This window comes from Populus trichocarpa, chromosome 19 (genome assembly GCF_000002775.5).
Source record: "Populus trichocarpa isolate Nisqually-1 chromosome 19, P.trichocarpa_v4.1, whole genome shotgun sequence".
Classification (NCBI taxonomy): Eukaryota; Viridiplantae; Streptophyta; class Magnoliopsida; order Malpighiales; family Salicaceae; genus Populus; species Populus trichocarpa.
The window spans coordinates 6490392-6560101 of record NC_037303.2 but is presented as its reverse complement, the minus strand read 5'-3'; the positions used below and the strand labels follow the sequence as shown (position 1 = coordinate 6560101).

Here is a 69710-nt window from a genome sequence, read left to right as displayed (position 1 = left end):
TGGTTTGTGATAGGTCACGGGTCGCAAAACCAAGAGCAAGCTTCGTGTTAGAGAAAAACACACAACTACTAGTCTACAAATAGCTTAAGAGTCTGCGTTTCCCCGATGGACATACCTCAAACATATCAAGGCTGGTTAATACGAAGGAATGCAGATTATTTGGAATGAAGAGTCATGATTGCCATGTGTTTATGCAAACACTCATCCCATTAGCTTTTAGTGATTTGTTGCCAAAGGGGATATGGGATGCACTCACGGAGATCAGTCATTTCTTCAGAGATATATGCTCTAGCAAGTTGAATGTTGATCACATTGAAAGGCTTGAAACGAATATTGTGGAGACAATATGCAAACTTGAGATGATATTCCCTCCATCATTTTTTGACTCAATGGAGTATCTGCCCGTACATTTACCGTTTGAGGTAAAAGTTGGAGGACCGGTCCAGTACAAATGGATGTATCCATTTGAGAGGTTAGATATTACAGTTGCTATGTAATTCATAATTAAACGTTTCTTAATTTTTTTTTAATTGATAATTTTTGATTAATTCTATATATGCAGGTACTTGTTCAATCTTAAGAAAAAGGTTAAGAACAAGGCGCATGTTGAGGCGTCAATATGTGAGGCCTATATTGTTGAGGAGATCTTAACATTTATCTCATACTATTTCGAACCTCATTTGAGAACGAGGATCAACCGTGTTCCATGACATGATGATGGTGGTGAAGTGCATTCAAGTGAGAACTTGTCAATATTCTCCAATTCTGGACGACCCACACTTAAAAATGCCATGAGGGGAAGATATTTGTCTGAAATAGAGTTCAGACAAACACACAATTATGTCCTATTTAACTGCGATGAGCTGAGACCTTTTATTAAGTAAGTTGATGTTCAACTTAAACTTTGTCAAGAGTGTACTATTTATATATTGTGATACCATAAACTCATATAATTTGGAACAACCTTGCAGGCAACATCGACGATACTTACTGTCCAATAACTCACAGCTGACCGAATCCCAGATCTTTTAATTACAAGATAAACAATTTGCCACGTGGTTTAGAACACATGTAAGTCCTATCACAAACTCATTATCTCTTGCAATGTAATTAATTGTACGTCAATATTATAGAATATTCGTTTATTGATTATTGTTGTATTTGTTATAAAAGGGTTATCAAATGGGAGGTAGTGCTGTTATTTCACTGTCTTTACTAAGCCTGAGCCCTGAAAGAAAAGTCAAGTGCTATAACGGGTATTTTGTCAATGGATATGTCTTTCATACTGAAGAATACGGGCATGGAAGAAAGACATACAACAACGGTGTTTGTATTAAGGGATCGACTTCTAGTGAGTTTGAAGTTGACTACTATGATAGATTGGAAGAGGTCATCGAACTGCAATATCATAGCGAGCAGAATAGAGTGTTTTTATTTAAATGCTATTGGTATGACACAACTGACAGAAGAATCAAAGTAGATCCTCACTATGGTCTTGTTGAAATCAACTCAAAAGCTAGACACTGCAACGTAAACAATGTCTTTGTTTTTGCAAAGCAATGCCAACAAGTTTATTACACATACACCCCTTCCTTTAGAAAGGACCGATCAAGAGTTGATTGGTTATCCGTTTTAAAAACCAAACCCAAGGCTCGTGTCGAGGTTATTTAGGATGAGAACGAAGACACAAGTATGATAGATGAAGTCTTTCAAGCTAGTGAGGTTGTTGAACCATATCGAGTTGCTCCTTCGATTGACTTAGAAGAAAATTTGAATTTTCGTGTTTTCGACGATAGTCTTGTTGATGTTGACGCAGACGAGTTGAATGCTGTTTTGAGCTCTAGTGGACTAGAGAATGTTGATGAAGAAGATGATAACCACATTGAAGAGTGCGATGAAGCTGATAACAATTCAATTGAGGACGAAGACGAAAATTCTGACTAAATATGTTGTAAAGCCTTATTTTATAATGTAATATTAAGGATGATATTTTGGAACATGAAATATTTATTTTATAATTGTCAGCTCTTGTTATTGTGATGTGTGTGCTGTAAGTTTGCAATTCAATTCAAGCTTTTGTGCAGGAGGATACACACGCAATACAAACAGCCTTTTGCCACAATTACAGACGGGTATACCAACAGAATGGTACCCGTCAGTATTTCACAGAGAGTTGCAAAACAATTATGGCATTTTGCCGCAATTACCGACGGGTATATGGACGGAATGGTACCTGTCGGTATTTCACATAGAGTTGGAAAACAATTATGGCATTTTGCCACAATTACCGACGGGTATACCGATGCATTCACCGACAGACGACGCACATTCCAAAGCACATGTCTGTCAGACTGCCTATCGGTCGGCACAGTTACCGACGGATTTGCCGACGAACGCGGCGAATCCGATGCACCCGTGGTCTGACGCACACTTACCGACGGATGTCGAAAAATATGGAGGGATTTTCAAAAATTTTGGTGCGAAATCATTTATATACTGACGGAATTTAATGCCACCGCCCAAAAAAATATTATTCTATGTTCTGTCGGTAATTCCATAAAAAATATTGTTGTATAAAACCCCCCCTCCGTGATTCATTTTTGCTCCGCTCCTCATTTCATCTTCTCTTCTCCTCTCCGTTTGTATTAAGTTTTTGCAAGAGTTTTTATTGTTGTGTTGGTAGTTTTCAACATATTAAAAGGTATGTATTCTTCTTTCTTTATCTTTTTATTTTTTTGCTTTATTTTTATTTTAATTATGATTATTTGTGTGGTGTTCTTTGTTTTGTGTATTGTTTGTAGATAAAATCTTGAAATCAACATATTATTAAGGTAACATTTTTCATTCCTAAATTTATTTTGAATTTATGTATTGTTCTTTAGTTTTGTGTATTGTTTGTTTTGTGTAGTGTTCTTTAGTTTTTTCTTTTAATTTGATAAATTTATTTTATTGTTTGTATTGCCATAATATCTTGAAAATTTTGTTAAAGTTGAATTTTTATTGTTGAATTTACCTTTAAAATGTTAATTGAAATATAGAATTAAATTTAATTAGTTTATCTTAATTTTATGATATTATTGTTTGTTATGTTTTTTTATTATTTTGATTAATTGTAATTGTTATTTATGAATTTGCATTAATGTTAGTTGAAAATATATAGATGTTGAATTTCTATAGATGTTAGGTTGTATAGAGTTAATTTTGCAATATTTGTGTAATTATCAATATTTGTAGATATGAAAACTGTGGGTAGTCTCTAATATAGGGGAGGTGTTGGCAATTTTTTTTAATAATTGAATTTAATTATTTCATTATTCGTATAAATTTGTGTAGATATGTTGAATGAAAAATTAATTATTTTATTGTTTGTATTGTAATAATTATTTGATAATTTAGTCTCTTTTAATCGTTATTGTTGAATTTTCCATTGAAATGGTAATTGGAAATGAAGAATTAAATTTCATTGTTTTCTCTCAATTTTATTCTATTATTGATTGTTATGTTTTTTATTATTTCCATCAATTTTAATTGTCATTTCTATAGATGTTAGTTGAAAATATATAGATGTTGAATTTCTATAGATGTTAGGTTGTATATAAGATATTCCAATGGAGTCAATTGGTTTGTGGTTATTGTAAAGATTTGCAGGTTTGAAAACTGTGGGTAGTCTCTAGTATAGGGGAGGTGCTGCCGAATTTTTTTTAAATAATCGAAGTTACTTATGTAATTATTCGTATAAATTTGTGTAGATGTGTAGAATGAAATCTACAGCATGTCGTCAGTAGACGGTTGAAACTAGTTCTTCTAGCAGTGAGGAGGACGTATCCTTAGGTGCTGATCACGGCGAGGCATCTGCGCCAACTTGTGATGCTGCCTCTTCTAGCGCGATTTCACAGCGGGGTCAATTCACCCGCAAGTACCAGGCACAATGGAAGGATGACCTCTCAATGTAAGTTTGTTTAGGTTTTAGTTTTTTTCTATACTTATAACATAATTTATGAACAATTAATTAATATTTTATTAATTTTATTTAATTTCAGGTTCACAAACATTAAGGCTGCCAGGACAATAACATCGACGTTTAAATCATTGATGGAGATTCCATTGTTTCAATGGAGTCAGGTTTCCAGACATCCTGAGTGGAGACCTAATATCGTTGCATGGTTTCAGCAATTTCAGGTCGGTGTTAACTTTTAATTTCCAGGTTATTTTTAATAAATTATTTTTATAATTTTATATCTTGTACTATTTTTATTTTAAATGAATTATTTATATACACAACGTAAATTTGAGTGGGATAGCGCGAACAACAATGTTGTGAGGAGGGTATGGGAGAATCACGCGGCAACTAGGTAACATCGAAAATAATATTTATTTTTGTTTTATAATTTTATGTTCTAAATTCTAATTTGTTACTATGAAAGTAGGCTGCGTGATTTTTGGTATGACACCCAAAAAAAATCAAAAAGACATGCGAGGGATAACGGTCTTGAAGGATGGAATGAGGTGGCGGTTTGGCGGGAATTCAAACCGCCATTCATCTCGGGAGATATATGGATGGCATATATTGAGCACGTGATGTCAGAGCGGTTCTCACGGCGCTCACAGTCCGGCGCCGACAACCGGAACCGGCAAATTCATGGTTCGGTGACCACGCACACCGGCGGCTCCGTCCCGTTCAGCGCACATGCAAAGCGGATGGTAAGATTAATTTTAAATGAAATATATCGTTAATTAATTTTTTGTTGCTTATAAATATATTTAACTTGCAACCTTTTATTCCTTACAGGCCACGTGCCTTGGACGTGAGCCGAGTTCAATGGAGCTGTTTGTAGAGATGAATGTGCTGAGTCAAGACTGCAAAAAAGGGGTGCAACAGTTAGTGGACAACCATGCTCAGCACTTCATGGTATGTTCGTTCAATCATTTTATTTTGTATGTTATTATTTTCTTGAATTCAATATGATGATTTTTTTTTAAATTTTCAGGAGACCTATAATAGTCGGTTGAGGGAGAGATATGGGGACAATCCTTCGACCCATCCGGATTGTGATCCGAATTTGTGGATGGAGGTGAGATCGTTTGGTGGACCCAAAAAAAATCGGGTCTACGGGCTCTCCAACACTACGGCCGAAAACTTGCGGTCGGCCCGTAGTGTCTCAACCATTGGGAGCTCTCCATCAGTATCGAGCACCCAGTCTGAGGAGTTCGTGGCCTTGAAACAACAATATGAACGACTTTCGACGAATTATGATCAACTCCGTCAAATGGTCATGGAGATTAGATCAAGGATGGGTGATGATACATGTGCAGCCCCTTTTTGGTCGTACGGTCCCGGGAACAACCAGCCTCCTCCTCCTCCTCCAGCTCTGCCGCTATTCTAGTTTAATTTTGTTTTTTAAACACATTAAATTTGTAATGAATATTTGGATGAATATTATTTAACATTATTTTTAATGTTTAATACAATTGTATTTGTTTATTAAGCTTTTTTACTATTAATATTTTTTTTTAATATTTTAAATACATACCGACGGCATTCCAGACGGAAATCGGCCGTCGGTATTTTACCGAGAGTTGCCAAACAATTACCACCCATGCCACAATTACCGACATATATATTCCATCGGTGTTTACCATTACAATTACCGACAGATATATCTGTCGGTATTTGACAGAGTTCTGAAATATTTACCGCCCATGCCACCATCACCGACGGATATTCCGTCGGTGATTACCGTTGAAAATACAGACAGAATTATTTCGTCGGTAATGTTCTCGGTGGAAATTTTTTTTGCCGCGCTTCGCAGTCTGTAAGACCATCGGTGTTCCGTTGGTGGTTGGTTTTTTTTTAATTTCTGACAGAATCACCGATGAAATGGGGAATTACCGACGATCAGTATTCCGACGGAAGGATTCTGTCGGGAAAAATGTTACCGACGGATTTCATGCCTTACACCGACGGAATAATTCCGTCGGTAAAACTGTCTAATGGTGTAGTGATTTTTCTTAATACTGCTAGACATAGATAGAAGAGAAGTAGTTTACCGTTTGCTAGACATAGATAGAAGAGAAGTAGTTTTTCCTTGTTATTATTGAGCAAAAAAAAAAGGTTAAGAGTTGATCCAATTTGAATAGAAAAATGGTTAAGGTGACATTTGAGGTGTACATTTTAAAATTTTAAAGTGACAATTCAAAGCTTAAGGTGACACATTTGAAAATTTTAAGTTGAAAAAGGGTTTTACTTGCAGGGAAGGGATACGTAAGAAAGTTAGTTGAGTTATTATTGAGCCAAAAAATCAAGAGTTGATCCAATCAAGAGATGATGAAGCAATTAAGTTGACATTTGAAAAAAGAAGTGAATGATTAAAATTTATGTACTCGATTGAGATAAAATAAAAAATAATATACCATATATTTTAAATTTCAAAGGGTATTAGTTCCTGATGACTTTAGAAAATTCGAATTTTCTGGGTATTTTTTAAACATAATTTTAAAGAATATGTTTGCCAAAAGAATTCAAAGCTTTTCGTGGCACATTAAAGTGAATGGGTAATCATTGATACTTCCCTGCTGAGTATGTTTCTTTGAATTCAATAAATTTAAAATCATTTTGAGTTTAAAAATGAAATTTTAAATGTGTCAAAGAACCATCTCAACCTAATAGCTTAAGTTGTTAGGTGAGGTTTCAGAATAAAAATTAAATTAAATGAAATTCTAAGGGATAAAATTGAAAAAAATAAATTCAAAACAAAATATACAACAATCAAAATATTAATAGCCAAATTTAATATAATTAATAAATAATAAGATATTTTAAATATTTTTATAATTCTCTGGAAAATATTTTCTACTCAAAGTAAAAAGAAAACACTTTCTTGAAAATTACGGCTAATTAAAGTGCTAATATTTAAAATTTAAATATGTTCATGGTTATACATAGGATAGTTTATATGTATTTTTAAGAGGATAAATTGTTATATATACTTAGTGCTTCAAATCATTCATAAGTTATGCTAAAACAAATAACACATGGAAATGGTACATATAATTATCGGTTTAGTTAATATAGATGAATTGATAGTCTTAATCCATCTTACAATTTCTCGTATAAGAGAGACAGGTACAAAATAGTCAATCATAAATAATAAAATAAAATTATCCAAAATTAATTATTTGATAATTGAAATTTTATTTTAACGAAGGAAAATAGCAATTTTGGAATTACTATTATTTATTCTAGAAGTCAAGTTTTATAAATATAGCATCTGGTATCTAATAATGCTTGAGAGACTAATGCTTGAAGGTTGCACGAGTTTAGTTGATGTGTATCAATCTGTTGGATATTTGAATATTTGAAGAGCCTCGTTTTCTTGAATCTTTTAGGATGTTGGAGGCTAAAGATCCTTCCCCAAAGCATTTGTGCTGTAAAGTCTCTTGAAATTTTGGATATTTCAGGGTGTTCAGGATTGAAGAAGTTGCCGTAGTGCATGAGTGATATAGAATCCTTAATCGAGCTACTAGTAGATGGAATTGAAAATGAGCAACTTTTGTCTTCAATTGAACAATTAAAGTATGTCAGAAAGTTATCTTTCCGTGGATACAGTTTCAATCAGGACTCACCGTGGCTTTCACTGTCATCTACATCTTGTCCATCATCAATTTCATCTTCGATTTCAGCAAGTGTTTTAAATTGGAAACGTTTGCTACGAACTTGTTTTGTTGAATGGAGATCAGTGAAATATCTTAAACTTGCTGATTATGGTTTGTCCGAATGCGCAACTAATGACGTTGATTTTTGGGGTATGTCCTCCCTTGTAGAATTGAATCTATCAAGAAACATATTCTTTTGTCTTCCTTCTGGGATCGGCGTCCTTCCTAAGCTTCATCAATGGAAAGAGTAAGGATGCCAATCCAGTAAAAAACAAATCCACATCTTTATCTAGAAAGGTGTCCGAAATTAGTAGAGATTCAGGGCATGGAAAGTCTAAGTAATCATGGCTGGTGTGTTTGCTCTTATTGCAACTGCAATTCATCAAATAATTATAAGAAGAGTCTTGTTGAGGTACTATTTCTGTCTCTCTTGCACACACAATTGACACATACATTAATTAATGTCTAAAATTTCAGCATTTCTTGAAATCAATATCTATACAGGCATTGTGCAATGGTGGTTATGGGTATCATATTCTCTTCTATAATGGTGAGAGGCCAAATTGGTTCAGCTACCGTGGAGATGGATGTTCATTATCATTTTATATACCTCCAATTTTCCAAGGGTTGGTCGTTTGGGTTGTCTGTCCATTTGTTCTAATGGTTTTTGTTTACTGAAACGTGAGCATACTATGTTCATTAGCATTACAGTACCATAAGCAGAGTATTTAAGGTTCACTGAAGATGACATATACAAGATTAAAAGAGCTAGCCAACTAAGGATTATCTTCAGTGTTTATCTTGATAAGCATGAACAAGGACATGAAGTAGCTCCTATGCATTGCCAGTTCTGACTTGGAATCACAGAGTCCCTTTTAATTTCGGATGAATAACAGCAGTCTCCTTATCTTGTTATACTACCATTCTGACTTGAATTTGTTACCATTGAAAACATCTTTATCTCGTGACTTTTCTCCATTAAACACGGCAGTTTTGTAGAACAATGTGGGTAGAATCGCAGGAAGTATTGTGAGAGAATTCTGCCTTATTACTCCACTAGCTTGGGCAACCTTATGTCTCCACTGAACTCTCACAGTGCTTGTTGTCATATTGTGTATGTGAAACAATTTGAAGGGTCAGATAATGGGATCGAAGGCATTAAAGTGGTCCAATGCGGGATCCATGTGATAGTAGAAAAGACAGATTCATTTGAAGGGTCAGAGAGGGATCATGACATTGACAACCAAGAAGAGTCTGCGTTTGAAGATTCAGAGGGGGGTGATGGCATTAACAAACAAGAGTCAAAAGTGATACCTTTACCACCATATCATCTCCTTCATCATCTCTCTGACTAAGGGTAGAGCTAGGTGCATTTTAAAGAAAGGTTAAAATTAATATAATAATATATATTATTAAAAAACTTATTTATTTAAATTAAAAATATTAAATAAAAAAAAAAATTAAAATATTTTACAGGCCCGGCCCTGCCCTTGGCGGTTCAATATCTTCATCTACAAGTGAGCATTGGAAATATTATTTCTGCGGTAGAGTGATAGGCCCTATCCACTCATAACAATGGATGTCAGAGCACCATATCAGGAAGAAGCATTTATGCGGGCTATATATTTTATTTCAAAAAGCTTTTTTCACAATCACATGCCGGGGGACCCTCTTTCTTAAAGTCACCGGCGGCAGGTTAGTCAAGTTCTCCTTCAACTCGCATGCGTTGGAAGTTTTTTTTTATTTGTTTTAATATTTTAAAAATATTTAAAAAAATTATTTTTTTTTATTTTTTTTATTTAATATTAATATTTTTTTAGTATTTTAAAATCATTTTGATGTGTTGATTTCAAAAATAATTTAAAAAAAAATAAAAAAAACTTTATTTTAATACATTTTCAAGCAAAAAACAATTTGAAAAACAATTATTACTACACTCTCAAACAATAATAATCAAAAGAAACGGCTGTGCGAGAACAAGAAGCATTGATAGTTATCGGTTTGGTTAATATAGATGAATTGATAGTCTTAATCCATCTTTCAACTTCTCATATAAGAGAGACAGATACAAAATAGGTGATGCTAATTTATTTGAGCTATAAAAATTAGTCAATAATAAAATAAAATGATTGAAAATTAATTATTTGATAATTGAAATTTTATTTTAACGAAGGAAAATAACAATGTTGGAATTACAATTATTTATTCTAGAAGTCAAGTTTTATTACATATAGCATCTGGAATCTAATAATTATTTGACACACCAAGGGACACTCTTCCTTTCTAATTTTATACAAGTCGCTCCCATTAGCAATTATATCAAATTAATTAGTCCCTTTTTTTTAAAGAAATTATAAAGGCTTAATAAGTAAGGACATCACCCGATCCTTGGTTTCAAGATGTTCAATAGCATGCCCATCTCCATATTGGTAAATGCATTGTGCCGCTCGTGCAAGGTTGACTGCAACACCAATGATAGTTTGAGAGATATGGGCATTAGAAAATTGATAAGCATTTATTTTCTTCCATGCATTGCTCATTAATTTCTTTACATGATCACGAGCTTCTTCTTCAGAAGCTTCAGTTTCGTACATGTAACATTGGATTGATTTGGAAACGTCTTCTCTTTTCCTTTCATCTTGTAAATGAAAAATAAAAATTTAATTTATGATTATTTGATTATTAAAATTTTGATATCATATTAAAAAATTATTTTAATTTAATAACTTAAGTTTTTAATTGAAATTTTAAAATATAATTTATATTATTCATGGTTAGCAAAAACAGATTTAAAATATAATTTACTATAAAAAGGACACAAACAAAAATGGGAAGGACGAAACTATGTCATGGAGAGGGAGAAGTCTAGCATACCGAGGAGGTTCCAAGATCATCAGCAAGGCGTAAAATCATGGATGACCATCGAATTGTATCTGGGTATTCCTCCATGAAATGCGAGGCCTCCTCTGTTGTTGGATTCGAAGCATAAAAATATGCATGAACAATAGCCAATGGTGCTCCAACTGAAATCCATGCATTATCTAAGTATTCTTGAAGAGTTGGAGTATATCCACTGTAGTATCACTTAGCTTCCAACAAATGTGATTTACATAAATTTGCCCACTGAAAATTAAGAATGGCACATAAATAAATCAGCTTGATAATTTACAAGTACAAAACAATTTAGAAGAAAACAATTAAATCCTTAATTAGGAGAAAGACTGATGTGAAACGTATTACAGATGTACTTATGATCATATAGACATGACAAAACTCAAAAAATAGTTCGGACATGCCAAGCAACTAGTCTAACAATGAAACATCTATAATTTTAGATCAGAATTTTGAATTGAGTTCAAATTTAGTTAGGGAGTTTTCTATACCCAATTCTATAGAAGATCAAATCAACAAGTTATAATCATTAGAGGTCAAGAAAGTCCTTAAATTAGACTTAACAGATGTTGTCTTTTCAATTTTAATTATCTCCTAATATTTTCAATGAATCCTAGATCGATACCGAACCAAATAAAAAAAAACCTTTTTGATTGGATGGGAATGAATGAAGAAATACTAGATCGTCCCAAATCAAATTTAGAATTTTGATTCTTTCCAAAATTTGTGATACTTTGCAACGCATATAAAATAAAATCATGGGTGATACCTATCACTACACCATTAAACAGTTTTACCGACGGACTAATTCCGTCGGTGAAAGGAATGAACTCCGTCGGTGAAATAATTACCAACGGCCACACCGACGGACCACGTCAGTCGGTATACTAGTCGTCAGTAACTCCCATTTCCGTCGCTAATTCTGTCACAAATAAAAAAAAACACCCAACGACGGAACACCAACGGTCTTACAGACGGATACGCGCGCGCCAAAAAAAAATATTTCCCGCGGGAACATTACCGACGGAATAAATCCGTCTTCAATTTCAACGGTAATTACTGATGGCCTATTTGTCGGTAATTATGGCATCGGTAGTAATTGTTTGCCAACCCTCTGTGAAATACCGACGGATTTTATCCGTCGGTAAATCTGTCTGTATGTATTCACTGACGAGATATATTCCGTCGGTAATTATGGCATGGCTGGTAATTGTTTGGCAACTCTTTGTGAAATACCGACGGATAAAATCCGTCGTTATATCCGTCGGTATATATTTAAAATATATAAAAAAAATAATTTATTAATAGTAAAAAACCTTAATAAACAAATAAAATTGGATTAAACATTAAAAATATAAAAATAATGTTAAATAATATTCATCCAAATATCTATTACAAATTTAATGTGTTTAAAAAACAAAATTCAACTAGAATAGCGGTTGTTTCCGGGACCATACGGCCAAAAAGGAGCTGCACAAGTATCGTCACCCATCTTTGATTTCATCTCCATGACTATTTGACAGAGCTCATCATAATTCGTCGAGAGTTGTTGATATTGTTGTTTCAACACAATGAACTCCTCAGACTGGGTGTTCGATACTGATGGAGAGCTTCCAACGGTTGAGACACTACGAGCCGAACGCAAGTTTTCAGCCTAGTGTTGGAGAGCCCGTAGACCCGATTTTTATCGGGTCCACCAGACGATCCCACCTCCATCCACAAATCTGGATCGAAATCTGGATGAGTCGACAGATTGTCCCCATATCTCTCTCTCAACCGGCTATTATAGGTCTCCTGAAAATTCCGTCGGTAAAAAAATCATCAAATGCAATTCAAGATGCAATTCAAGAAAATAATAACTTACAAAATAAAATGAATGAACGAACATACCACGAAGTGTTGAGCACGGTTGTCCATGAACTGCTGCACCCCCTTTTGGCGGTCTTGACTCCGCACATGCGTCTCTACAAACAGCTCCATTGGACTCGGCTCACGTCCAAGAGATGTAGCCTGTAAGGAAAAAATAGGTTGAAAGTTAAATATATTATAAGGAACAAGAAATTAATTAATGATATATTTCATTAAAATTAATCTTACCATCCGCTTTGCATGTGCGCTGAATGGGACTGATCCGCCAGTGTGCGTGGTCACCGAACCATGAATTTGCCGGTTCCGGTTGTCGGCACCGGACTGTGAGCGCCTTGAGAACCGCTCTGAGGTCACGTGCTCAATATATGCCATCCATATTTCCCCCGAGATGAATGACGCTTTGAATTCCTGCCAAACCGCCACCTCATTCCATCCTTCAAGATCGTTATCCCTCGCATGTCTTTTTGATTTTTTTTGGGTGTCATACCAAAAATCACGCAACCTACTTCCATAGTAACAAATAAGAATTTAAAACATAAAATTATGAAACAAAAATAAATATTATTTTCGATGTTACCTAGTTGCCGCGTGATTCTCTCATACCCTCCTCACAACATTGTTGTCCGCCCTATCCCACTCAAATTTGTTCTGTGTATATAAATAATTCATATAAAATAAAAATAGTACAAGATATAAAATTATAAAAATCATTTATTAAAAATAAGCTAGAAATTAAAAATTAACACCGACCTGAAATCGCTTAAAACATGCATCGATATTAGGTTTCCACTCAGGATGTCTGGAAACCTGGCTCCATTGAAACAATGGAATCTCCATCGACGATTTAAACGCCAATGTTATAGTCCTTGTAGCCTCAATGTTTATGAACCTGAAATTAAATAAAAGTAGTAATATTAATTAGTTGTTCATAAATTATGTTATAAGTATATATAAAAAAAACCAAAACCTAAACAAACTTACATTGAGAGGTCATCCTTCCATTGTGCCTGGTACTTGCGGGTGAATTGACCCCGCTGTGAAGGCACACCGCTTCTGCGCTGTGAAACCGCGCTAGAAGAGGCAGCATCACAAGTTGGCGTAGATTCCTTGCCGTGATCAGCACCTAAGGATATATCCTCCTCGCTGCTAGAAGAACTAGCTGCAACCGTCTTCTGACAACGTGCTGTAGATTTCATTCTACGCATCTACACAAATTTATACGAATAATTACATAATTAACTTCGATTATTTTAAAAACAAATTGACAGAGTCTCCCTTATACTGGGGGGTCCCAAGTTATCGACAAAATCATATTACACTTCCAATTTTATTTCACATCCCGATCTAATCATCCTGGATCTCAACCCAACTCATCATCATCAACACAACATTTTATTCAATAACACCATATAATGATATTCAAGTAAAAGAATCAATTTCAACTATTAACATTCATTGTTAAATTGGTACTTAGAGTTACAAACATTAAATTAAAGTCATACATTCAAATTTACGGATTAATATTGCATTTCAAGTTTTAGGAGACAAGACTCTTAATTTATAAATAATTACATGGTCAAAAGAAAAAGGTAACTAAATCAATATCATTCCTAACACGATCGACCCTAATGGACCTCAAAATAGAAATTAACGTGTACACATAAATATATAAATGTAATAACAAGCAATAACAATGACATGTAAACAATAATATCCTAAAATTAAGATAAACTAATTAACATTTAATTATATATATAAATTAACATTTAAAACATAAATTCAGCAATAACAATTATTGCAATACAAACAATAATATCCTAAATTAAGATAAACTAATTAAAAGTAATTCTATATATATAAATTAACATTTAAAACATAAATTCAACAATAACAATTATAGCAATACAAACAATAATATCCTAAATTAAGATAAACTAATTAAATGTAATTCTATATATATAAATTAACATTTTTAACATAAATTCAACAATAACAATTATAGTAATACAAACAATAATATCATAAAATTAATAAATAAAATGAAAAAACTAAAAAACACTACACAAAACAACATAAACACAAAACAAACAATACACAAAACTAAAAAACACTATATCAATTCAAAATAAATTTGGGAACAAAAAATGCTTACCTTAATAGTGTGTTGAATTTAAGATTTTATCTACAAACAATACACAAAACAAAGAACACCAAAAAAAATAATCATAAAAAAAATAAAAAAAATACAAAGATAAAGAAAAAAGAATACATACCTTTTAAAACTACCACCAAAACAATAAAATCCCTTCCAAAAGCCAAATATAAACTGAGAGGAAAAGAGAAATGGGGAAAAGAGAAACGGAGCCAGAGAAAAAAATGAACCAAATGGGGGGATGAGGGGGTTTTATATAGCAATTTTTCTGATGGTATTACCGACGGAAATTAATTATTGTCGGTGGCATTAAATTCCGTCGGAAATTAATTGAAATGCGCACAAAAAAATTTCGAAAATCCCGCCAGACTTTTCGATCCGTCAGAAAATCCGTCGGTATTTCTGTAGACGGACACGTGTCAGACATGCATGCGCTTCGGGATGTGCGTAAATTCGTCGGTGATTCCGTCGGTAAAGCCGTCGGTGATTGTGGCACAATACCGTTATTGTTTTGCAACTCTCTTTGAAATACCGACGGGTTCTTGTCCGTCGGTACATCCGTCGGTGAAAGTGGCACAATCCAGTAATTTTTTTGCAACTCTCTGTGAAATACCAACGGGTTCTTGTCTGTCAGTGAATCCGTCGGTGAAAGTGGCACAATCCCGTAAATTTTTTTCAACTCTGTGAAATATCGACGGGTTATAGTCCGTCGGTATACCCGTCAGTGAAACCGTAAATTTTTCTTATTTTTTTTTATGTAACCCTGTCACAAAATCTTGAATTGCAATCTTACAGCACACACAACACAATAACAAGGGCTGGCCATTAAAGAAGAATAAATATTTCATGTTTCAAATTATTACATTATAAAATAAGGCTTTATAACATGTTTAGTTAGTCGGAATTTTCATCTTCGTCCTCTATTGAATTGTTATAATCAGCTTCATCGCACTCTTCAATTTCGTTATCATCTTCTTCAACAACATTCTTTTTACCACTAGTAGAGCTCAGAACAACATTCAACTCCTCTGCATCAACATCAACAAGACAATCATTGAAAATAGGAAAATTTGAATTTTCTTCTAAGTCAATCGACGGAGCAACTCGGTATGGTTTCACCAACTCGGTATGGTTTCACCAACTCTCTAGCTTGAAAGACTTCATCTATCACACTTGTGTCTTCGTTCTCATCCTGAACAACCTCGACACGACCCTTAGGTTTTGTTTTTAAAACGGCTAACCAATCAACTCTTGATCGGTCCTTTATAAAGGAAGGGGTGTATGTGTAATAAACTTGTTGGCATTGCTTTGCGAAAACAAAGACGTCGTTTACGTTGCGGTGTCTAGCTTTTGAGTTGATTTCAACGAGACCATAGTGAGGATCTACTCTGATTCCTCTGTCAGTTGTGTCATACCAATAGCATTTGAATAAAAACACTCTATTTTGCTCGCTATGATATTGCAGTTCGATGACCTCTTCCAATCTACCGCAGTAGTCAACTTCAAACTCACTAGAAGTCGATCCCTTAATACAAACACCGCTGTTGTATGTCTTTCTTCCATGCCCGTATTCTTCAGTATGAAAGACATATCCATTGATAAAATACCCGTTATAGCACTTGACTTTTCTTTCAGGGCCCAGACATAGTAAAGACAGTGAAATAGTAGCACCACCTCCCATTTGATAAACCTAGCTTGTAAATTAAATACAACAATAATCAATAAACGGATATTATGTAACATTGACTACAATTAATTATATTGCAAGAGATAATGAGTTTGTGATAGGACTTACATGTGTTCTAAACCAGGTGGCAAATTGTTCATCTTGTAATTGAAAGATCTGGGATTCGGTCAGCTGTGAGTTATTGGACAATACATATCGTCGATGTTGCCTGCAAGGTTGTTCCAAATTAAATAGGTATTGCAACTCTCTGTGAAATACCAACGGGTTCTTGTCTGTCGGTGAATCCGTCGGTGAAAGTGGCACAATCCCGTAAATTTTTTTCAACTCTGTGAAATATCGACGGGTTATAGTCCGTCGGTATACCCGTCAGTGAAACCGTAAATTTTTCTTATTTTTTTTTATGTAACCCTGTCACAAAATCTTGAATTGCAATCTTACAGCACACACAACACAATAACAAGGGCTGGCCATTAAAGAAGAATAAATATTTCATGTTTCAAATTATTACATTATAAAATAAGGCTTTATAACATGTTTAGTTAGTCGGAATTTTCATCTTCGTCCTCTATTGAATTGTTATAATCAGCTTCATCGCACTCTTCAATTTCGTTATCATCTTCTTCAACAACATTCTTTTTACCACTAGTAGAGCTCAGAACAACATTCAACTCCTCTGCATCAACATCAACAAGACAATCATTGAAAATAGGAAAATTTGAATTTTCTTCTAAGTCAATCGACGGAGCAACTCGGTATGGTTTCACCAACTCGGTATGGTTTCACCAACTCTCTAGCTTGAAAGACTTCATCTATCACACTTGTGTCTTCGTTCTCATCCTGAACAACCTCGACACGACCCTTAGGTTTTGTTTTTAAAACGGCTAACCAATCAACTCTTGATCGGTCCTTTATAAAGGAAGGGGTGTATGTGTAATAAACTTGTTGGCATTGCTTTGCGAAAACAAAGACGTCGTTTACGTTGCGGTGTCTAGCTTTTGAGTTGATTTCAACGAGACCATAGTGAGGATCTACTCTGATTCCTCTGTCAGTTGTGTCATACCAATAGCATTTGAATAAAAACACTCTATTTTGCTCGCTATGATATTGCAGTTCGATGACCTCTTCCAATCTACCGCAGTAGTCAACTTCAAACTCACTAGAAGTCGATCCCTTAATACAAACACCGCTGTTGTATGTCTTTCTTCCATGCCCGTATTCTTCAGTATGAAAGACATATCCATTGATAAAATACCCGTTATAGCACTTGACTTTTCTTTCAGGGCCCAGACATAGTAAAGACAGTGAAATAGTAGCACCACCTCCCATTTGATAAACCTAGCTTGTAAATTAAATACAACAATAATCAATAAACGGATATTATGTAACATTGACTACAATTAATTATATTGCAAGAGATAATGAGTTTGTGATAGGACTTACATGTGTTCTAAACCAGGTGGCAAATTGTTCATCTTGTAATTGAAAGATCTGGGATTCGGTCAGCTGTGAGTTATTGGACAATACATATCGTCGATGTTGCCTGCAAGGTTGTTCCAAATTAAATAGGTATTGCAACTCTCTGTGAAATACCAACGGGTTCTTGTCTGTCGGTGAATCCGTCGGTGAAAGTGGCACAATCCCGTAAATTTTTTTCAACTCTGTGAAATATCGACGGGTTATAGTCCGTCGGTATACCCGTCAGTGAAACCGTAAATTTTTCTTATTTTTTTTTATGTAACCCTGTCACAAAATCTTGAATTGCAATCTTACAGCACACACAACACAATAACAAGGGCTGGCCATTAAAGAAGAATAAATATTTCATGTTTCAAATTATTACATTATAAAATAAGGCTTTATAACATGTTTAGTTAGTCGGAATTTTCATCTTCGTCCTCTATTGAATTGTTATAATCAGCTTCATCGCACTCTTCAATTTCGTTATCATCTTCTTCAACAACATTCTTTTTACCACTAGTAGAGCTCAGAACAACATTCAACTCCTCTGCATCAACATCAACAAGACAATCATTGAAAATAGGAAAATTTGAATTTTCTTCTAAGTCAATCGACGGAGCAACTCGGTATGGTTTCACCAACTCGGTATGGTTTCACCAACTCTCTAGCTTGAAAGACTTCATCTATCACACTTGTGTCTTCGTTCTCATCCTGAACAACCTCGACACGACCCTTAGGTTTTGTTTTTAAAACGGCTAACCAATCAACTCTTGATCGGTCCTTTATAAAGGAAGGGGTGTATGTGTAATAAACTTGTTGGCATTGCTTTGCGAAAACAAAGACGTCGTTTACGTTGCGGTGTCTAGCTTTTGAGTTGATTTCAACGAGACCATAGTGAGGATCTACTCTGATTCCTCTGTCAGTTGTGTCATACCAATAGCATTTGAATAAAAACACTCTATTTTGCTCGCTATGATATTGCAGTTCGATGACCTCTTCCAATCTACCGCAGTAGTCAACTTCAAACTCACTAGAAGTCGATCCCTTAATACAAACACCGCTGTTGTATGTCTTTCTTCCATGCCCGTATTCTTCAGTATGAAAGACATATCCATTGATAAAATACCCGTTATAGCACTTGACTTTTCTTTCAGGGCCCAGACATAGTAAAGACAGTGAAATAGTAGCACCACCTCCCATTTGATAAACCTAGCTTGTAAATTAAATACAACAATAATCAATAAACGGATATTATGTAACATTGACTACAATTAATTATATTGCAAGAGATAATGAGTTTGTGATAGGACTTACATGTGTTCTAAACCAGGTGGCAAATTGTTCATCTTGTAATTGAAAGATCTGGGATTCGGTCAGCTGTGAGTTATTGGACAATACATATCGTCGATGTTGCCTGCAAGGTTGTTCCAAATTAAATAGGTATTGCAACTCTCTGTGAAATACCAACGGGTTCTTGTCTGTCGGTGAATCCGTCGGTGAAAGTGGCACAATCCCGTAAATTTTTTTCAACTCTGTGAAATATCGACGGGTTATAGTCCGTCGGTATACCCGTCAGTGAAACCGTAAATTTTTCTTATTTTTTTTTATGTAACCCTGTCACAAAATCTTGAATTGCAATCTTACAGCACACACAACACAATAACAAGGGCTGGCCATTAAAGAAGAATAAATATTTCATGTTTCAAATTATTACATTATAAAATAAGGCTTTATAACATGTTTAGTTAGTCGGAATTTTCATCTTCGTCCTCTATTGAATTGTTATAATCAGCTTCATCGCACTCTTCAATTTCGTTATCATCTTCTTCAACAACATTCTTTTTACCACTAGTAGAGCTCAGAACAACATTCAACTCCTCTGCATCAACATCAACAAGACAATCATTGAAAATAGGAAAATTTGAATTTTCTTCTAAGTCAATCGACGGAGCAACTCGGTATGGTTTCACCAACTCGGTATGGTTTCACCAACTCTCTAGCTTGAAAGACTTCATCTATCACACTTGTGTCTTCGTTCTCATCCTGAACAACCTCGACACGACCCTTAGGTTTTGTTTTTAAAACGGCTAACCAATCAACTCTTGATCGGTCCTTTATAAAGGAAGGGGTGTATGTGTAATAAACTTGTTGGCATTGCTTTGCGAAAACAAAGACGTCGTTTACGTTGCGGTGTCTAGCTTTTGAGTTGATTTCAACGAGACCATAGTGAGGATCTACTCTGATTCCTCTGTCAGTTGTGTCATACCAATAGCATTTGAATAAAAACACTCTATTTTGCTCGCTATGATATTGCAGTTCGATGACCTCTTCCAATCTACCGCAGTAGTCAACTTCAAACTCACTAGAAGTCGATCCCTTAATACAAACACCGCTGTTGTATGTCTTTCTTCCATGCCCGTATTCTTCAGTATGAAAGACATATCCATTGATAAAATACCCGTTATAGCACTTGACTTTTCTTTCAGGGCCCAGACATAGTAAAGACAGTGAAATAGTAGCACCACCTCCCATTTGATAAACCTAGCTTGTAAATTAAATACAACAATAATCAATAAACGGATATTATGTAACATTGACTACAATTAATTATATTGCAAGAGATAATGAGTTTGTGATAGGACTTACATGTGTTCTAAACCAGGTGGCAAATTGTTCATCTTGTAATTGAAAGATCTGGGATTCGGTCAGCTGTGAGTTATTGGACAATACATATCGTCGATGTTGCCTGCAAGGTTGTTCCAAATTATATGAGTGTATGGCATCACAAAACATAAATAGTACACTCTTGACAAAGTTTAAGTCGAACATCTACTTACTTAATAAAAGGTCTCAGCTCATCAAAGTTAAATAGGACATAATTGTGTGCTTGTCTGAACTCTATTTCAGACAAATATCTTCCCCTCACGACATTTTTAGGTGTGGGTCGTCCAGGATTGGAGAATATTGACAAGTTCCCACTTGAAGGCACTTCACCACCATCATCATGTCGTGGAACACGGTTTATCCTCGTTCTCAAATGAGGTTCGAAATAGTATGAGATAAATGTTGAGATCTCCACAACAATATAGGCCTCACATATTGACGCCTCAATATGCGCCTTGTTCTTAACCTTTTTTTTTAAAGATTGAACAAGTACCTGCATATATATATATATTAATAAAAATTTATCAATTAAAAACATTAAAATAAAAAGAAAAACATTTAATTATAAATTACATAGCTCATGTAATATCTAACCTCTCGAATGGATACAGCCATCTGTACTGGATCGGTCCTCCAACTTTTACCTCAAACGGTAAATGTATGGGTAGATGCTCCATTGAGTCAAAAAATGATGGAGGGAATATCATCTCAAGTTTGCATACTGTCTCGACGATATTCTTTTCAAGCCTTTCAATGTGATCAACATTCAACTTGCTGGAGCATATATCTCTGAAGAAATGACTGATCTCCATTAGTGCATCCCATATCCCCTTTGGCAACAAATCACGAAAAGCTAATGGGATGAGTGTTTGCATAAACACATGGCAGTCATAACTCTTCATTCCATATAATTTGCATTCCTCTGTATTAACCAGCCTTGATATGCTCGAGGCATGTCCATCGGGAAAACGCAGACTCTTAAGCCATTTGTAGACTAGTAGTTGTGTGTTTTTCTCTAGCACGAAGCTTGCTCTTGGTTTTGCGACCCGTGACCCATCACAAACCAACTCTATATTTTTACGGTTACAGAATAGCGCTACATCCAATCTAGCCTTGATGTTGTCCTTTGTCTTCCCCTTCACATCCATGACGGTGTTGAAAATGTTCTCAAACACGTTCTTTTCAATGTGCATGACGTCAAGGTTATGGCGGAGAAGATTGGTCTTCCAATAAGGAAGCTCCCAAAACATACTTCGCTTCACCCAATTATAGGTCAAACCAAAACCAGGAAACTTCTGCTTACCTGATTGAAGACCAAACACAATGTCATCGTACTCTGACACAACATCAAACAATTCTTCACCGAAAAGACGCGAGGGTGCAACATCATTTTCAACTCTGCCAACAAAGAAATCCTTTATGTTCTTTCTGTACCTGTGGTTATGTGGCAAGAAACGACGGTGACAGTAAAAAAAAAAAAGCTTTACCCCCGTTTGTTAGCGTGAATGCCTTGTTGTTCTCCATACAATATGGACATGCTAGCTTTCCATGCACGCTCCAACCAGAAACCATTCCATAAGCTGGGAAATCATTGATAGTCCACATCAAAGCCGCTCTCATAACAAAATTTTGTTTCCTTGATATGTCATAAGTCAAAGCTCTAGAGGACCACAACTGCGTCAACCCATCAATCAATGGACGAAGACAAACATCTATATTCCGCCCCGGACTGCTCGAACCTGGTATGACCATAGATAAAAACATGAACTCCGGCCTCATACACATCCCCGGTGGCAAGTTATAAACCGTCAGTATGACCGGCCAACAAGAATAAGGAGCAGCAAATGACCCGAATGGGTTGAATCCGTTTGTACACAACCCAAGACGCATGTTCCTTGATTCAGCTGAAAAGTGAGGATGCATATTGTTAAAGTGTTTCCAGGCTTCACCGTCAGAAAGATGAACCATCACTCCATCAACCGCATGGTGTGATTGGTGCCATGTCATGTGCTCAGCAGTCCTTGGTGACATGAATAACCTCTGCAGTCTAGGTGTGATTGGGAAGTATCTAAGTTTTTTATATGCCACGAGAGTCTTCCCTCTACTAGTTCTGGGTTTGTAACGAGAATGCCCGCATGTCATGCATTCGGTCATCTCAGCATTTTCAAGGTAGTATAACATGCAGAAGTTAGGGCATAAATCAATTTTCTGGTATCCTAAACCGAGGGGTTTCATCATAGACTTGGCAGCATAGAAGTTCTCTTTCAGCCTGTTCCCTTCAGGTAAAATGTTTCTCGCCCATTCAATAATCCTGTCATAACCGGCCTCACTCAACCCGTGATCTGACTTGATGGTGAACACCTGTGCTACGGCTGATAATTTATTGTGGTTCGTGCAGCCATCCTATAATGGTTCGTCAGAATCTCTCAACATATCAAAAAACCTTGCTGCATCTGCATTAGGTTCTTCTTCTACGATTGGACATTCCCTGACATTACCTTCACTCATTCTCATTGCATCCATAACCATATTCCTGTAAGGATTACTATTCTCATTTCCAACTTCATGCATGTTGCTAGCACTAGAAGTTGACCCAACCACTTGTTCTTCCATGCTCTCATCAGGAACAAATAGTTCTCCGTGAGCATACCAACACAGGTAATCCTCCATGAAACCTTTGGTTAGAAGATGCATCGTTACAACATCTTAATGCAGAAACTTTAAATTTTTACACTTCCTACATGGACACCTAATACCGCCATCAGTAAAATTCCTCGGAATAGATGTTGCGAAATTAATAAAACCCTGGACACCATTACAATAATCCATCATCCGCAATCCTTGGGGTGAGTCCCGATACATCCATGAACGATCATCCATGACTTCTATTGAACCTCTATAAAACATAACAAAAATATTGGTTTTCCCCGACATTATCCAACAAACTAAAACAACACTTATGTTAAATATTCATTATCAATTATCAACTATCAACGTTCATACATACAAATTTATACATATATAAATTTACAGAAATCACAACTTCGAAATAGAATTGATAACAATTAAACAAGACTCGTTAAACAAGCTATTAATTATTTATTTCATCATAACAACACATTTAATTCGGTGTAATTCAAACAAAGTTTCAACAATTTACAAACAAATATAATTTGACAAAATCTAAAACAAATTATAACAACTACAAAATTATACATTCATACTACAAGTTTCTTTGACAAATAACAATTAAACAAGTACAAACGTTAACAAAATACATATACTAAAACAATAAAATTCACAATTAAATATTAAAACTAAAAAGGATAGATTTACTTACAAAAAAATGATAAAATCTACAAGAAACGGATATTGTGACCACGTACAAGATATAAGAAATTTGAGTGCTCGTGTTGAGAATAGTGGAGAGTTGGGATGGGTGGTTGGCTGCAGTTTGGGAGGGGAGAGGTGGGATGGGAAAGAAGAAGGAGAAACAGAGGAAGAGAGTGTCGGCAGATGGGAGGGTATATAATGGTTTTTTTCGATGGAATCACCGACGGAAAAAATCCGTCAGTGATTCCATCGGTGATTCCGTCGGTTATAGTGCCACGTCACTGTACGGCTATCTTAGTTTGAATCCCTCGGTCATTTTGTCGGTAAAATCATCTGACGTCACCACGCCGTTGCATATTTCCAGACAAACTGCATACCCCGTCGGCAAAACGGTCGGTATATACCGACCATTGCGCCGACGGATATATGCCGTCGGTATATACCGACAAATTTTAAGACAGAATTATTTCCGTCGGTAATAATTACCGATGGAAAAATTCCGTCGGTAATTCCGTTGGTTTTCTCCGGTTTTCTGGTAGTGTATCAGGGAAACTTGCAGAGAATCTGCTCAAATCAACACAAAGAAGGAATAGCCGAAAATCATGGAAAAAAGACTCTGCCATTAACGCTATATTTGGAACTTGAATTCTGCAACTGTATATTGTAATAGCATAGTTTTAGCATTACCATTTATATGTTTCCTAAATTGAATTCCATGCTACTGTATATATTGCACACAATATTTATCAATAAAGTGTGGAGAATTACTCATTGAAACAGTAGCTGTGTATAGCCTCTTTATGGTATCAGAGCACTCAAATTCTAATGAATCACCGATCCAAAACACCACAATGTCATCATCCTCCGATTAAAACCCAAACTTCACCCTCAATACCCAACCCTCTTCCACAGCAGACAAACCACTCATTGCTTTCAATTATCACAGCACAAACCAATGAAAAATTAACCCCCTCCACCTTTCCTCAATGGCGTGCTCAATTTGAAGCACTCCTTATTGGTTACGATCTACTCGACTATGTCGAAGGCACACTTCTGTGTCCCTCCTCCTCTAGCACCGCCACTGATGAGCTTTGCAAGCTCTGCTGGGTCCGGCAGGACAAACTTATTCTGAGTGCTATTCTAGCCTCCACATCACCTTCAATCACACCACTCATTGCTACGGCAAAAACATCTCATGAAGCTTGGAAAAAGCTAAAAAATCTATATGCTAGCCGATCAAGAACTCGTGCTATGCAGTTAAAGGAGGAACTCACCTTAATCCAGTGTGGACATCGGTCAATTACAGAATACCTCCACGCTGTGAAGACCTTGGTTGATGAAATAGCCATTATTGATCATTCAATTTCAGATGATGACCTAACGCTTTATGTATTGAATGGTTTAGGTTCATAATTTCGAGAGATTGTAGCGCCTATTCGAGCTTGAGAATCACCATTGACATTTGAGGAGCTGCATGATTTGCTGGTGGGACATGAGGCATATCTGAGGTGCTTGGAAACAGCAACGCAGCACCTGGTAGCTTCCGCCAACTACACAAAGACGAAGCATTCTACTTATAGAGGGAGTCAACAGTGGTCCCTCAAACCAAATGACAACCCCCGGGGGTCTCATGGTCCCAGCACAGGCAGAAACTTTAGTGGCACTCAACGTGATGGACGTCATTTTAATTATGGCAGAACCAACAATTTCAATCTACGCTATCAGCCCAAATGCCAAATCTGTGACCAATTTGGCCACATTGCAAAGTCCTGTCCTCAGTTTCATCCACAGAATGTATCTATCAATTGGTTACTTGATTCGGCCGCTTCACATAATATCACGGGTGATCTTTCCAATTTTTCTATTCATTCCGAATATGATGGAACTGATGAAGTAATACTCGGTGATGGTTCAGGTTTGGCAGTCTCACATATTGGCTCTTTGAATTTACAATCTCCCCACCAAAACTTTACACTCCATGATACCCTCTATATTCCAAATCTTTACAAAAATTTAATTTTTGTTCATCACTTCACCAAACAAAATAATGTTTTTGTTGAACTTCATCCTTTTCATTTTTTTATGAAGGACGAGACCATGGGGGCGATTCTACTAAAAGGAGCGTGTAACAATGGCATCTACATCTTTCCGGATCCAATGGTGATGCCCCAAAAAGTTGCTAATGTGCATGAACAGACTTCCATTGATGGATGGCACAAGCGTCTTGAGCATCCTTCCCTTAAAATTGTCCATCATCTTGTTAAGAATTTTTCTCTTCCCATTTCTTCGCAAAAACATTTTTCATCTTTATGTCATTCATGTTCCATTAATAAAACACATCAATAACCCTTTCGTGGCACCAGTTTTCAAAGCCATGCACCCCTTGAACTTATTTACACGGATGTGTGGGGTCCAGCTAGCTATACTAGAATTGATGGTTCACGATACTACCTTATTTTTGTGGATCACTATACAAAATACATTTGGTTCTATCCAATGGCAACTAAATCCGGTGTTTCTAATATTTTTCCACAGTTCAAAAAGTTTGTTGAAACCCATTTTCAAAAACCAATCAAAACACTCTACTCCGACAATGGACCTTTATTGCCTTAAAATCTTATTTCTTACGTCATGGCATAACCCACTATACCACTATTCAATACACCCCCTAATAAAATGGCATTTCCGAACGCCGTCACCGTCACATTGTGGAAACGGGCCTTACACTACTTCAAGATGCAAATCTTGACTTCTCGTATTGGCCCTATGCTTTTCAGACAACATCTTATCTCATAAACCGACAGCCCACACCACTCCTACAACACAAATCACCTTTTAAAGCTCTTTTTGACCAAACCCCAAGTTATTTAAAATTTTAAAAATTTGGCTACATTTGTTATCCCCTCACACGACCTATAATTCAAATAAAATGCTACCAAAATCCAAAGCACACATTTTTCTTGGTTATTCATCCACTCAAAATGCCTACAAATGTTTTGATCCTCATTTAATTTTTTTTTTTATCTCTCGCCATGTGTTGTTTGTTGAAAATCAACATCACTGCACCTCCTCACAAATCCTGTCCAAACCAGTCAGTCAAGCCAATCACCAAGTCACTCCCCTTCATTTTGGTCCCCCGCAGATTGTTGTGCCACCACCAATGATGTCCACAACACCAGCCTCATCACTGTCTCTGGAAGACTCCCCTGCCATTGTTGCATCCTCCTAGGTAATTTCAACACCCCCGAGTCCTCTTTAAATTTGGAACCACTTCCTCATCTTCACCCTACTGATCTGCACCGTAGTTCAGCTTCCCCTCTCCCACATTCCATTGTTTCCAGTCCTATCCCACTCGTCAATCCACCTCCTCGCACACACACCATGACCACATGCTCCATGAACCAAATCTTCAAACCTAAACAAATTCACACAGTAACAAAACACCCTCTTCCCTAGACCATAGAACCAACTTGTGTGAGCCAAGCCATTACTCAACCTCACTAGCGTGAGGCTATGTCAAATGAACTCACTGCCCTAATGAAACATGGAACATGGGATCTAGTGCCATTACCTTCCAACGGTGCAACCGTCGGTTGGAAGTGGATCTTTCAGGTAAAAAGGAATGCAGATGGCTCTATCGATAGATTCAAAGCCCGCCTAGTTGTTAAGGGTTTCCATCAATGTCCAGGGGTTGATTATAAGGAAACATTCAGCCCTGTAGTAAAACCAGCAATTATAAGAGGTGTATTATCTGTTGCAGTCATGAGTGGCTGGGAATTACGTCAAATGGATGTCAACAATCCGTTTCTTAATGGTGCATTAACTGAAACTGTCTTCATGGTGCAGTCTCCGGGGTTTAGAGATTTGTCAAAACCTAACCATGTTTGCAGGTTGAACAAGGCCATCTATGGCCTTAAACAAGCACCCAAAGCTTGGTATACAGCACTCAAAACTGCTATTCTTCAGATGGGATTCCACAACTCCAAGGCAGACTCTTCTTTATTCATTTAAAGCAACGACTCCAATCTTTGCTACGTACTTGTTTATGTTGATGATCTTGTCATAACAGGGAACAATCCAACTCTGTGATCACTTTCATTCAGCAGCTAGGAGACATGTTTTCTCTCAAGGACATGGGCTCTCTTCACTTCTTCTTGGGTGTTGAGGTCATTCCCACTAAGGCAGGCTTATTCCTCACACAACATAAATATGTTCGTGAGCTTCTAGCTAATAGCAACATGAGTGGTGCAAAAGACATCTCCACGCCTCTGTCCACATCACAGTCACTTCAACTGGTTGATGGCACCGCTGCTATGGACAACACAGAATTTCATCGAATTATGGGCAGCCTTCAATACCTCTCTTTGACGCGACTAGATATCTCATTCACAGTCAACAAACTCTCTCAATTTATGCACAAGCCTACTACAACTCACTGGACAGCAACCAAACGGCTTCTACGATACTTAGAACAAACCATTTTCTATGGTGTTCAGATTCCCAGAGCTGGACCTTCAGTGTTACAAACATACTCTTATGCCGATTGGGCTGAGAATGTGGATAACCGCACGTCGACGTCTGCATACATCAGTTTTTTGGGACCTAATCCCATTTCATGGACATCCAAGAAACAGAGAGCAGTTGCACGATCCTCAACGGAGGCTGAATACCGGGCACTGGCCAATGCGGCCTCAGAAACAATGTGACTGTCCACTCTTTTCAAAGAACTCGCATTTCTAATCCAAGACTCTCCTCACAGCTGTGTATAGCCTCTTTAATACCAATCAAATTACTTTTTTAAAATTTTAATGGAACTAAAAATGTTAGTGAAAATAAAAAAATCAACAAAAAGATAACAAACTCTAATTCTATCTTTTCACTTTATATTGCATCAAAGATAATCTTATATTCCATTAAAAAAAAAAGAGAGAGGCTAAAATGGAGACAAAATATTTTGAAATTATCACTAAAATTAAAATAAAAAAAACAAATACCGCTTTCTCAAATAAGGGGAGGTTGTCCACTCCTTGATCCCGTAGAATATCGTAAGCAATTTTGTTTATTGTATTGAACAATGCAAAAAAACATAATTTCATATAGGCTGGAAGACGATCCATGAAATTTAGATCCCATCTGAAATTTAAACATAAAAAAAAAATAAAAAAAACAAAAAATAAAACGGTGCAATCATTAATTATAAATGTACCCTAGAGCCCAAGACTTAGGTGCTGCACAAACTTTACAATGGCATCTGTGAATAGCTCAAGCTCATCTAAGGTACCATGGACATCATAAACATCATCAACTGTTGTTACAAGTGAATTAAGTTTTGTTAGCATTCTCCTGCAATTACCAAACTGAGGTTCAAATATAATCCCCACACTCCATAAGAGATACACCATTAGCCTGTCCCTGGCAAAATCCAACTTTTCTCCAAGTCCTGTATTCTTCCACCACCTTTTCATGTCAAGAAATTAAACTGTCACCATCAGAGAAAAGCTATATAAAGTAAACTTGATTAAATTTTATAATATTAGTGAACCCTCAAATCTAAATATTGTTTAAATTAATAACATTGGAGGATCATCAAATCAAAAAGTTTAACTTATTACATACAATTTAATTGAATAATATTAGTTTTTATTTGTAGTTCAACTTGCTTCCAATTTATAAAATAATATGAAGTATCTTCTCAATTATACGTACCTAGATGAATCTTTCAGATCTTCTTGATGTACTGCTTGTACCATGTTGAAATCTAGTTTTGCTAGTTCTAACAAAACAGGTTCCATATCAGTTTTAGTTTCATACAAATTGATGAACCAATGGGCCTCCAATCTTAGCATCCTCCAAGCCAATGGAAGCTCCAAGGCATGGCTCACCAACTCTGAATATCGTGTTGCACTTCTTGACATAGTTTTCAAGATTTTTGGTGGTGAAGTCTCTTGCATCTTCTAATATGTTCTCACCTTCTACCAAGAAGTATGAAGCTTCATACAGGTTTAGCATTCCCTTCAAATCGTCATGAATCCATGCCCTAAAGTTTCCTTGTTCATCCTTGAAATGATTGAAAACCTCTACAAATGGAGAACACAAACCTTAACACAATTATTCATGAGAATGCATATAACCATCGATATCTACACTGATTAAAAGACTTACCTTGAGGTACATGATATCCACGCTGCCGTAAGAGTCGAAATTCTAGAGCAATAGCATACAAATCATGCACTGTCTCTGTATTCTCTATATGATTTTCATCAAATAAGCTCTTCAAAGTGCTCTTTATTTCATCAACGAAATGGTAAGATAATCCAAGTCTTTCCAAGGTATTGATTAGCTCAAGTTGATCCAAGGGTTTCGATGCATTCGCCAGCATCATCCTTATATTTGCCTTCAGCTTTTCGCTTCGCGCTATGCATTGCTCTCCCTAAACAACATCAAATTCAAGCATTCAACTCAAGTTGGGTGACAATAAAATAACATGAGATTATAAGGACAAACAATTATACCTTATATTTACTAGTCAGTGACTGAACAAAATCATACTCTCATATGGAAGTTTGCTAATTTGCCGACCTCCGGACAATTTGGTCATCAGCTCCGGTGGCATCCATGCATCGACCTTTAGTAGGTACCACTACAACATTTAACAATTTTACCGACAAAATTTTTCTATCGGCGTAAGACACATATTCCATCAGTAATTAATTTACCAACGAAATCACCGACGGAAATGCTCTGTCGGTGAATCTTTCATCGGTAATTTTTTGTCAATCGGTAAATCCATTGGTAATAAAAAAATATTATTACCGACGGATTTACTGACTAAACAGACGCGTAAAAACAAATTACCCACTTCATTCCGTTGATATATCCCTCGGTAATAATATTTTTTTTATTACCAACAGATTTACCGAGGGATATACCGACGAAAATTCCATCGGTAATTATTTTTAAAATTTTTTTAAAAAATTCATTTTATAAAATTAAATTAAATTAACATAAATCAACACTCTATAATATATACTCAAAATGCTTGGAAAACAAAATAAGAAAATCAACTCAAACAAATTTGCAACAAATAAATAAAACAAAAAAATAAATTCAACTAAAAAAATTTATATGAAAAAAATGAAGTTGCAATTGCTAAATATTTAAAAATCCTATAAATAAATCAACTAAAAATTGATCTCATATGAAAAAAAAATCTCACAACAACATTTATACAATTATTAAGAACAAAAACAATTAAAAATAAAATAAAAAACAAATATAGTGAAAAAAATCATGAAAAAAGAAGAAGAAGAAAAAATCTTGCAATTGTAGTTGCAAGTGAAGCTAAGGAGAGAGAAAAAATTTCGTAAAGTATATTAATTAAAAAAAACTAAGAGGATAAAAGAAGAAAGAAGAAGAAGACATACCCGAGCATGGAGGAAAAAAGAAGGAGATGAGGAGAGAAAAGAAGAGAAAGAAATAGATATTGATGTTTTTTACATATAGTGAAGAAGAAGAAGAAGAAGAAGAAGTAGAAGAAGAAGAATAATAAGAAATGAGTCTGTCTCTTGTGAAATAAAGGGATTCAGGCTTTTTATTGGGGTGCGTTAGCGACGGATTTACCGACGGAGAATTGAATATTAATATTTTTTAATTATTCCGTCAGTAATTCCATTGGTAATATTTAATTTAAATTTTTAATTTTGTAAAAGTTTTCAAAAACCGCAAACAATAACCGATAATTTTTCAATTCGTCGATGATTCCGTCTGTAATATTTAAATGAAAATTTTAAATTAATTGAATTTTTTTAGAAAATCGCCAAATAACACCGATGACTTTTCAATCCGTTGGTGATTTTGTCCGTAAAGAACAAAAATTAACAGTGCAATTGGAAAGTGAACAGTTCTGGAGCTCTCTGGAAAATACCGACGGAAACTTTCGTCGATGATTCCCTTTGTAATTGACATGATGAACAGTGTTCACAGTTTATCAACGAATTTACCGACGGAATTTATTCCCTCGGTATATACCGAGGGAATATTTTCATCGGTAAAATCCCTGGGAAATTTACCGATGGAAATATTCCCTCGGTAGTTCCGTTTGTATTTATCGATTTTCTGGTAGTGTACAGAGCGATAATTCTTGCTTGATACAAATTCTACTAAGGGTCGACTAGGAGATGCTAATGTGGGGAGAGTGCTAAACGATGAATCCAAGTGGGTAGGAGCCATTCCAAAGTGTTTTGGATTCGAAAATTTTTAGTTGAGGATGAAAATTCCAACTACGTCTTTTTATGCATACAAAATTTACATGTGTTTGTTATATACACTGCATTTGCACTCCTTTTTTTATATATAAAATGATGGCATATGGTGATGTGTTTGTTATTATTATCAATGCACGACGTCACGCGGCGACTTTAGATATTTTTATTAACAAATAGATTAATCAGGGAGAAATAAAGATTTTATTGGAGTTGCCATCTAGTAATTTGAGGGAACTAAAAATTCTAAATTAGATACTGCTCCAAAAAATTCAGGTACTAAGTTAATCATGATTAAATGAAGGTAGACATCACTCTTAAAACATACTTTCAAGAGAAAGATTACCCTTACTTGTGTTTCTTTTTTATTTTTATTCAAATGCTATAATATTTTGAGCTTATTTACAATTTATTTTTAAGAGAGTTAATGTTGGTCCCTAAAAATTGGAGACACATCAAAAAATGATATCAGACCTTAAAAATAGAAGACTCATCTAAAATGTCGACATTTAACCCTGAAAAAGAGAATTACGTCCAAATTACAAAAGAAAATAATTGACATAATCCATATTCATTTTAAACTTTTGACATCGGTTTTTTTTTTGGTTAAAAAAAGACGTGTCTTCATTCCTGAAAAGGAAGATTTTATTGTTATTACTAAAAATGGGCATAGCTCATATTTGAGAATTGATCTTTGGACCCGCACACGATGACATGATAAAATGGGTGTTGGACCGGCGTCGTTATTCTTTTTATATTTATTTTGGGTATTTTATAAAATAAAATAAAAATAAATAAATACATGTATATAAAGAAATACCCATAGAAGTACCTAAAATTACATGAATGTCACTAACTAGGTAAATGACTGAAATACCCCTGGACTTCTCATAAAATTACGAATTGACTCAATGGCGCATGTAGCCCACACGCAGCCACTATTGGAAGGCGATGAAATTATTCGGCCAGATCACGGGCAAAAGAGGGCAGCTTCTGGTAGATCTGGAGGAGAGGATTCTGATGATGGTGGACTTACTCGCCGTTAATGTCTGATGAGAGAGAATTAGCGGCTTGAAGCTTCAGTTGGCTGAACTTTTCACGGCCTTATTTTTATTAAGCTTGGTTTAACAAAGACTGAAGAAATGGAAGAAACAGAGAGAAAGAGACTAAGATTTAAGAAGAATGAATTCTGTTATTACTTTTCGTGTGTAATACGTCAACTTCTTCCCTTATATATCATTTAACATGCATTACGTGTTTACTACCAATTAACAAAATAACTTATTCCTAACTACCTCCCATGTGCCTTGCACATGCTATTTATTAGCAACTAATAACTGTCACTACTATTCTTATTCTTAGCTGTAACAATACTCCTCCCTTAAATGCCTTCTTGTCCACAAGAATGCTCAATTAAGACGTTTGAAAACTGCTTGGCAATCGGGAAACTGCTTCTGTAGATCAGTAAGATCCTCCCAAGTTGCATCCTCTTGATAACGATTGGACCACTGAACCAAAACTACGGTAGCTGCTCCATTACCCTTCTTCATCAACTTCCTATCCAATATGGCTATAGGCACTATTTGCATCCGCCCTTCTTTATCTGATACTGGTAGCTTGGATGACATGATGATTGCATCTCCAATCTTTCTTTTCAGTAAGGATACATGGAATACTGGATGTATCAAACTTCCCTCTGGAAGCTTCAACTCATAAGCCATCATCCCAATCCTTTTGCTGATCTGATAAGGACCATGATACTTGGGATTGAGCTTAAGGTTTTTTCTTACTGCCACACTATTTTGCCTATAAGGTTGTAGTTTTAGAAAAACCCAGTCACCCTCTACAAATTCCCTCTCTGTTTGTTTTTTATCAGCAAGTTGCTTCATCTTGTGCCTTGCTGTTTCCAGCTGCTTCTTCAGTGCGTGATCCATGTTTGCCCTCCTCTGCAACACCTCCTCCACTGCAGCTACTGGAGTAGGCTCTTGTGCCAACCACTCGCTCTGAGGAGGAGCATAACCATAAAGATTTTGGAAAGGGCTCTACCCATGGTTGAATGATGGCTAGAATTATACCACCACTGCGCCAATGATAACCATTGAAACCATTGTTTCGGCTGATGCATGGTCATGCATCGAAGATATATTTCTAAACATTGGTTCACTCTCTTGGTCTGCCCATCCGTTTGTGGATGATAGGCCATGCTCATCAACATCCTAACCCCCAGCTTCTTGAATAACTCTTTCCAAAAAACACTAGTGAAGATTATGTCCCTATCTGTGACAAAAACTGCAGGTAATCCATGGAATTTGTAGAAATGATCTAGGAACAACTGTGCAATGTCTTGTGCTATGAATGGATGAGTGAGTGCAATGAAATGTCCATATTTAGTGAACTTGTCAACCACCACCATGATAGCATTTCTTGCTTCTGAACTTGGTAACCCTTCTATAAAATCCATGGTAATGGCCTCCCACGTACCACCAGGAACTGATAGGGGCTGTAATAGTCCTAGATATGCTACTCTTTCCATATTGGCTTGCCTACACACATTACATTCTTCCACTGCTTGTTTTACCATGGCTTTCATTTCATACCAGTAGAAGTTCGTCTCCAGCCTTCTATAGGTGTTCTGAATGCCAGCATGTCCCCCAATATAAGAATCATGTACAGACTTCACTAATTGAGTTCTGAGGTGTCCTTCCTACCCCACCACTATCCTGCCCTTGTTTCACAAGATTCCCTCTTTGTAAGTATAGTCGGGTTCCCCTGTTGTGCCTGTCAGTTTCCCAAGAATAATGGCCTATAACTTGCAGTCCTTCTCATAAGATGCATAAACATCTTCATACCATGCAGTCCTTCTCATAAGTATCTTATACCTCAACCCCAAGAGTTTCGTCAAGCCCTTCTTCTGAATTGCAGTGTGGATTTTCTGGTCCAATAAATACTCCAGGCTTTTGTGATTCGTTTGTATGATGAATTGTTCTTGTTCTAGGTAATGTCTCTATTTCTCCACAACCATAAGAATAGCTAGGTACTCCTTCTCATAAATGGACAATCCCAAGTGCTTTGAGCTTAAGGATTTGCTAAAATAGGTTACTTGTTTACCTTCTTGGCTTAGTACAGCTTCCAAACCATAATCATAGGCATCGGTTTCCAGCACAAATGTTTTGGAGAAGTCGGGTAAGGTAAGAACTAGTGCATCACACAGGGCCTTCTTTAAAACCATGAATGCTTGTTGAGCTTGTGTATTCCATCCATAATTGTTTTTCTTCGGCAGGTCAGTGAGGGGTTTACTAATGATTCCAAAATGTCGAATGAATTTCCTGTAGTACCCAGCCAACCCAAGGAACCCTCTCAATTCCTTCAAATATTGTGGAGTAGGCCAATTGGCTACAACTTCAATCTTCTTCTTGTCTGTTGCCACTCCTTCTATGGAGATCACATGCCCTAAATATTTTACCTGTTGTTCCCTGAATGCACATTTGGATTTCTTGGCGAATAATTGGTTAGTACTTAAAGTTTCCAAAACTTGCCTAAGGTGAGCAAGGTGCAGCTCAAAGGTTGAGTTGTAAATAAGGATGTCACCAAAGAATACCAATACGAATTTTCATGAAAAAGGCTCCAGTACGCTGTTCATCAATGCTTGGAAGGTGGCCAGGGCATTTGTGAGGCCAAAAGGCATAACTCTAAGCTCATAATGCCCATGATGCGTCCTAAACGCTGTTTTTTCAATATCTTCTTCATGCATTCTGACCTAATGATACCCTGATCGTAGGTCCAGCTTAGAGAAGAACCTGGAACCATGTAGCTCATCAAGGAGATCGTCTATAAAAGGAATGGGAAATTTGTTCTTGATGGTTTGCTCATTAAGTTGTCGATAGTCGATGCAGAATCTCCATGTGTTGTCCTTCTTTTTGACAAGCAGAACTGGAGATGTAAAGGGACTAACATTGTGTTGTATTACTCCATTGGAAAGCATTTCCTTTACTAGCTTCTCTATCTCGCCCTTCTGGATGAATGAGCTTTTGTATGGTCTGATGTTGACAACTTGTGAACCTAATTTCAATAGAATTTTATGATCAAATTTCCTTGGTGGTAAAGTTCATGGTTTTTCAAAAAGTTTAGCAAATTCCCTCAACAAGGCTTCAATCTCCACAACAGCTTCGGTTGGCTTTTCTTCCCTTTCCATGTCCATAGCAAAAAACTGACCAACTACTCCTACAATCACATCTTTGAAGTTTCTCTGCTCTTTAATTGTTGTTATCATTTGCAAGTCCGAAATTTGCGATATTCCTTTCAATTCAATCATTCTGCCATCTTTTTTTAATGATAATCGTGGCTTGATGAAATCAAAGAGCACTGGAGAGAACTGCTTCAACCAATCCACTCCCAGCACTATATCATGCCTACCTAATTTCAGTACCCTCAAGTTGGCCTTAAACTCATAGCTCTGCATGAACCAAGTAAAGCCAGGACTCTGCATCTCGCATAACATGACGTTTCCATTAGCCACAATCACTGCTCATAACGTGGTTTTACTCTTGGCAACATTCAACTCTGTAATTGTGCTCTTATCAATGAAGTTGTGGGTACTTCCACTATCTATCAGAATTATAAGGTCCCTTCCTTGATAGTTTCCCTTAATCCTGATAGTATATTATTGTAGGTATCATTTTCTGCTAAGGCATTTAGTGATAGTCCAAATTCATCTATCGGCCTCATTTCTTTGCATTCATCCTGCATTGTGTCTTCTAGTTCCTTGATTCCCTCGTCCTCTTCTTCCTCTACCCCTTCGATCATATGTAAGCCTTTAGCACTGCATCTGTGCCCAGGTGTGTACTTGTCCCCACACTTGAAGCACTGTTTGAGCCTCTTCCTCTGTTCAAATAAGCTATCTGAGTGAAGTTTCCCCCCTTCAATCCGATTTGGGCTAAAGACAGTGGATGGAGCACTACTTATTACTCCTCCATTGTTGAATATAGTGTTACTGCGCTGCACCGATCTGGTCCTCTTGGTTAATGCATTGTTAGACTCTTCTTGCCACGTAGCTTGTTCAAATGCCATTAATACATTTGAAGGTTTCAAGATCTTCAGCATCGATTTAATATCCTCCTTCAGCCCACTAATGAAGCTCGAGATGTAATAGGATTCTGTTAAGGATGGATTAAGCGCATTCATCAATGATCTCAGCTCCTCAAATCGTTCTATGTAGTCCTCCACACTCCTATCTTGGATCAGTTTGTTGAATTCTTCCACACTGTCTTCTCTATTGCCAAACCGTTTGCAAAGAGTTTGTGCAAATTCCTCCCAGTCAATCCAAGAGTCATTCTCCCATACTAATCCTTCAAACCATACGTCTGCCTTGCCCTCCAAGTAATAGGAGACCACTTCTACCCACTGGTGTGCAGGTATCATGTTAATCTTGAAATATTTTCTGCATTTTCGCAACCATCCATGAGGATTCTCTCCCCTGAACGTTGGCATATCTACCCTGGGCAATGGTATGTTGTATCCCATCTTATGAGGTTTTTGCCCCATCATTTGATCACCTCTGAATTGATTCCTGTGTCCTGGTGCGATTCTTTCAATTGAGATAGACATTCTTGTTTCTTTATCAGCTCCTGGAGTAGCCAAAATGCCTCTGGAACTAGTTCCAATTTCCTTTCTCGCTGGTTGAGAAGTAATGAATTGTTGGAACTGTGTGGATATTGTTTTCATCTGTAGGACTAGCTGATCAATCTTGGTGCCTTGCTCTACCCAACGTTCCTTACTTTCAGCCATAGATTCCTGCCATTCTAGGTGATGACTTTGTAGCTGATTCTCCAACTTTTTGCAGTTTTCATTCACCACCTTGAGTTTATTACCGTCTGCCATTCTCTGATACCAATTGTTAAGCTTGGCTTAACAAAGACTGAAGAAATGGAAGAAACAAAGAGAAAGAGATTGAGATTTAAGAAGTGTCGCACGTGGAGCGACATCGCGGCGATCGTCCATCACTCAAAGGTGGAAATGGAATGGTTTATCTGGCAAATATAGGGAGACAAGGAATTCTTGTCTCTTATTAGTGGAAAATTTGAATGAGAGTTGTTGTAACCCATTTTTGGATCCTCACAAAAATAAAAAAATAATAAGAAAAAACCAAAATAGTGTAGACAACGTTCCTCCCATGTGCATGCCGCTGCCTGAGACCCTCAGGAGTGGGGAGCAGCGCAGGCGTGGGAGCAGCGCAGGCTGCCCTGGCTTGGTGTCCCCTGCTCCCCATGCGCACGCTGCTGCCCCGCTCCACTTGTGCCTATGAATACCGCTCACAATTAATTTACCAGGGGGAGAGTTTTTTTGAAAAGGGGAGAGGGCTGGAAAACTAGAGGGGGAAAGTTTTGAACGAAAGGGATGGCAGTTAAAGGAGGAAAACAGAGGGGAAGAGAAGAACGGTAACCTCTCTCTCTGCTCTCTCCCTCCACCGTTTGGAAGCACACCGCCACCTTCCTGACCACCGTGAGGCATCGTCGGCTTCCTCCCAACACCACCAGATTCTCCTCCACGATCCAGCAGCTTCTCTTAAGACCAGCCTTCCCCGAACTCCACAGCAGCAGCAACCATTTTCTTCTCAGCAGAGCCAAGACGGGAAGCACGGGGAAGAAGACCAGAGACCAAATGGATGAGGAAGAATACAACAGGGACGAGCAGAAGGAGAGAAGATAAACAGAAGAAACCACAGAAGGACCAGCCAGCAGCCGCAGCGCCATCGTCAGCTCATCATCTCCTTCAGCCCAGCAGCCACACCAGGAGGAAGAGCAGCCGCAGCAATGCCAGGAGGAAGAGCAGCTAGCAGCACCACCTGTGCTGAACCATGGCAAGCCACTCGCCCAGCTGTAACCTCCTCCGCAGCCATATCCTTCCTCAGCTTCAGTAGCAGAACCAGCCGAAGCTGCACCTTGTCTCAGCCGCAGTAGCCGAATCAGCAGAAGCCCTCCTTCCCTTCCAGCAACACGAGAACAGAGTGAGTTTTTCTCCTTCATCCTTTCGTTACTGTGAGAAAGGAAAACAGAACGGAGGAGAGGGAGAGAAGAGAAACGGAAGCAAAACAAAGACGCAAGAGAGCAGAAGGCGAACGCAGACAGTGAGGACTGAAGAAATTAAACCGGTTTCGCCAGCAGACCAGGAGCAGGTATTAGGCAAAGCAGCAACCAACAGGAAAACGGAGAAAGAGCAAGAGAATACAGAGGGAAGAACATCCATTCCGCAGCGCCATCGTCAGCTCACCATTTCCTTCGGTCCAGCAGCACCAGGAGAAGAGCAGCAGCAGCAACACCAGGAGCCGCACCAGCGCTGCCAACGACCTCATCATCTCCTCCATCCCAGCAGCAGCAGCACCACCAGGAGGAAAGGCAGCCGCAGCAACACCAGAGAGGAGGAAGAGCAGTGGCAGCAACACCACCAACCGCACCAGCTCATCATTCCTTCATCCCAACAGCCACACCAGAGGAGGAAGAGCAGTCGCAACAACAACACCAACCGCACCAGCTCATCATCTCTTTCGGGCTTTGCTTTCATTTTTTTACATATAACACTTGCAGAACAGAGGAGAAGAAAGAGCAGAAAACCGAGGAGAGAGAGTGACAAAGACGTAGAGGAAAGGAAAAAACAGGGAAACGGACGCCAACATAGGACAGGAGGGAAAGACTGGGAACGGACGAACGCAGACAGCTTCTTCATCTCCAGGTTTGTTCTCTTCACCTTGTGTGCGCAGTGGTTTTCTTTGCATTTACACTGTTCAAGTGAGTTTTAATTCACTTGAACAGTAACAGGTTCTCTTTGCCTGCATTTCACCGCACTGTTCAAGTGAATTAATTCACTTGAACAGTTAATCCGCCTACTTTGATTGAACTGTAACCTCCCGCACTGTGTAATTTTTTGCTTTGTGTTTGCACTGTTCAATGAAATTTAATTCACTTGAACAGTAACGTGGTCTTTTGCATGCAGTTTGCTTTGTTAATGTGTGAAAACGGGTTACTGTGCATGTGTACAGTAACTGGAAAATTAATTAACGTGTTACTGTGCAGAGGAACAGTAACACGGTTACTGTACAGTGAACAATAACCAGTCATGTGGTTTGGGCTGGGCTGAGTCCAGCCCTGTAGAAAGTAGACCCATTTTATTTTTGGGCTGATTTTGGCCCATTTTCCTTTTGGGCCGGGTTTGGCCCATTCAAAAAGTTTTCTTCAAAGATGTATTTAAAAAATCTGTGATTTTCTGCAAGGTTGTATTTTTGTACTATAAAGATACAAGTCCAGTATGAAAATACCCGGTTTTCGTCGAGACATCAAAAAAAAATATAAAATGAAAAAATGTTTTGTTTTCCTGCATACGGCCAATACCCTAACATTGTTTTTATGTTTTTTTTATATAAAAAACAAATATTTGAAGCTTTGAAAATGTGTTTTCGCATGGATTTCTTAAACACAACAAAAATCATTTTTCTTGCATTTCTGGATTTTACAACATGTTTGTAAAACTCCAAAGGGTATTGCCCAATATTCCAAAAAATATAAAAATCTTATTTTGGGGGAATTCATCTATTATTCACCGCTAATGTTTGGATAAAGAAATCCTTAAAGGACGAATATCCAAAATATTATTTGGAATAATTTGTTATTATTCACTGTTAATATTTGGATAAAGAAACCCGGAGTGGTAAATATCCAAAATAATTTTCTAGGAATAATAAATCCGCACAAATCCTTGAAAGAAGCCTTGATTATAATCGAGGACATTTCAATTTTTTTTTACTCCACGGTTTACGAGACGAAAAAATAGGTTTTTAAAGCACCCTAGATTTCGTTCATCAGAGCAGACTTATCCTAGGAAACTGATGGGATTAGAGAACATCAACACCATAACATTTATAAGGCAAATCAAACACCAAGCAGCTTACCTTAGGTAGGGCGTACTAGGGGTGCTAAAACCTTCCCTTTACGCAACCAGTCCCTTGCCTTAGAATCTCTGAAAGACCAGTTAGGTTTCCTAGTGACCATAATACTAGGTGGCGACTCCCTTTTTCACAACAGAAAGACCCCAATATCAATCCCCGCTACGGAGGAAGTGTCGCCGCGACGTCGAGCTCTCGGGAGGGTGCGAGAAGAGTCGCCACCTAGTATTCTGGTCACTAGGAACCCTAACTGGTCTCAAAGATCAGGTACAGAGACTGGTTGCGTAAATGGAAGGTATTAGCACCACAACTATGCCCTACCTAAGGTAAGCTGCATTGTTTTATTTGTCTGATCAAAATCTAAGGTTTTGTTATGTTTTCTAGTCGTTGGTCCTATCTATCTAAAATTCAAGAAAAGCCCTCCTCAATAAGGAGGTTCTTATCTTAATGGGGTAAAACCTAACTGTTTTAGTGTCCAAAAAAAAATTTAATATTCAAAATACGTATTACGTGTAATGTCATACCCTGGATACTAAAAGACAAACAAAATAAAATTTTTGTTGTTTTTGAAATTTTGGCCAGTGTTCTCTTGACTTTTAATAAACTAGTTATTAAAGCCAACATGCGTGCTAAAACATTGTTTTTTGGTGTATGGAAAACACAATATGATTTTTAGCTTTGAGACACTTGGCTGTATGCTCAAAAATATTTTTTCTTTTTTCAAATTTGTTTGTATTTTTGGAAGTTTTGATGAAAACCGAGTATTTTAATACTGGATTCGTATTTTTTTCGAAATAAAATACAGGCCAAAATTAAGCAAAAAGGCGTATAGCAAAAGATGAAAAAGTCACAAATTTGTGAAAATAAAAATTTTTTAACATTTTTTTAATTGGGCCGGATCCGGCCTAGTTCTGTGGGTTGGGCCGAACCTGGCCCAAATGCAAGGGCTGGGCTCAACCCAGCCCGTGTGAACAGTCCCCTCCACTGTTCACATGCTACGTGAATAGTGGAGGCGTAGCAGGGATGAAGCCGAAGAAAAAAGAAGGGGAGACGGGCTGACCTGTGGTGGCTGCTGTCGTTGGCGGCGCTGCTTGAGGCGACATGTAACGGCGCTGGTGGTGGCACTGGCGGTTTGCGGTGGTGGCAACGACTCTGTTTTTTTTCTTCTCTCTCTCTCCTCTGTTTTTCGTTCTCTTTTTTCTTTCGGTCTTCAACTCCTTCCCTCTTATGCTCTGCCCTCTCTCTTCTCTTCTCCTCTCTTTCTCATTGTCCCTCTTCCCTCCTTCTCTGTCCCTTTTTTGGTTGTCTGTTTTGCCCCCTGTTTTTATAGGCAAAAACAGCGGAGGGACATGGTTAAGGCGGCCATTGTGCTGCTGCCCCTCCAACACGTGGAAAGTTGTTTTGGGCAAGTGGGGTTGGTCGGTGTCGTTTTGAGAGAGAAATGGCGGTGGAAACAGAGGAAGAAAAATCTTCTTCTTCCCCTGCTTCGTGCGTCCAGGGGAAGAAGAAGACCCACAATGCCGTTCAAAACAGCACCGTTTAGGTCTTTTTCCTTCTTCTTTTTTGCGTGAACAGTGCATGAAACGGCGCTGTTTTGAATAAAACGCGTCATTTCACTTAAAAGGGAAAAGGCGCCAAACCTATGTCAAAGTCCAAGTTAGTCTTTAATTTTTTATTTTTTCAATCAAGTCCTCAATTGCAATTTTGATTTTAAAAATCAATTCAATTGCATCCCTACCAAATTCAATCGCCGACCTTGAAGTTGGCCGCCTTTTCCAAATTGGTCCTTGGTCTCGAATTAGTGCAATTTGACCCTCAATTGAGCAATAAACTTTTAATTTCTTCAATTTGGCGCCTGATCCAATTTTAATTACAACCCCTCTATTTACGCGCCTTTTCCAGTTTGGTCCTTGGTTTCGGATTTCTTCAAATAAGTCCCTAATTGGCCAACAAACTGCAATATTTATACAATTAAGCCCCAGATTTGACCAAATTAACTCTAAAAAATTATAATTTGACCCTAGAACTTTAATTTCTTCCAATTAAAGCCTAAATTGACTTCAAAAATCAATTTTCTTGTAATCAAACCCTCCATAAATTCAATTAAACCTTCAATAAAATTTAATTGAGTCCATAAATATCTAATTTTGAACTTGCTTCCTCAAATTGACTTTTCTTTATTAACAAGGCTCTCACTAGTCAACAAAATATTGTCAAATTTTAATCTTTGTATTTTTGAACCTCCTCAACTAATTTTTGACTATTTTTTGAGAGTTATGTCATCCTTTTTTCACTATTATATTTTTTTGATAATATTTTTTTGTATTTTATTATTTGTTTTAAGAGAAAAAAAAATGTGAATTGGGGAATAACCCAAAAAACGTTTTGACCATTTTTTGAGCGTTATGTCAACTTCTTCCCTTACATATCAGTTAACATGCATTGCGTGTTTACTAACAATTAACAAACTAACGGATTCCTAACTACCTCCCACGTGCCTTGCACCTCCTATTTATTAACAGCTAATAACTGTCACTGCTATTCTTATTCTTAGCTGTAACATATTCCGGCCAGATCCTCGGTCTTCAACGACGAAGACCGCCTGGGGTTTTCTTGTGAGAAGTAGGGGAACATTTCTGTGGTAGTCCGGCGTCTTTAGGTGATCAGAGTTGGGAGACCGGTGTAGAGAGAGAGAATCTCCGAGGAGAGAGAGGTGCTGGCAACGCTATTGTGTCGACGCATGTATGTAACTTCGGTGGACACAAATATGTTGGATCGCTGGATCCATTATAAAGTGATCCGACGGTTACGCTTAGCTTGATCTGAAAATTGAGCAACGATCCTGAATTCCCGATCTTTGTTGTAATGTGGTGAGATACACCAGCAGCTTGGTACACTAGTTGACATGACACGATAGTATCAAAGAATAGATTGTTACAAGGGCTGAGATTGATTTGTATTTTAATCCAGTATGGTAAGCCCTATTAGATTCTATCAAATTCAAAAAAAAAACTAAAAAATATATGAATAGTATTACTATTCATATTTCCTCTTTCTTTCTTTTATGTGAAAAGTTTTCAATTCATTTTATATCCAGTGGCCAGGAGACAGGTATTTATGTTTGACAAAAAACAAAATATGTATTATTAATTTTGTTTTATTATATATAATAATAAATATATATACAAGTAAAACTAAAAATTTAAATTAGTATTAAAAAATGCATGTTTCGATGCAACCATATTATTCGATAGTTTCACCTACATTTAACTAATGTTTTGTCTATGTTTTATATATAAAATGCCTTGATATTCTTTGTTTTATGTTTTGAAGGCACTTTTGGATGAAAAATGCAAAAAGGAGTAAATTGGAGGTAATTGGCAGATTTGACCTTTAGTCGATGTTTTGTGCAGAACGTAAGCTCTAGAGGTCGAAATGAAGTGATTCCAGTGGAATTAGAAAGCTAACATCCATACCTTTCTGGAAATCTAAGGCAAGAAAATAAAATAAGGAAGAGCATGGAAATCGCAGCCTTCAAAGTCAAATCTCGCAATCTGCCAATGTTGACCTTCGTCCATTCCGACTTGAATATCTGGAGCTACAGAAGTCCAATTGATGCAAACTCAATTGTTTTGGATTCCTGTCTCAAAGGGATATAAAAGCTCCAAATTTAAGAAAAAAAATATGTCATATAAGGGAGATATGATTTTTCAAAGATGACAACTGAATTCTGCCAGCAAACAGGTTTCGTGAAGAAACGAGTCCAAATTACGTTCTGAAGCATCTAAACCGATATCCAAGTTTTTATTTCAGCAATTTAGCTCCTCTAAGTCAAAGCTTGAAGATTTCATGCAAGAGTATTTCTTCTTTTTTAGGAAAATAGTTATTGAAGTACTTAAATGTAAACAGTCTACTTAAGGGAGGATTATTTTGTAAAATAGAGACTAGGGTTTCCTAGGATATAAAAAGAATGAGAGAAGAGAAGGGGGGCAGCCAGCCAAGAGAAGAAAAACGCCCCCCTCCTCTAAGAAACTCGAAATTATGTATTCTTCCTTCTTTTTGATTAGTTTTTCAACAAACATGCAAGGCTAAATACTTTTTCTTGGTTGCAAGGACACGAAAACCTTCGGATTTCAAGAACTGTGAGATTTATTTTACCTTTTCTTTTCTGTTTATATGATGAATATGTTTGTTCTTCTATGCTTATTTTTCTTATGATTGTTTATTTTAATTGCTAGAGCGGACTCTAAGTTATTATTGTAGACAATCTATTGCTAAGTTTGATATCAAAACCGGAGTTGTGGTATATGAACTTGTGAAGCAACTGAGTTTAATAATTGTGGAGGATCTACGTTATTAATATTAGGGAGAACATTCAATCAATCAAACATAGACTGCGAACAGTTATGTATTCTTGATTAATCAACTTATCTAGTTCTTAAGGCTGCCATTGAATTAAATTATTAGTGCGGACACTGTGATTGTTTGATGGTTAGGGTTAGTTATACGGCGGATGCGTTAACTAACCTATGTTAAGAAGAGATAAATATTCAGAATATAAATTGATGTTTTGTTTCCATGATCAGTTCTGATTTCTGTAGGTGGATGTTTCCTTGCGATCAAGGTTTGTTCTCTTGATAATTTTCTTATTTTATTAAATTTTGTTTAATAGTTTTCTGTTTTCTTTTGCTTTAGCCAAGATAACATCCAAACTCCCCCAAATTGCATATCATCTAGCATAAAAATCTGACTTGAACCTTCCTCGTGGGATCGACCCCTTGCTTGCTCTATACTATCTTGTGTGTTGTGTTTGAAGCTAGGGTAATTAATTTGTGCGACCGCGACATCGCAACATGTTTCAACAGCTAAAAATCAATTTTGTTTACTAAAAAATTAATTTCAATCACCGAAAAATATTTTTTGACTAGTATCAATCAGGTGGACCGAGTTTTGATCGAAAATAACGGTTTTGACTTAAAATGACCTGAAACTCATTTTTTATCCTGATCGACATGGTTTGACCCGTATTGACTCGGTGGACTCGGTTTTGACCAAAAATAACGGTTTTCATCCAAAACAACATGAAATTCATTTTTTACCCAGTTGACATGGTTTGACTCGTATTGACCCGGTGGACTAGCTTTGACCAGAAAATGACAGTTTTGACCCAAAACGGCTTGAAATTCATTTGTTCACCTGGTCAACATGGTTTGACCCGTATTGACCATGTGAGCTCGTTTTTTATGGAAAAAGACAGTTGACCCGAGAAAAATATATTTTTGAATTTTAATTTTTTCCTTAATTTTTTTGGATTTTTATAAATAAAAATAGAAATAAAATAACATTCAAGAACATTTTGGAGAATCCAAAATTGGGTTATTACAATTATGATGAACATTCATTTTATTTTTACTTTTTTGTATTTTGTATTTTTCTATATTCTATATTGTGTTATCATTTGTTTTGCATATTTTGAAATAAAATGTTTTGGACTTAATACACTATAACATTTAACAGTTTTACTCATAGAATTTTTCTGTCAGCATAAGATTAATTACCATTCTGTTGATGAAAATTTTACCAACTAATTCATCGACAAAATTCGTCCGTCAATATACTGTTTGTCAGTAATTTCATAATTTATCGCTAATTCTGTCTGCAAAAAAATTATCTAAATCACCAAAAAGTTTTTCATTTATTAAAAAAAATATTGAAAACAGGGTAAAATATGAGTGATAACACTTCCAATAAAAGCTGGTTATCCAGAGCTGTATCAATGAATTCTCCTATTAAAATTAGTGAAATTTTACAGTTGGGTTCAAATTAATTTATCTAGCTACTTAAAACATATTATATTCTAAGAGTTTGCTATTAATATTTTAAAATTGTGATGAAATAGTTTTGTTGAGTTACAATATTTACTTAAATTCTCTATACTTTCTCATAATAAATTTGCTACATCTTCTTTAATCATGTTACAAAATATTTACCTTATGTTAAAAAAATGCAAGCTTTGTTACAAAACGTAAAAAAAATATTATAATATTTTTATAATGATGTTTAACTTTCGTAATCTTATTACAAAAATTGATTTATAAATTTATAAATTTTGTAATAAAAAATCATTTTATACGATTTTAATAAAACTCATTAACAATTATCATTAACACAAAAAAAATAAAGACAAAACCATATAGATTCACTCTAATTTCAAGAGTGTTTATTATATTTCAAGATATTGTTACCAAGCTCTTCAAGATCATGTTTAAATAACATGTTTTTGTATTAACGTGTTTGCTCCCATATTTATTAAAATTGCATTCAAATAGCTTCAATTCATTACCCCCTCCGAGCACTAACATGACAAGATTTCCAAGACTATCACAAAGCTATAAAAATGACAATGACAATATTTCCAAGACTATTATCACAAAGATTTCCAGGATCAAGAAGTAGCAAAATTATTTTATTATTTGAAGAGTTTATTGGTTGAGCGGTTACTATCGATTTCATGTGCTGCCTTTTTCCTAGGTGGCGGGCGGGCGGGCTGGGCCCCTGCAAAGCTGAAGTTTATTTTAAAAATAAAAAATAAAAAAAAACCTAGCTTAAAAATATATGTTAGTAAAAATCCTAGCTACTCTGCTCTCTCTCTCTTTATACTTTTCATATCAAAAACTCTGTCCCCCCTCTTCCATCAAAACAACCATAAAACAAGGTAATCCAAACTCAAAAACAAGGTAATCCACTCTGCTCTCTCTCTTTATAGTTTGTTGCTGATTCTATCAATAATGAATATACTGATAAGTTTTTTATGATAGACAAAGCGAGTTAAAAAAACATTTTACTCGCTTTATTTTATTGATATATTTATCAGCAAATATAATAAATTATCGATAAAATATCATCTATAATTCTATCGGTGCATTAACAGTAACAGTTGTATTTGCAGTAATTCTTTTCTAACTCTCTAGAATATATCACTACTAGAAATTCGCTTAATACCAACGGAATTGCCGACGAAATTATTCCGTCGGCAATTTGAGGTCGCCATTACCGACAACATTTAATTTGTCAGTACTTTCATCGGTAAATACCGATGGAAACAATCCGTTGGTATTTACTGATGAACGTACCGACGAAATGTTGAGAATTAAAAAAAAGAGGGCGGTTCGCTGACGTGGAGGTTATTGCGGGTATTTTTTTCCGACGGATTCAAAACGTTAACTTCATACGGCGACGAGACCGATTCACCGATGAAAATACAGACGAAATCACCGAGGGATTCAGAATGACAGCTCCATATGGTGACGTGCCCTGTTTACCGTCAGAAAAGCTGACAGAATTACAGACAGAATATTCCATCGGTGAAGCCGTCGGCAAAAGTTAATATATCCCTCTCACTCCACCCTATCCTCCCCTATTTCTCCTTCTTCTTACTCATCTCAACTCTCCCCAACTGCAAACAACCAGCGCCCCCCCCCCCAAAAAAATCTCCCTCTTCTCAGCACAACAAGTCATATATCTTGAAGTCTTCTTGTCACAGCATCCGTGTTCTGATTTACCGACGGATTTTTATCAGTTTTTGTAAGTAATTCTATCTTTTTAAATTTTAACATTTAAATATCATGGTTTTTATTGTTTTTTTAGTATATGTATTTTGTTAGTAGATGTACATGTTTTATTATTATTTCTCAAACAAACTTGTAGTGAGGCCGGAAGAAAGGGTGGTTGGGTCAACTTCTAGTGCTAGTAATGTGCATGAAGCGGCAAATGACAACACTAATCCTTACAGGAATATGGTTATGGATGCAATGAGAATGAATCAAGGTAATGTCAGTCAATGTCCCATTGTAGAAGAAGAACCTAATGCAGATGCAGCTAGGTTTTTTGATCTGTTGAGAGATTCTGACGAACCATTATGGGATGACTGCACGAACCACAGTAAATTATCGGCCGTAGCACAGGTGTTCACCATCAAGTCAGATCACGGGTTGAGTGAGGCTGGGTATGACAAGATTATTGAATGGGCGAGAAGCATTTTACCTGAAGGGAACAAGCTGAAAGAGAACTTCTATGCTGCGAAGTCCATGATGAAACCCCTCGATTTAGGATACCAGAAAATTGACATGTGCCCTAACTTCTGCATGTTATACTACCTTGAAAATACTGAGATGACCGAGTGCATGACATGCGGGCATTCCTGTTACAAACCCAGAACTGGTAGGGGAAAGACTCTAGTGGCATATAAAAAACTTAGATACTCCCCAATCACATCTAGACGACAGAGGTTATTCATGTCACCAAGGACTGCTGAGCACATGACATGGCACCAATCACATGATGCGGTTGATGGAGTGATGGTGCATCCTTCTGACGGCGAAGCGTGGAAACACTTTAACAGTGTGTATCCTCACTTTTCAACTGAATCAAGGAACATGCGTCTTGGGTTGTGTATAGACGGATTCAACCCATTCGGGTCATTTGCTGCTCCTTATTCTTGTTGGCCAGTCATACTGATGGTTTATAACTTGCCACCGGGGATGTGTATGAGGCCGGAGTTCATGTTTTTATCTATGGTCATACCAGGCCCGAGCAATCCGGGGTGAAATATAGATGTTTGTCTTCGTCGGTTGATTGATGAGTTGGCGCAGTTGTGGTCCTCTGGAGCTTTGACTTATGACATCTCGAGGAAACAAAATTTTCTTATGAGAGCGGCTTTGATGTGGACTATCAATGATTTTCCAGCTTATGGAATGCTTTCTGGTTGGAGCACGCATGGGAAACTAGGATGTCCATACTGCATGGAAAACAACAAGGCATTCACGCTAAGAAACGGAGGTAAAGCTTCTTTTTTTTACTGTCACCGTCGTTTATTGCCATATAATCATAGGTACAGAAAGAACAGAAAAGATTTCTTTGTTGGCAGAGTTGAAAAGGATGTTGCAGCCCCGCATCTTTCTAGTGAAGAATTGCATGATGTTGTATTAGAGTACGGTGACATTGTCTTTGGTCTCCAATCAGGTAAGCAGAAGTTTCCTGGTTTTGGTTTGACCTATAATTGGGTAAAGCGAAGTATCTTTTGGGAGCTTCCTTATTGGAAGACCAATCTTCTCCGTCATAACCTTGACGTCATGCATATTGAAAAGAACATGTTTGAGAACATTTTCAACATCGTCATGGATGTGAAGGGGAAGACAAAGGACAACATCAAGGCTAGATTGGATGTAGCGTTGTTCTGTAACAGTAAAAATATGGAGTTGGTTTGGGATGAGTCACGGGTCGCAAAACCAAGAGCAAGCTTCGTGTTAGAGAAAAACGCACAACTACTAGTCTACAAATGGCTTAAGAGTCTGTGTTTTCCAGATGGACATGCCTCGAACATATCAAGGCTGGTTAATATGGAGGAATGCAGATTGTATGGAATGAAGAGTCATGACTGCCATGTGTTTATGCAAACACTCATCCCATTAGCTTTTCGTGATTTGTTGCCAAAGGGGATATGGGATGCACTCACGGAGATCAATCATTTCTTTAGAGATTTATGCTCCAGCAAGTTGAATGTTGATCACATTGAGAAGCTTGAAACGAATATCATCAAGACACTATGCAAACTTGAGATGATATTCCCTCCATCATTTTTTTGACTCAATGGAGCATCTCCCCATACATCTACCATTCGAGGCAAAAGTTGGAGGACCGGTCCAGTATAGATGGATGTACCCATTTGAAAGGTTATATATTACAGTTGCAATGTAATTCATATATAAAAGTATTTTCTTTGTTTTTCTTCATTGAAAATATTTGATTAATTCAATGCAGGTACTTGTTCAATCTCAAGAAAAAGGTTAAGAACAAGGCACATGTTGAGGCTTTGATATGTGAGGCCTATATTTTTGAGGAGATATCAACATTTATCTCGTACTATTTCGAACCTCATCTGAGAACGAGAATGAATCGCGTTCCACGACATGATGATGGCGGTGAAGTGTCTTCCAGTGGGAACTTGTCAATATTCTCCAATCCTGGACGACCCACACCTAAAAATGTCGTAAGAGGAAGATATTTATCAGAAATAGAGTTCAAACAAGCACACAATTATGTTCTATTTAACTGTGATGAGCTGAGACCTTTTATTCAGTAAGTGTATATATGTGTAATACTAATTAAACTTTATCAATAATGTACTATTAATTATTTATTGTAATATAATACACTCATTACCACTTGCAGGGAACATCGACAATATTTGTTGTCTAATAACTCATAGCTGACCGAATCCCAGATCTTTCAATTACAAGATGAACAATTTTCCACATGGTTCAGAACACATGTAAGCACTATCACAAACTCATTCTCACTTGCAAAATTATTGTATCCATGTCATTACGTGATTCTCGTTTACTATTCATTGATGTACATTATATACAAGGTTTATCAAATGAGAAGAAGTGCTGCTAAGTCATTGTCTTCACTAAGCCTGGGCCCTAAAAGAAAAGTTAAGTGCTACAACGGGTATTTTGTCAATGGATATGTTTTCCATACTGAAGAATACAGGCATAGAAGAAAGACATACAACAGCGGTGTTTGTGTTAAGGGGTCGACTAGTAGTGAGTTAGAAGTTGACTACTATGGTAGATTAGAAGAGGTCGTCAAACTGCAATATCATAGCGAGCATAATAAAGTGTTTTTATTCAAATGCTATTGGTATGACACGACTGACAGAGGAATCAGAGTTGATCCGTACTATGGTCTGGTCAAAATCAACTCAAAAGCTAGACTCCGCAACGTAAACGATGTCTTTGTTTTCGCAAAACAATGTCAACAAGTTTATTACACATGCACCCTTTTTTTCAGAAATGATCGATCAATAGTGGATTGGTTGTCCGTTTTAAAAATGAAACCCAGGGGTCGTGTCGAGCTTGTTCAGGATGAGAACGAAGACACAAGTGTGCGAGATGAAGTCTTTCAAGTTAGTGAGTTGGTTGAACCATATCGAGTTGCTCCTTCGATTGACTTGGAAGAAAATTTAAATTTTCATGTTTTCGATGATAGTCTTGTTGATGTTGACGCAGAGGAGTTGAATGTTGTTTTGAGCTCTAACGGACAAACAAATGTCGATAAAGATGATGACCATATTGAAGATTGCGATGAAGGTGATGACTATTCAATTGATGACAAAGAAGAAGAAAATTTTGACTAACTATCAGAATAAAGCCCTGTGTAAAACCCTTTTTTCATGTAATATAGATTATGGATGATATATTTTGTAACACGAAATATGTATTGTTTAAGCACTGTTGTTATTGTTTTGTGCGATGGACAATTTATCATTTAAGTGTTTGCAGGAAGGTAAATAGGCAATACAAATATAATCTTTCTTGTACACTTAACGACGTCCATACCGACAGAATAAGGGTCATCGGCATTTCACAGAGAGTTCAAAAATAATTACTTAAAATGCCACACTTACCGACGTCCATACCGAAGGAATAAGGTCCGTCGGCATTTCACAGAGAGTTCGAAAATAATCACTTGAAATGCCACAATTACCGACGATATTACCGACGAAATAAAATCCATTGGTAAGTTGTCGGCGGGTAATATTACCGACAAAATCACCGACAGAATGTGCGAATTCCAAAGGGCGGTGCATTAAATGCATCTCTGACCGCGTGAGGTTGTCGACGGAATTACCGACGGATCGCGAAAAATATGGAGGGTAATTAAAAATATTGGTGCGAAATTCAAAAAGTACCGACGGATTTTTGAACGTCACCGACGGAATAAATTAAAATAATATTTTTTTATGTCTGTCGGTGAATCCATCGGTAAAACTGCCTTATAAATCCCAGCGACCGCCCCTTCAGTTCATTTTTTCATCTCTTCCGTTCTTCGCCTTCAATTTTGATTTTTTTCCTCTCATTTCTTCAAGGCTTTCACCTACAATCTCTAGCAAGTGTTCTTGTGAATCTTCATCAGATTAAAAGGTATGTGTTTCCTCTATTTCATTTACTTTAAGGATTTTTTTTTTGTTTTAGCTATTTTTTTTTATGTTTTATGTTTTGGTGTATTTTTATAATGTAGATAAAGTCTTGAAATCAACACATTATTAAGGTAAGCATGTTTCATTCCTAAAGTCTATAGTTTTTTTTTTTTGAATTTATTGAATATATTTTATTGTTGTATTGGCATAATTATTGAATAATTTGTTGAATTGTAATTGTTAATATTGAATTTACCTTAGAATTAGTAATTGAATATGTTGGAATAATTAGTAATTTTACTACATTATTGCATGATTTGTGTTTAATTATTTGCATTAATTTTAATTGTTAGTCTAGAGTTTTTTTTGAAATTATTGAATATTTTTTATTGTTTGTATTTATATAATGATTGAATAATTTGATGAATTGTAATTGTTAATGTTGAATTTACCTTAGAATAAGTAATTGAATATGTTGGAATAATTACTAATTTGACTACATTATTGCATGATTTGTGTTTAATTATTTGCATTAATTTTAATTGTTAGTCTAGAGTTTTTTTTGATTTTATTGAATATTTTTTATTGTTTGTATTTATATAATGATTCAATATGTTGTTAATGTTGAATTTACCTTGTAATTAGTATGAATGTTATATCTATAGATGTTATGTTATATACAATATTAGTATAGATGGAGTCAATTGGTTGTGGCTTTTGTCAATATTTGCAGGTTTGTGAATTTGAGTAGTATCCAGTATAGAGGAGGTGCTGTCGAATTTTTTTTAACATTCGAATTTAATTATATAATTATTCGTATACAATTGTGTAGATGCGTAGAATGAAAACCAGAGTTGGTCGCTCACATATGGTCGCAATTAGTTCTTCTAGCAGCGAGGATGATGTATCCTTAGGTGCCTCTCAATAAGAGGCACCTACGCCACCTGCACCGTCAACCGATGCTGCCTCTTCCAACGCGAGTTCACAGCGTAGAGGTGGCGTGCCTTCGCAGCGGAATTAGTTCACCCGCAAGTACGAGGCATAGTGGAAGGATGACCTTTCAATGTAAGTTTGTTAAGGTTTTAGTTTTTTCTTTTAAATTATAACATAATTTATGAACAACTAATCAATATTTCATGAATTTAATTTATTTTCAAGTTCACAAACATTGAGGCCGCCCGAGTAATATCATTGGCGTTTAAATCATCCATGGAGATTCCATTATTTCAATGGAGTCAGGCATCCAGACATCCTGAATGGATACCTCAAATCAATGCATGGTTTAACAAATTTGAGGTTGGTGTTAATTTCTAATTTTCAGCTTATTTCTAATAATTTATTAATATAATTGTAAATAAATTATTATTTTTATTTATCTAATTATTTATACACAGCACAAATTCGCCTGGGACAGGGCGCATGACAAAGTTGTGAGGAGGGTGTGGGAAAATCACGCGGCAACTAGGTAACATCGAAAACAATACAAGATTTTTTTAGGAAAAAAATTTATGTTTCAACTTTTAATTTCTCGCTATGGAAGTAGGTTGCGTGATTTTTGGTATGAATCGCAAAAAAAGGCAAAAAAAACCGCGAGAGATAGGGGTCTCCAAGGCTGGAACGACATGGCAGTTTGGAGGGATTTCAAACCGATATACATCCCGGAAGATATATGGCTGCACTATCTTGAGCACGTGACGTCTGAGCGGTTCACACGACGCTCACAGTCCGGTGTTGGCAACCGGAATCGGCCAATTCATGGATCGGTGACAACGCACACTGGCGGCCTCGTTCCGTTTGCTGCACATGCAAAACGGATGGTAAGATTAATTTAAATGAAATATATCGTTAAATTAATTTGTTGTTAATTAATATTTTTCATTATAGGCTACGTCTCTTGAACGTGAGCCGAGCCCGATAGAGTTGTTTGTTGTTCAACCCTTTTATTTTGTAAGTTATTATTTTTATTGAATTGAATATGATGATTACTTTTTTTACTTTCAGGAGACCTATAATAGCCGATTGAGGGAGATATATGGGGATGATCCTTTGACCCATCCGGAATTCGATCCGGATTTGTGGATGGAGGTTGGATCGTCTGGTGGACCCGATAAAAATCGGGTTTACGGGCTCTCCAACACTACGACCGAGAACTTGCGGGCGACCCCTAGTGTTTCAACCGTTGGGAGCCCCCAATCAATATCGAGCACCCAATCTACGGAGTTTGTGGCCTTACAGCAACACACGGCTCAGCTCACCGATCAACAGCGTATGCACAACTGAAAGCGGAGCATGCACAACAAAAAGCGGAGGATGCACAACGGTATGCATAACAAAAAGCGGAGCATGAACAGCTTCGCGAATTTGTCATGAACATGGCATCACAGAGTGGTGAAACATGTGCGCCTCCTCCTTTTTGGCCATATAACATCCAGCCTCCTCCTCCTCCTCCTCCTCCTCCTCCTCCTCCTCCTCTAGCTCCACCATTATGTTAATTTGTAATGAATACTATTTAACTTTAATAGTTAATTTAATATTTTTTAAAAACACATTCAGTTTGTAATGAATATTATTTAACTTTATTTCTTTTGTTTTTGATGTTTAATAAAAAATTTATTTGCATAATTGGTTTTTATTACTATTAATTTATATAATTTTATATTATGTATTCTAAATAATTTTTTAAAAACATATTTTAAAAAATCACAGAAGGTTTTACCGACGAAATATATCCGTCAGCATTTGACAGTAGTTGCCACAGTCACCGACGAATTTACAGACAGATATATTCGGTTGGTATTATGCACTCACCGACGACTTTACCGACGGACTTAATCCGTCGGTATTTGACAGTGCCTGCCACAATGACCGACGAATGTACAGACAGATATCTTTGGTCGGTATTCCAAACACTCACCGACAACTTTACCGACGGTATGTATCTGTCGGTATGTTACACTATCACTGACGGGATAAAATCAGTCGGTATATTTCAAGCGGGAATTATTTTTTTTGGTGTGCAATTTCCGTCTGTAAAACCATCGGCAAATGGTTTTTTATTTTTCCGACAGATATAGCGACGAACTCTGGTATTACTGACAAAAGGAAAGTCGACGGACGTATTCTGTCGATGAGGATGTCGGTAAATAAATTACCGACAAAATCTTAATCACATACCGACGGAATATTTCCGTCGGTAAAACTGTGAAATCTTGTAGTGTATCAATGGTAAGTTTCGTTGGTAAACTCATCGGTAATTGTGGCATTTGCAGTAATTCTTTTTTAATTTTTTGGAATATACCAACTGAGTTGTGTCGTCACTAACTTCATCGGTAATATTTTAAACATATTGTTTTAAAAAAATATTGAACAGAAGTAGAAAAATATAACAATTGCATTTGCAGTAATTCTTTTCCAATTCTCTGTAATGTAGTGATGATGTTGTGTCGTCGGTAACCTCATCAGTTGCCTTCAACCACAAATCTGGATCAATATCCAGATAGATCGAAGGATCATCCTCGTATCTCTCCTTCAACCAGTTGTTATATGTATCCTGAAAAAAAAAATACATCAATTCAAGGAAATAATAACTTAAGAAAAAAAATTCAAAATCAACATACCACAAAGTGTTGAGCTCGGCTATCAACAAACTGTTGCACCCCTTTTTATTGGTCATCACTTCACACATGTGTTTCAACAAAAAGCTTCATCAGGCTTGGCTCGCGTTCAAGAACTGTAGCTTGGAATAAAAGAATGTTTTCAATTAAATATATTTATAAGAAATAACTAATAAAAAATGGATGTAATAAAAACAATCTTATAATTCCCTTCACATGCGAAAGAATTGAACGGAGCCGCCGGTGTGCATGGTAACAGAATTGTAAACATGTCGGTTCTGTTATCTATATCAGATTGTGACTGTTGAGTGAAATGCGCAGATGTCACTTGCTAAATGTATTCCTTCCATATAGCCTCTGAAACTTACGGCGATCTGAAATCCTTTAAAACAACCACGTCATTCCAGTCTGGAAGCTCTTTTTCTTTTGCATATTTTTTGGCTTTCTTTTGCAATTAGTACAAAAAATATATCCATATTGGCTTTCTTTTGCAACCTATATGGTACAAATTAATTATTAGTAATTGAAAAATAAAATTTTAATATTTGAAATAAAAAAATATCTTGAATTCGAACTTATTTAGCTGCAGGGTGATTCTCCCAAACCCTAATCGCAATATTATTATTAGCTCTCTCCCATTCTAATTCAAGAAAATTGTGCATTATCAACCAAATTAAAGCTTAATTCAAAAAAATGAGTTTAGAACTCCTTACTAGAGGGAAATATGAGTTTTACTTCTCAATTGATTGAAAAATCTTAGCTCTTTTCTTCTTGCATGCGGCCACTCCCACTTTTTTCCTCATAATTTCCACACTTGTTTCTTGCAATTTGTCTTATTAAATGATGCTTTTCTCTTACACTCTTATGTGAGACTAGTAAAATTTATTAAATCTTGGTGTTTTCTCTTTCAAATTTGATGGAAAAATCTAAAAATGTCCCTCCTTTTAAGTGTGTTCAGCTGGTCTTCTTAAGGAGAAGAATTGAAGTATTTATAGTTCCATTTCTTCTCAATTTCACTTTGACCCCATTTTTATTCTTTTTCACAATTTGAGCCACCTCTTTAAGTCTTTCATAATTAATTTTTTTTTGTATTTGTACTTGTATTATTTCTATATTTATTAAGATTTTAAATTTAATAAATTGTTTTTATATAAGTTTGTTCTCAGGTTTTACATATTACGCCCCAGAAGGAGGTCACAACAAATGGTAAGATATTAAGTTAAGTTAAGATATTAAGTTAAATGAGAGCTTCGTTAGTTTTCTAGATGAATTATAAATATGTTTGAAACTTAAACAACATTTGGAAATAATCTTGAATTTGGTTTTTCCCAAAAAAGACGGAGTCATTTGAGCTTTTGGTTAGAATTGAAAGATACCACACCCACATATAGATGGGGGCTGAATCACAAACTTATAAATCAAACAATTTTTTTCTCATGTATTTATTTTATGGTTGGTGTTTTTTTATATATTTGTAAAAATACAAGTTTGGTATTAAAATACCCGGTTTTTTTCTACGAAATTTTTGCAAATATATATTTTTATATATTAAAAAACCAAAAAAAATTTTATTTTCATGCATACGACCAATAACCTAAAAAATATTTTGAACATATATATATATATAACACAAATATTTGAAGTTTCAAAAATGTGTTTTCACATGGATTTCTTAACACAAAAAATATTTTCTTGCATTCTAAATTTTACAACATGTTTGTAAATTCCAAAAGGTATTTGGCCAATATTCCAAAAATATAAAAATCTTACTTTTCGGGAATTCATCTTTATTCACCATTAATATTTGGATAAAGAAATGCCAAAAAGGGGTAAATATCCAAAATATTATTGGGAATAATTTGTTATTATTCACTATTAATATTTGGATAAAAAAAAAAACCAAGTGCTTAATATCCAAAATATTTTTATAGGAATAATAAGTCATCACACATCCTTCAAAGAAATCTCAATTATAATTGGGGAAATTTTAATTTTTGGCTCCACGGTTTATGAGCTGTAAAAATATAAATCAAACACAGATTTCAAGAGATCTGCACTAGTTCTCCTTGGTACTTTACATATCTAAGGTATGATCCACATTGGCCAAGGTTTTTTTTTTTTTTTTACTTTGAGCCCAAGTTTATTCATCGTAGCAAACTTATCCTAAGAAAACTGATGGGATTAGAGAACATCAACACCATAGCAGTTATAAAGCAAACCAAACACAAAGCAGCTTACATTAGGTAGGGCATACTAGGGGTGCCAAAACCTTTCTTTTACGCAACCAGTCCCTTGCCTTAGAATCTTTAAAGACTAGTTAGGGTTCTTAGTGACCATAATACTAGGTGGCGACTCCCTTTTTCACAAAACAAAGACCCTGAAATCAATCCCCGATCCCGAGAAGGGTCGCTACGACGTCGAGCTCTTGAGAGGGTACGACAATGATCACCAGAATTTGGTATTGGAAAGTTAAGGGATTCTTATAGAATATGAGGAATAGAATATATGTCCATTATATGTATTGCATTAAAAATTTATATCTTGTGTCTTTTGTTTGATATGCTCGTATAAATTTAACATTGTAACAGGACCTTCTCACACCCAAGATGCCTAGTAGTTCTTTAGAACATTACCTTTACTAAAATTATGTAATAAATTCGGTACTTTTGTGTAAATTTTAATGTATAATGTCTTAAAGCAAAGATGATAAAATATGTGTAATCTTTGGCTATAAATTGTAAATAGATTTATAGATTTATGCTTATGAACCAAGTGCTGTTATTTCTAGTGCATATGTAATAGCTAGTTAAGGTTTATTTAGTGAGGGTAACATGATCATTCAACTTTAATGTAAATTTCCTTATTTAGAATTTTGTTTATATAATGTTGAATTAAATACCTATGCTTATATGATATTTGGAAAAATCTCATTGAGATGATATTGGAAGAATGCATCATGATTCCAAGAAGGTTGAATCAAGGATTGTGAAATGGTTTTAGAAAGTGTACAGGTTTGTGTTGATAAATCGGTATCGTTCAAGTTTAGGAAAACTCTAACGAATTTTCAATAGAATATTTGATAGCGCAATGTGGATTGAAGTATGACATTACAACTAATCATAATCATGTGTATTCATCTGAGTGTCTATTTTTACGTAACAAATCATAGGAAAGTAACTACAAATGCATATGAAAGTGTGGGTTGTTACACCCAGTCTATTATCACAAGGCGACCTGCCCTTTCAATTGAGTTAACTTGAGACCATAATCTAGAGACCCCCATTAACCAGAACCAAAATCTTAAAAATAACTCAGTGAAATTGAGATCCCATCTGGTGATCTCCTTTAACCAGAACCAAAATCTGCGTATAGCTCGGTCAACTTGAAATCTTATCTGGCGATTCCCTTTAACCAACGCTAAAATATTTAATGCGATTGGGTATACCTGAGATCTCATCTGGCGATCTCCTTTAACCAGAACCAAAATTCTGTGTGCAGCTCGGTCAACCTGAAACCCCATCTGCAATTCCCTTTAATCAAATCTAAAATCTATGTTGCGGTTGGATAAATATGAGATCCCATCCGACAATCTTCTTTAACCAAAATCAAAACTTTCTGTGCAGCTCGGTCAACCTGAAACAAAATCTATGATGCGGTTGGATTAATCTGAGATCCCATCCGACGATCTCCTTTAACCAGAATCAAAACTTTCAGAGCAGCTCGGTCAACCTGAAACCCCATTTGCGATTCCATTTAACCAAAGCTAAAACCTGAGATCCCGTCCGATGATTTTCTTTGACCATGGTGTTAGAAGCTATGGCAAGGGTATCCACCTGCATGCACTCTGCCAATAGCGGCAATGTTTAAATCCACATGTTAGTAGTAGTGGTGGCACGTGGTACACACTCCACGACTTTTTCCAATGATCTTGTAGTATCGACTTAAGTATATCATAGACACTTCAAATGCCTTGAAAGGTCCCGCAAATCTGGTTTTCTCGTGACAAGTCAAGAGTTGTCAACATCCGAGGGTGTTAAGAAGAATTCGTTTAACTTCCAATCCAAAAACATCCCTTGTGGTTTTCTACAAGCCGGTAACAAGCGTTTCTACTATATCATGAACTCAGCTTGTGACCTATGTCTGAATGTCATCTATGAAGTTTTGACGCATTCATCAACTGAGACTATGAGGAAAGTTAGGCTTATTTCCAAGTAGTGTAACAAGTTCATGCATGAATCCATTTTCACGAGGGTACATAGCTAAAAAAACCAACCATGTCTCTGGTTTCTTTGTTTTGAACTGCAAGACCATAAGCATTGATGTGATGCTATTAGGGAAGGGTTTACTCTATGAATGCTTTCCAATTCGATTGACCTTTATTACAGAGGAAGAAACACAGTCAAACACAAACATTGCATTTGCCTGGTCTTCAAGAACTATTGCCCCAAACCAGCATCCTCTAAGTGGTACACCGAAACATCCTCAATATAACAAATGATTGAAAATGCATGATAAAACATGGATATTTTCAGAAAATCTGATCCAAGGTGTTGAATTGCCAAGAAATCACGTGTAAATCACGTGTAAATTATACAAAATTTATTATTAATTATCAAGATTTGTTATAAATCATAATATTGAATAATGGCTCATTTTATAATATAAATTATGTTTGAATACAATTGATAAAATTAAAATAATTTCACCCAAAAAAATACTCAATTTTTTTAAAAAACGCCATTTCTGCTGGAAAAACAAAAAAATTACAAGAAGACGAAAAACATCTCTGGTACTGGGAATCTTTACCGTCAACGGACCCCACTTGCATTTGAGAAAGGGCAACTTGAACATTTAAAAAACCTAAGAATTGGAAAAGAGTAAAGAAAACACAAGTTGGTATACTTTAGTACTCAGTTAGTTGTAAAGCTCAATTATGTGAGTCGATGATCATCATATTTTCATAATTAAACTCAATTATGCAAACATGACATCTCAAGCAATTAAACAAATTGAAGTGAATGAATAGAAAAACTTTGGCACCGTTGACTGACTATCAAATTAACCAATATTTAACATTTGGTACAGCTCAAATTGACTAGGAATTTGATTGGGGCTGGGTCAATGAATAACAATTAAACAGAAATGTTGACTAATAAATTTGCATGAAAGATAGAATTTAGAAATGAGAATTTTTAAATTACAAGATAATTTAATATTATATTAGTGTCATTATATCGAGAAGATTCTTAATAAATATGATAAGAACAAAAACAATATAGTCAAGACATTAGTTAATGTAAACCTCCATTTAACCAAGAATTAAATTAATAAAAATATTTATTTGAAATTAAATATTTATTTTTATTATCATGAAATAAAAATTAATTTTAAGAATTCATTGCCTAGAAGTGTAAAATCTAGTGATTATATTTTGAAGAGTTTGTTTGGCATGCTTGTAGTAATTATTTTTTAAAATTCCTTTTGTCACAGTTGACTGCCTCTATCAAATTAACCAATATTTACCATTTGGTCTAACTCAAATTAACTAGGAATAGAGAAACAATCTCAAGGTTGACTGACTTGCCAAGCAAGTATTTTTTAAGAAAGCATATTCCTTCTCCTAACAACGGAATAAATAAATAGGATAACTGTTACTATTACATGAGGAAGACGGAGAACTGTACTCTAAGAGTCTGACTGACTACTTCTTCTTCCACCTCTTACTATTTTTCTTAATTTAAAGTTTAAATTATTGATATTTCATTACATATTCTTCCCAAAGTAAAAATAATTTGGAACTACTGCGTGTGTCTACTACTTCTGCTTAATTAGTTTCGTTGTGCTTTCTCCTTCAAATGAATAGAAAGCATATCCTTTCTCTTTCTCCTATATAAAGAATATAATTACAAACATCATTTCAGTACCTAACAAATTTTGAGCTTACCTACCAAATTGAACCACACATTTTAGAGCTAAGCTTTATTAGTATGCATATTGACATTACTAGTATGCATATTGACATGTAATGGATTCAATAAATATGAGCTCGCAAATCAAGATTCTTACAAATCCAAATTATTACGCTAGACGAGGTAAAAATATTGGTTCTAACCGACCTTCAGTTGCTATTGTCTTATGCTCTGTCATTATTAAGCTTAAACTGCTGTATCATCTTCAATGATCACTTCACATGTATCTCTTGCTTGTATTTGCAAGAGAGTAGGTACCTTATGCAATTGCTGCATTGCTAATTGATTGTTCCTTAATTTCTGCAGCTGCCATGACAGAGCCAGAGTCTTCTCGATGTAGACCAGAAGGGGCCTATGATGTCTTCTTGAGTTTTAGAGGAGAAGATACTCGCAAGACATTTACAGATCATCTATATACTGCCTTAGTCCAAGCAGGAATCCACACTTTTCGAGATGATGATGAACTTAGTAGAGGAGAAGAAATCTCGAAGCATCTCCTCAGGGCAATTCAAGAATCAAAGATATCTATAGTGGTCTTCTCAAAAGGATATGCTTCTTCTAGATGGTGTCTCAATGAACTTGTAGAGATTCTTAAGTGCAAAAATAGAAAAACCGACCAGATTGTTCTTCCTATATTCTATGACATTGATCCTTCAGATGTGAGAAAACAGAATGGCAGTTTTGCAGAAGCATTTGTTAAACATGAAGAGCGTTTTGAAGAGAAGTTGGTGAAGGAGTGGAGAAAAGCTCTTGAAGAGTCTGGAAATCTATCTGGATGGAATCACAATGATATGGCAAATGGGTATGCCTTTTCTCTCTAAGATTCACTTGCACACATTTATGGAGTCATTATACTTTACATTTTTCATAGTGAAACAATAAAATACTTAATTGACTTGCACACATTTATGGAGTCAATATCATTGGTTTTGTCTATGAGCAGGCATGAAGCAAAATTTATCAAAGAGGTTGTCAAGGATGTATTGAATAAATTAGATCCCAAGTACTTATATGTTCCTGAGCGCCTAGTAGGTATGGATCGGCTTGCTCACAATATTTTTGACTTTCTAAGTACTGCAACAGATGATGTACGCATTGTGGGCATACATGGGATGCCAGGAATAGGAAAGACGACTATAGCAAAAGTTGTATTTAATCAACTCTGCTATGGATTCGAGGGAAGCTGTTTTCTTTCGAATATCAATGAAACATCAAAACAATTTAATGGTCCGGCTCCTTTACAAAAGCAACTTCTTCATGATATTTTAAAACAAGATGCTGCGAATATCAATTGTGATGATAGAGGAAAAGTTCTGATCAAAGAACGACTTCGTCGCAAAAGAGTTCTTGTTGTTGCTGATGATGTGGCTTATCTGGACCAGCTAAATGCTTTGATGGGAGAGCGAAGTTGGTTTGGTCCCGGAAGTAGAGTAATTATTACAACAAGAGATTCAAATCTTCTTCGTGAAGCAGATCAAACATATCGGATCAAAGAATTGACACGAGATGAGTCCCTTCGGCTTTTCAGCTGGCATGCCTTCAAGGACACCAAGCCAGCAGAAGATTATATTGAGCTTTCGAAGGATGCAGTTGATTACTGTGGAGGACTTCCTTTAGCTCTTGAGGTTATGGGTGCTTGTCTGTCTGGGAAAAACAGAGATGGTTGGAAATGTGTAATTGACAAATTAAGAAGAATTCCAAACCATGATATTCAAGGAAAGCTTAGAATAAGTTTTGACGCACTGGACGGTGAAGAACTACAAAATGCTTTCCTTGATATCGCTTGCTTCTTTATTGATAGAAAGAAAGAGTACGTCGCAAAAGTGCTAGGAGCCCGTTGCGGTTACAATCCAGAAGTTGATTTGGAAACTCTCCGTGAAAGGTCTCTGATTAAAGTATTGGGAGGGACGGTAACCATGCATGATCTATTACGAGACATGGGAAGGGAGGTCGTTCGTGAATCGTCTCCAAAAGAACCTGGAAAGAGGACCAGAATTTGGAATCAAGAGGATGCATGGAATGTACTTGACCACCAGAAGGTAAGAGCTCAATGCATACACGAAAGCATAGGCATGCGTATTTTCTAGTCAAACTTATTACAAATAATTGTATGAAAGTTGTATTGTTTTTTTTTTTAGGGTACGGATGTTGTAGAGGGTCTTGCACTGGATGTCAGAGCATCAGAAGCTAAATCACTTAGCGCAGGATCATTTGCAAAAATGAAATGTTTAAATTTACTCCAAATCAAAGGAGCACATCTCACCGGATCCTTCAAACTGCTTTCTAAAGAGTTGATGTGGATTTGTTGGCTTCAATGTCCTTTGAAATATTTTCCATCTGATTTTTTACCTTGGATAATCTAGTTGTTCTTGATATGCAGTACAGTAACCTCAAAAAACTATGGAAGGGAAAAAAGATGCGAAACACACTACAAACCCCAAAATTTCTCCAGTATGTAATTTATATTTACATGTTATGACTTTTTATAATTAATTTTCATTATTTTGCGCTCTATTATACAGATTCTTAACAGGTTAAAAATCTTTAATCTCAATCATTCTCAGCATCTTATTAAAACACCAAACTTGCACAGTTCAAGTCTAGAGAAACTAAAGCTGAAAGGTTGCTCGAGTTTAGTTGAAGTCCATCCATCTATTGGGAATTTGAAGAGCCTTGTTATCTTGAATCTGGAGGGATGTTGGAGGCTAAAGATTCTCCCTAAAAGCATTGGCAATGTAAAGTCTCTTAAACATTTGAATATTTCTGGGTGTTCACAACTAGAGAAATTGTCAGAACGCATGGGTGATATGGAATCCTTAACTGAGCTGCTAGCTGATGGGATTGAAACTGAGCAATTTCTCTCTTCAATTGGACAATTAAAGTATGTCAGAAGGTTATCATTGCGTCGAAACAGTTCAGTTCCACCAAGTTCTTCTTTGATTTCAGCAGGTGTTTTGAATTGGAAACGTTGGCTGCCAACATCTTTCATTGAATGGATATCAGTGAAACGTCTTAAGCTTTCTAATAGTGGTTTATCTGATTGCGCAACTAACTGTGTTGATTTCAGGGGTTTGTCTGCTCTAGAAGAATTGGATCTATCAGGAAACAAATTCTCTAGCCTGCCTTCTGGGATCGGCTTCCTTCCCAAACTAGGGAAATTGAGTGTTGTTTTTTGCGACAATCTAGTATCAATATCAGATCTTCCCTCAAGTTTATACACTTTGGTTGCATCTTATTGCAAATCATTGGAAAGAGTAACAATACCAAAGCAGTCAAGAAAAGAACTATATATAGAACTATCTGATTGTAATTTATTAGAAGAGATTCAGGGCATCAAATGTCAAAGTAATATTTTCTGGTCTATTCTGGTTAATGACTGCAGTCATTCATCATTTAAATTACAGAAGAGTGTTGTTGAGGTACTATTTCTTTCGGTCTCTGTTGCACAAAAATAAACACACACAATCGGCACATCATTAATTAATCTCTAAAATCTCATCATTCCTTGAAATCAATATATATTTATACAGGCAATGCGCAATGGTCATCACCGGTATTGTATTGAGTGCATTCCTGGAAAGATGCCAAATTGGATGAGCTACAGTGGAGAAGGATGCTCATTGTCATTCCATATACCTCCAGTCTTCCAAGGCTTAGCTGTTTGGGTTTTCTGTACACTTGAGGAGGATGTTCATGATTACTATTTCGTAAACAGTCATATTATTATTATAAAAAATAAAAGCAACGGAAGAATATTGTTTAAAGATGAACGAAGTGTACAAGCTGACGCATGGGTAAGATACATAAGTATAATTGAAATGGCAATGGAAGATTACTGTGGAGATGACGAATTGTTATTATACATAGCTTCAAAGCCATTACGAGTTGTGTTGCCACACGTTAAAGAATGTGGAGTTCATGTGATCGCAGATAAGTCAGATTCATTTAAAGAGTCAGAAACGGAAAGAAATTCAGTGATGCCTTCATCACCGCCATATCATCTGCTTCCTCATCCACATTGTGGTTCAATAACAGCGTCTACACCGCTGCAGTGGAGTGACTATTTATTTTCGAAGCTGCGAAAACATAACCTCAGTTTATCGCTTTATGGTAAGAAGACATATTTCCTTTAGTTATTTTTATATTACTCTATTTAATTTAAGAGATTAAATATTATCTTTTATGATTTTATTTTTCTTATTTAATATAAAAAATTAAATGTCATCTTTAATAATATTTTTTATTAAATATTTAGAGTTTGTTTGATTTTATTATTTATTTCTTGATTTTGTGATCATATTTTTCTTATTTAATTTAAAAATTCAAATGCTATCTTTAATATTTAGATCTATCGAATCTCACTGAATTATATCATTATTTTATTGGAATCAACTTATGAGTTTTTTATGCTAGAAGAATAGTAGTAACAGCTAAAATTAGGAATATTTAAAGTCCGATTGATTTTATTGTTTTTTTTTTATTTCATGATAAAAATTTTAAATTTTTAAAACAAAAATTGAAAACTTATATGTTTTGATTTTTATTTTATTTTTTCTGGAAAGAAAAACGCCAAATTTGTTAAAATCACTTAAGTTTATATTTAGAAAATATTGAAAACTGATTTTTTTATTTTTTACATTAAAATAAAAAATTGAATAATGTTTTTTATATTTTATTTCAAATTTGATATTTTAAAACAAAAATAAAAATGATGTGATATTAACCTTTTTTATTATAAAGTAAGTTTCTTAATTAAAAATGAAGGGGATTTATTTGTAATAATAAAATGCATATACAATCATGCACGTTTAACTTTCTTTTCAAACTTGAAAGTTCTACTAAATTTTGTTGCTTTTTTAGGGAATAAAAGAGATATTTGGAAATGACAGCAGTAAAAGATAAATCACTGAGCACAAGATCAATTTCAGAGAGATGCTTGAAATGACTCCAAATGAGTAGGGTACATCTCTTTAGACTTCTTTCACGAGTTGATATGTATTTGTTAGCTTGAAATACTTTCCATCCGATTTTTTGGTGATGACAAAAAAACTCACTTGTACAACTTATCCATGGTGTAATTTATATTTTCAAGTTACAACTTTTGATGAATATTGTTTCATTTTTTCCTCGCTTCTTCTATGTATGCTCCAAAAAGATAAAAATCCTTGATCTTAGTCATAAATAAATTGGTTTCCTAGGAAGAGATTATTAGTTGGGATATATATAGTATTTGAGTTGGTTCTTCATTGTTTAATGTTATGATTTAAGATAATTGATGAAAACTATTGATATACATGAAAGTTATGAAAGCATCCTTGGTTAGTCTAATAAGTAAAATCTTGTTAGTTTTGATTATAATATTGCATGGTTTTTACTACTTTTTTGTATATACAACTTTTGTTCTTTTCGGCCTCTTTTTTATTTGTATATACAACTTTTGTTTTTCTTGTCAGTATGTCATTAGCTTTATGGCATTAGCACCAATTAATAATAAATCTTGGACTATTATTAAATAAAAAAATATAAACATTGTTAAAACACCAAACTTGCATAGTTCAAACCTAGAGAAACTTTATGACAATAATCTAATTTAGAAAATAATTAATTTGTCCTTGTATTCTTAGAAAATAGTATTTAATCCTTATGTTTTCATATTCATCTATGATTTAATCTTTTACATCCATTCATCTTCTTATTATTTTAATCCTAAAAAAAACGCATATTATGAATACCAATTCAAAATAAACGAAATGTTTAAAAAATCTTTTAGTATCGCACCTTTTTTAAAACAATAAGACTATAACATATTTGATCAACCTATATTTCATGACCTAACCACACTGTGACAATCATGTAAAAAATAAATTTTAAAAAATCAACCTCATAGAAAAAAAATACATTGCGAAAATAAATTTAAAATAAACCAAATAATTAAAAAAATTTCAATCAAATACATTTTATAAATAAATATTCAGAGAATAAAATATTGGATCGACACAAACATTGTGGAATAACTATCAAATTTGGAACTCGAGTTATGGACTCAAGTGAATTTAATGATTTTTTATCAAATTTATTTTTTACCTAAATATAAAATAGTAAAATTAAAAAAAAAAGCAAAAAGGAGTCTAGGAGAGTGGGTTTGGTGGCCCAGCGTGCCTGAACCTTCTTTAAAAAAATAACTTAGGTGTGTGGGCCTTGTAGTTTATCCCACGCGCCTGAGCTTGGTTCTATTTTTTTTAATTTTAGGTCGATGCATCATTGGTTGTTTGTAGAATCTAGTGATGGAGGGTTGCTGGAAAAGACAAGACTTTGGTTTTGTTTACTAAAAATCTATTTTTCAACCCAAGACACCTATAAAATATAGTAAACACCTTGATAAACTTATTTATAGTCTTAAACAACCTACAAAAGGCTCAAAAACTTAAAATCAACTCAAACCTAAAAATCTTCCCACTGAGAGGTCTACTTCATCAAGCAAGGAAAAAGAAAAGAAAAAAACACCTAGGTGAAACTTCCCTGATCAAATGGAATCTATTAACACCAAGATTGATCATTTTGATGGTCAGCGTAGTAGTCAACAATAACATTTTCTCTTTACACCAGAATCCAGCAAATCTCTTTCCTCTTATAAAAAAAGAACTAAAACTAAGAAAAATAAAGTTTGGTATCAAAATTGAATTCTAACAACTAAAGAGACCAACACACATTAACTAAAAATGATTGGGAACCAAACTAAGCTTTTCATATGAAATTTGAAATTGCCATCTATTTTCTCCATGTTTTTCACTTTGATCTTCTATATTTTAATTCAACCCTTTCTTCATAAAAAAGAAGCAACTTGGTATTAATTTGGGCTTAAAAGGGTGCAATAATGCTAAAAACAATTGAGGACAAAATTGAGAATTTTAAAAAAACTAATTGTTTCAAACTATAGTGATTTATGAGAGAGTGCACAATGTAAAGTGAAGAGAAAAAACACCACACGATTTTGAAACACTTTGATGTGTTGATTGAAATTGGCAGGTGAGTTTACTCACATATTGTTATATTGGTTTTGAGTCCAAATAGACATTTAAAAAGAGAGTTTTTTTATAAATGCAACCCTTCATGTATTTAATATGAATGACGGGAGAATTTAATGTCTTGTGAATGCATTCATTTGTATATAGATGATTTTGCTAAGAATTGGTTGGTAAAAAACTTAATTTCGATATATAAAAACCGAAGAGAGAACAATAAA

At 35.7% G+C, this 69710-nt stretch overlaps 1 protein-coding gene and 1 pseudogene across 1 annotated transcript; one reads left to right on the top strand and one right to left on the bottom strand.

The window, feature by feature from the left end:
• Window positions 1-9779: 9779 nt before the first annotated feature.
• On the bottom strand, window positions 9780-31937 carry LOC18108279 (terpene synthase 10). The gene is given in 9 exon segments (XM_052449596.1): window positions 9780-10293; window positions 10529-10776; window positions 28703-28841; window positions 28947-29165; window positions 29415-29603; window positions 29605-29785; window positions 29871-30138; window positions 30221-30347; window positions 31837-31937. Coding segments are annotated over 9 exon segments (1761 nt in total). The 3' UTR covers window positions 9780-10004.
• A 30395-nt stretch (window positions 31938-62332) lies between these two features.
• On the top strand, window positions 62333-67576 carry LOC18108278 (disease resistance protein RUN1-like; annotated as a pseudogene).
• Window positions 67577-69710: the final 2134 nt, after the last annotated feature.